The 72,089-nt window shown below is 39.7% G+C and overlaps 3 long non-coding RNA genes, 1 pseudogene and 1 gene segment (V, D, J or C); 1 reads left to right on the top strand and 4 right to left on the bottom strand.

The window, feature by feature from the left end:
- Nucleotides 1-13,155: 13,155 nt before the first annotated feature.
- Nucleotides 13,156-15,283, bottom strand: LOC147365082 (T cell receptor delta variable 1 pseudogene; annotated as a pseudogene).
- Nucleotides 15,284-18,552: 3,269 nt separating this feature from the next.
- On the bottom strand, nucleotides 18,553-19,286 carry LOC147365081 (uncharacterized). Its single transcript, XR_015133570.1, has 2 exons — nucleotides 19,180-19,286; nucleotides 18,553-18,987 (listed from the first exon to the last, which is right to left on the bottom strand). It is a non-coding gene; the product is annotated as an uncharacterized LOC147365081 (long non-coding RNA).
- Nucleotides 19,287-38,973: 19,687 nt separating this feature from the next.
- On the top strand, nucleotides 38,974-58,419 carry LOC147365080 (uncharacterized). The gene is made up of 3 exons (XR_015135130.1): nucleotides 38,974-40,474; nucleotides 41,005-41,081; nucleotides 58,264-58,419. It is a non-coding gene; the product is annotated as an uncharacterized LOC147365080 (long non-coding RNA).
- Nucleotides 57,973-58,737, bottom strand: LOC147365079 (uncharacterized). Its single transcript, XR_015135131.1, has 2 exons — nucleotides 58,609-58,737; nucleotides 57,973-58,419 (listed from the first exon to the last, which is right to left on the bottom strand). It is a non-coding gene; the product is annotated as an uncharacterized LOC147365079 (long non-coding RNA).
- Nucleotides 58,738-65,604: 6,867 nt separating this feature from the next.
- On the bottom strand, nucleotides 65,605-66,663 carry LOC147365078 (T cell receptor alpha variable 21-like). The segment is given in 2 exon segments: nucleotides 65,605-66,308; nucleotides 66,506-66,663. Coding segments are annotated over 2 exon segments (474 nt in total).
- Nucleotides 66,664-72,089: the final 5,426 nt, after the last annotated feature.

Here is a 72,089-nt window from a genome sequence, read left to right as displayed (position 1 = left end):
CCTTCTGTGAGCATGTAGAGATATTACTCTGAATGATTTTATATAGCTTATTGAAATGGGGGAAAGACAGTTTCTTCAGTAAGTGGTGTTGACCATACTGAACACCTAAAAGGAAAAGACCAAAATTAGAACATTTTCTCACAACATATACAAATATAAGCTCAAAACGGATTACAGACTGAAATGTAAGACCTGAAACTTTTAAAACTTGAAAAAGAAAGTATAGGCAGTATTCTCATTGACATTTCTCTTTGCCATATTTTTTTTTTCTGTCTCAAAGGCAAGGGCAACAAAAGTAAAAATAAATAAACAGGACCTAATCAAACTAACATAAATCAACATTCAGAAAACTAAGATCATGGCATCTGGTCCCATCACTTCATGGGAAATAGATGGGGAAACAGTGAAAACAGTTTATTTTGGGGGGCTCCAAAATCACTGCAGATGGTGACTGCAGCCATGAAATTAAAAGACACTTACTCCCTGGAAGGAAAGTTATGATCAACCTAGATAGCATATTAAAAAGCAGAGATATTACTTTGTCAATAAAGGTCCATCTAGTCAAAGCTATGGTTTTTCCAGTAATCATGTATGGATGTGAGAGTTGGACTGTGAAGAAAGCTGAGTGTCGAACAATTGATGCTTTTGAACTGTGGTGTTGGAGAAGACTCTTGAGAGTCCCTTGGACTACAAGGAGATCCAACCAGTCCGTCCTAAAGGAGACCAGTCCTGGGTGATCATTGGAAGGACTGATATTGAGACTGAAACGCCAATACTTTGGCCACCTCATGAAACGAGTTGACTCATTTGAAAAGCCCCTGATGCTGGGAGGGATTGGGGGGCAGCAGGAGAAGTGGATGGCTGGATGGCATCACCAACTCGATGGACATGAGTTTAGGTGAACTCCGGGAGTTGGTGATGGACAGGGAGGCCTGGCGTGCTGCAGTTCATGGAGTCGCAAAGAGTCAGACACAACTAAGCGACTGAACTGAACTGAACTGAATCAAACTAAAATCTAATGCACAGCAAAGAAACGATCAAAAAAAATAAAAGGCAAATTACTGATGCGGAGTAGGTATTTGCAATAAGGGATTAATATCCAAAGTACACAAAGACATTATATATATATATACCTCAATAACAAAAACACAGTCTGATTAAAAACTGGACATAAGACCTGACTAGCCATTTTTCCAAAGAGATAGCCAATAGGTACATGAAAAGCTGTCCAAAGTCTCTAATATTCAGAAAAAGAGCAAATCTATGTCAAAACGAAGTGTCACCTCACATCTATTAGAATGACTATTATCAAAAGAAAAGAAATAACAAGTGTGGTGAGGATGCAGAAGAAAGGAAACCCTAATGCACTGCCGATGGGTTGGAAATTGGAGGAGCTACTATGGAAAACATTATGGAGATTCTTCTCAAAACACTAAAAATACAACTACCAGATGACCCAGCAATTTCACTCCTAGGTATTTGTCCAAAGAAAACAAAACTCTTCCAAATTGTATCTGCACTCCAATGTTTATAGCAGCATTTTTTACAGTAACCAAGATCTGGAACCAAGCTAAGTGTTCATTCATAGATGAATGGATAAAGAAAATATCAATATTTCATCTAACTATCTATCTATATACCCTCACACACACACACACACACCACACAATAGAACAGTAATCAAATATAAAAAAGAATGCAATCTTGCTAAATGGAACAACACAGATAGGTATGGAGTGTATTATACTTAGTGAAATAAATCAGACAGAGAAATATAAATACTGTTTTTTACTTATATAAGATATATAAAAATGAATCAAAACAAAGGAACAAATACAACAGAACAAAAACAAAATCACAAGGTACAGGGAACAAATGACAGACTGCCAAATATTTCTCCAGAAAAGATGAGTTTATTTGATATCACCAAAGGACTGAAATTCCAGATCTGCAACCATGAGGAGCCACATGCAAGTCCCCACTGAACAAGGAAAGGAAATGCTTTTATAGAGAAGACAAGGAAATTAGGAGGGTTATAATAAACAGAGTGCCCTTGACTTTCCATTGACTGCGTCCTGACCAGGGAAGTAAAGGCTTCTTTCGTCTTCTTTTTGCCCTCTGTGATGTCCACAGGTCAGGAGAACTCCCATTCTTCTGCCAGCTCTATTTAATTGAGATTTGTTTGCTTTAAATCTTTATACCTTATAGGACAGAGTCAGAAAGAGATTTGACTCCAGGAGAGGAGGGAGCCATGGTGGTGAAAGTAAGATTTGGAGTGATTCAAGAAAGGGTCTTGAGCCATGGATCCAAGTGGCCTCCAGAAGCTACAAAAAGAAAGGAAACAGATTCTTCCCCAAAGAATCTGGAAGGAATCAACCCTGCCAAGACCTTGGCTGTAGACAGCGAAATGGATTTTAGATTTCTTGCATCCAGAACCATAAGAAATATTTTGTAAGTGGTCAAATTCATATTAAACACTGAGCAAATATTTTCTCTTCACTTTGCTGCACTCATAGGATGGGATACCAGTGCTTGCAGTTGCCTGTTGGGATACATCGCAGTGAGATAGATTGAACATTCTTGAGACACCCAACCAAGCTGGATAGTATCTTTACTGGAGAGATTTCTCTCTTCTTTTAGTTGCTTTCAATGTTTACTGTTTTGGAGTCTGGCATACTGTGGGAAATATTTATTTTAATTCTGTCCTCTTATCAGCTACTTTTTTAGTTACAAGTTAGAGGTTCTGGTGCAGAAGGAGATAGACTGAGAAGGGAAAAGACAAATCTGTAGGGCTAAAAAGCGCTTGTGGTTATACCTATACCAATGTTTGTAAGAAATACTAAGCACTGCAAATGCCCTGTGGTGGCTTCACGGTGTGACTGTGGCTGGAGGAGGGGCTGAGCCTGCGGAGGGTTTGTGTAGAGGCTGCAGGTGCCTGGGGAGCACTGTGCTGCACAGCACAGAAGTAAGTGCCTGAGTCTGTGGTCTGCGAAGAGGAAATGTGCAGTGAGCTGCGGCGTTCTGTAGGGACTGTCGTGGCCGTTAACCTTCCAAACTGCTTTGTCCCTGAAGGAACGTAAACCAGGTGGATGAGGCGGCCCCCAGGGTTCTTAAGATACCAATTCACATTCTGTGGGTAAGTGGAAAAATTACACTGAAGCGTGGAGTTGGCACCTTCCTGGAGACTCAGGGCTGGGGGACTCTGCTCCACATCCACCCCTGGAACACCTGATGAAGAAAGGGAAACAGTCGCTGATGAGGGTCACTGTAACTCCTATAAAACCCTGAAAGTGCCTCCACCTGCCCCCCACCTGCTCTTCCACTGATCCCATAGATGAGGATAGAAAGTCTGCAGGACTTGTCAGTTCCTCTCCCTCCCTTAACAATACAGCAGCTGCTCAATCCTTCAGATGCCCCTCTGGGGTAGCCCCAACTCACAGCAAACCTGGGCAAACAAAAGCCCCAGCACAGTGCCTGCTATCCTCTTCATGATGTTTCCTCTTCTTACTGAGACATTTTCACTGTAAGACACTTTACTAAACCCTGAGGGGGTGAGTGTCATAAGTCCTTGTGGAAATGTTCCGCTCCTGCAGCCAATCGGCTTACCCAACAAATCCTGCTCATGCCCTCACTTTCTGATAGAAATCCCCACCCTCCCACCTCAACCGATTCAGAATGGACTGCAGAGGAGTGAGGAGAGTGAGAAATAGAAAGGTCATTATTTTAGGACTTGAGGGGCATTTTCTAAGAACATTGCAAAGAAGGCAGACTCTGAATTTGTGGAGGATTTTGGGGAAGAGAAAACAAACATTAATTATCTAGCTGGCATGGATGCAGGAGATTCTTGCAAAATGAAATTTTATTTCCCAGAAGTTCTCAGGATCCTTTTTTTTTTTTTTCCTCTTTGGCATCTCTTATGCACTCACCTGTGATTCTGAAGGGTGCGCATGAATCAACACAGTATTCATAGCAGTCTTGGCTGGAACATTTTGCAGTTTACTTTTAAAATATATATATATATTTATTTTAGACTGAACCTACATAAAGTGTGATATTATTTTTTGTCACTTGATGAGCGTTGAAAATAGAATTGTAAATAGCTTTATTTTTATTAAAACTAATAGTTTTATTTTTGTTAAAACTCATTCATGTTGAAGTACAGCAAAAACCTCCACAATATTGTAAAATAATTATCCTCCAATTAAGATGAATTAATTAATTAAAAACGTATAATTTAAAAATAAATTTTAAATAAAATTTCAGGTTTAAATAAATTTTATTTTATTATTTTTTAAATTAGAGAATAATTGCTTTACATTTTGGGTCATTTTCTGCTGTACAACAAAGTGAATCAGTTAGTATTATATATATATATCCCCTCCCTCTTGAGCCTCCCTCCAATGCTCTAGTTCCTCACAGAGCACCAGTATGGGCTCCCTGTTTATATTGCAACTTCCCATTAGTTATCTATTTTACACAAAGTACATTTTAACTGTTAACTATTGTTACTTGTATTCTGCTTTTTGCCTCTAGTAGGTTATTTCAAAAGAAAAATAAGGGTTTTAAAAACATATGAAAGACAATCTTTGCTTTTTCTCAGACTCTATGAATAATAATGGTTCAGTGTATACGGATTTTGAGGTAAAAAGGATGGAAATGAGGACCTGTATATTTTCATTGATGTAAAATTGAAGTGATCTGCAGACACGAGGATCAGATGAGCAGTTCGAGATTATGGCAAATGTTTACTAAAGGAACTGTGAGAAATAGTGTAGAAAATAAAGTTGATTAGAATCAATTATTATTGGGCACACAGTGGGTATTAGAGGAGTTGAATTAGAAGAGAGAGAAGAGGAGGGGGGCAACCACAGTGGGTCACTTGGAACTTTGCATGAAAATGTTTTTAACCTAGAATGACTGCTACAGGCAGCCTCTAGATAAAGCAAACCTTTTTTCCTTCCTACTCTATTGTCTGGGCATATAAGAAGAGATAGAGAAGTTAACTAGAGGGAGGAATAGTTGCATCTCCACTTAAGGAAGCCCCTTTGAGCCAGTGATGTGGCTGTCAGGCAGGTCACTGACTGGGCTCCAGTTCTTCCTGCAACAGCAGTGCTGAATCAGTGAGACTAGGACAGACCTGCTTATAATGAGAGTGTCTCTATTCAGATTTCAGCCAGAACTCTGTTTGGTCTATAGAGGCAGGAAGATGGAATATAATGTTACTGATTCCCTATGAAGAGCATTCCCAACAGGAGAAGGGTGGTAAGAGCATGGCTATACAGGAAGGAAGCGGAGAGCCATATTGCGGAAGATCTCCCCTGAGGAGCAGGAAGGAATGTGCCAGAGTGTGCTGAGTCATATTACAGGGAAATCTGAGATTCAAAGGATCCCAATGCAAGCAAGTTCTAGTGACTATCAATAAGAGATGCTTCCTTGATAATCACTGCTCCTGGTGATTATCACAGCACCTCACTGAGCTGTGAGGTACAGAAGCTCATAGAAATGAAATGGAGCTTTTATTAGAGGTGACATTTCCAGTTAATGCAACATCACCCCCTGGAGGTCAACAGAGCAAATTTCCTATTGAGTCTTTTGTGCCCCTCCCTATATCCTCCCTATTCTTACCTAGGCTTGAATTTCTTCCCATTCTAAGCTAAGAGTGTTTTCTGGGGTTTGCATATTAAATTGTTGTTGTTGTTCAGTCACTAAGTTGTGTCTGACTCTTTGCAACGTCGTGGACAACAGCATGCCAGGCTTCCCTGTCCTTCCTTATCTCCCAATATGCTCAAACTCATGTTCCCTGGTAGCTCAACTGGTAAAGAATCCACCCACAATGCGGAAGACCCCATATGGATTCCTGGATCAGGAAGATCCGCTGAAGAAGGGATAGGCTACCCACTCCAGTATTCTTGGACTTCCCTGGTGGCTCAGCTGGTAAAGAATCTGCCTGCAATGTGGGAGCCTGGGTTCAATCCCTGAGTTGGGAAGATCCCCTGGAGAAGGAAAAGACTACTCGCTCCAGTATTCTGGCCTGGAGAATTCCATGGACTGTATACCCTGTGGGGTTGCAAAGAGTAGGACGTGAGCAACTTTCACTCATGTGTTCACTGAGTCAGTGATGCCATCCAAGTATCTCATCCTTTGTCACCATCTTCTCCTCCTGCCCTCGATTTTTCCCAGCATCAGGATCTTTTCCAATGAGTTAGCTCTTGGCATCAGGTGGCCAAAGTATCAGAGAATCAGCTTCAGCATCAGTCCTTTCAAAGAATATTCAGAGTTGATTTCCAGTAGGATTGACCGCTTTGATCACCACACTGTCCCAGGACACTTCAAGAGTCTTCTCCACTACCACAATTCAAAATGATCAGTTCTGTGCTCAGCCTTCTTTAGGGTTCAACTCTCACATACATTTATGACTACTGGGAAAACCATAGCCTTGACTATACAGATCTTTGTCGGCAAAGTGATGCCTCTGTATTTTAATACACTATGTAGGTTTGCCATAGCTTATCTTCCAAGGAGACAGTGGCTTTTAATTTCATGGCTGCAGTCACCATCCCCAGTGATTTTGCAGCCTAAAAATATAATATTTGCCACGGCTACCACTTTTCCCCCACCTATTTGCCATGAAGTGATGGGACCAGAAGTCTTGATTTTAATTTTTTGAATGTTGACTTTCAAGCCAGCTTTTTCTCTCTGCTCTTTCAACCTCATCAAGAGGCTCTTTAGTTCCTCTTTGCTTTCTGCCATCAGGGTGGTGTCATCTGCATACCTGAGGTTATTGATATTTCTCCCAGCAGTTTTGATTCCAGCTTGTGATTCATCCAGCCTATGGTCCTGAATAATGTACTCTGCATAGACTTAAAAAAGCACGGTGACAATAACAGCCCCCACATACTCCAATCCCAATTTTGAACCAGTCTGCTGTTCTATGTCTGATTCTAACTGTAGCTGTACAGCTTTCTCAGGAGACAGTGGCGAACTTCCCCTATCATTTCTCCTTTCAGATATCGAGTGGTTTTTACAAATGCAGAAGGTTGAACTAAACCAAATTCAAAATCTTCAGTGAGTTAATGAGACATAATTGACTGTTGTGGTATAAAACATGCAGATTTCCATGCCCGGTGTGTGAGAAGAAGGCATATCTCCATGTTGCATTCATGCACATGAAAACTAGAAGGTCTAGTCTCAGGATGTAGCAACAGTGAAGTTTAAATGTTGCCCTAGCTGAGCCACATTATTTTGTTTGACATCTTTGAATAATCATTTAGTGCACTTTAAATCATGGTGAAAGAGGAGGCTAGAGATCTCACTCAGTGATATGGCCAATATACTGATAGGAGTCAAGGTTCCTGGTGTTCACTAACAGTCCATTTAGCTGAGGGAACTACAGTCACTGGAACGCCTGTTTATCTATGTTTACATTTCCCCCTGATTACTGAAAACACTGTGTAGTTCATTGAATTTCCCTTTTCCTCCCAAAAATGGCTCTTCCTCAATGCTGGTCCCAGAGCAGCAGCAGGCCTGGGTTTGGGTATGGGCTGCAGAGGGCTGAGGGGCACTGTGTGGAGGCACAGAGGTAGGTGGCTGAGTCTTCAGGCTGGGATTCTCTGATGTATATGGAGCTGTTGCCCTCCTTAGTATTCAGAGTGACTCTCACTCATCCTTGCTTCTTTTCATCCCCATTTACACTCATCACAAACAGGTTCTTGGGGCTTTTTGTAGGTTCCCATCTGTACCAATGTAAAGCATAGAAAGAGCTGGAAGGGAAACTGCAAGTGAAATTGCGGCTCTTTCCTTCATGAAACCAGAACAAGGCAGGATGCTTTTCCACAGTCAAAAGCCTGCTCACTCCTGTTCAGACAGACAGTGTCAGTCATAGAAACTGATTTCTCTACAGAGTGTTCATTCTTCCCATTCTCAAATATTAGAATCTGGAGGTGCCTGACTACAAAATCTTCTTTCCATTGAACAACTGAAATAAGCAAAGGAAAGAGCATGGTTGTTCAGTCACTAAGTCATGTTCAACTCTTTGCGACCCATGGACTGAGACACTCTAGTCTCCTCTGTCCTCCACTATATCCTGGAGTTTGCTCAAATTCATGTCCACTGACTCAGGGATGCTATCTAACAACCTCATTTCATCTCATTTAAACAGTATAGGGTGGTGCTAAAAGTCAGAGCAGTGCCTTCCATTTACTCAAACTTAAATCGTGGTATGAAAAGTGAAACAGGATTGGAAGGCATCTCAATGGCCAAATTCTGACTAAATTTCCAAGAAAAGAGATGCAGCTACAGTTAGTAAAGGAATATCTGAAAAGCCTCATTAATGTCTCCTATTTAGAAGTATGAACATATGGTTGGGGAGGGAATGCTAGATAAACAATAGTGTAGTGTAGTGAAAGTCGCTTAGTTGTGTCCGACTCTTTGCAACCCCAGGGACTGTAACCAACCAGGCTCTACTGTCCGTGGGATTCTCGGGGCAAGAATACTGCAGTGGGTTGCCATGCCCTCCTCCAGGAGATCTTCCAGATCCAAGGATTGAACCCCCATTTCATGTTTCCAGCATTGACAGGTGAGTTCTTTATCACTAGCGCCACCTGGGAAACCGTGACACACAGAAGTCACCACAAATCAATTTACTTTTTTTTCCCTCCAGATCACACAATCAGTCAACTTGCAGCAATCAGACCGCTTGAGGATAAGATTGTGAGGACAAGACCACACCATTCAAAAAGCTCATTTGCTATGGAGCTTATTTCCGATAAGACGACTAATTCCTTGGTAAATTTACCCACATATTGGAGGGGCTTTGTCCAAACCAGGAAGTACATGTCTCCAACAGCAGGGAACATTCCTTCAACTAATAAGGCAGAATCCTGAAACCTAAATTCATCATAATTATTTGAAATAGAGGTCAAGCCAATTGACCACTAAGTAATTAAAGAAATATTGCCTGAAGAGGCTTGCAAGGTAGAAATGTTGACATCTAGATAAAAAAATCAAAATGAGTCCAACTTAGTCTTTTATTTTAGAGTTTGAATAGTGTGAACTCTAGAAATACTTTTATCTTTTGCACTACACATACACACACACACACACACATACATATATATAATGGGTTTCCCAGGTGGCTCAGTGATAATCCACCTGGAATGGAGAAGATGTGAGTTTGATTACTGAGTCAGGAAGATCCCCTAGAGAAGGAGATGGCAACCCACTCCAGTATTCTTGGACAGAAGAGCCTGGTATGCTATAGTCCACAGGGTCACAAAGAGTCGGACACGACTGAAACAACTTTAAATGTATGTGTGTATATATATATATACACACACATATGTATATATATGCCTGACTCTTAGCGACCCCATGGACTGCAGCCCACCAGGCTCCTCCATCCATGGGATTTTCCAGGCAAGAGTACTGGAGTGGGGTGCCAGGTATATATATATATATACATATACATACATATACATATACATATATGTATATATATATAGTCGGACACGACTGAGAGACTTCACTTTCACTTTTCACTTTCATGCATTGGAGAAGGAAATGGCAACCCATTCCAGTGTTCTTGCTGGAGAATCCCAGGGATGGGGGAGCCTGGTGGGCTGCTATCCATGGGGTCACACAGAGTCAGACACGACTGAAGCAACTTAGCAGCAGTATATATGTATATAAATAAAACCTTCCTGGGTCCACTTGTTCATGCGGATTGCAGTGAAGCAAAATTCAGTGTTTATCACAGGACACCAAGCAAGTGGTCCAGGCAGCCAGGACTCAAAAAGCTAGAATTCACTGATGGCCAAGTGTGTAGGTGACTATCACTGAGGATGAGTCAGATAGAGCTTTGTGACTAAACAACAACCAAGCATCACGGTAGAGAAGCAAAGACAAGGGGCACAGGGCTTGATAGGGAAACAAGCTTAGAGTGTTAAAGGAATAAAACCTCTTTGTAGCCCTTGTTTTCCCCAGCACACTATTAGACAAGAAACTTACTAAGGCATCCAGCACTGTTAACTTGTTAATGGATGATTTCCTCATCTACTGATCCTGGGGCAATTGAATCTATGGTTTGGCATTTTTGTTCCTAGTTCTCTTTAGCTTCCAGTTTAAACCAGTAATTTCACCACCACTAAGACATCTAGCCACTATGTTCTGGGGGTCAAGTGCTTCTCCATAGTCCAAATCTTGCTCCTAAGGAGCCCCCTAAAATGATACACTCTGGCTGGCAATAAAAGCTGGAGATGCTTTTCACAGTTAAGAGAGTTTTGGCTCATTTCACATAGATTTAAAAAATGGGAATAATGAAACCTACCTCACAGGATTTTTATATTTAAATTAGATAATGAATCTGAAATGCAAATCACACTGCCTGACAAAGAGTAAGCTCAATAAATACTAACTTTCTTTGTTCTAATAAAATCTACATCTCCTTCAATGTCCAGGTTTGTGACCTATTACTGTTTGTTCTTTACTCCACATCAGTTCAATGATGGAAGCTTCTAGGAAATTCACTTAATCAATTATTTTTCTGGAGACAGTCATTATTTTTCCCTATTCCTTGAGGTCATATTCTCCTAGCCACATTTACACACTAAAAATACTGAAAGGACCCAGATGGAACCCTCAGATAAGGTTTTATTTTCATTAAAGTTTTTATATATTTATTACCTATTGGATATCACATTTCTCAGTTGGCTTTCCAAGATTTTGTCATTCTCATTATCTGTTTTCTTATTGATTTGAGGAAATTTTAACATATTCTGTTTAACATAATCTTCATCTGAGTCCTTTTTCAGAAATACATATTGCAAATATAGTTTATCAGTCTGTGGACTGCCTTTCAAAACTCTTAGTGTAGTGATTTGTAACAAACACAATTTAAAAACACATTTTCATGTTCATAAGATACTACCTTGAAAGTTTTGTTTGTTTTTTCTCTTTAAGCATTTTAAAAATATTTTACCTTGGTGGCTTCTATTGCTTCTGATGTGAAGTTAGGTATCATTCTTAATGATGTTTCCCAGAATACAATATGGAAAGTTTCCGTGGGTATTGGCAAGATTGTTTCCACTTAAATAGATTTTTGAATTTGCCTTCAATGCATTGCAGTGAAAGTCACAATCTTCTGCCAAAACCAGAGTGGTGGACTTGCAGAATTCCTTATTGAAACTTATGGCTTTCCTCATAGCATTGTTCCTGAATAAGGAGATCGTTTTATAGGAAGTCAAGTATAGCAGTGAGTGGAAATGCTTGCTATGAGCAAAGAGGTTATGGGATGGGTAATAGAAGAGGTAGTTGTAAATACCAGCTATAATGATGTGGTCATTTGCAGGAATGAGAACAATAATGCTTATGTGAATTTGTTTTTCATTTTGATATGAATATATTTATGTATTACTTAACCAATTTTAACTCCCCTCTCCCATTTACCTGCATGTAGTAACATAAGATATGCTAATATAAGTCAATCTTATGTCTTATTATAGCTTAGTAGTGAAGATAAAGGATTCAATGGGAGAATGTGGCTTAGCTAGAAAAGAAAATAACTTCACCCCAAAATGGATAAATGAACTTGCTATAAGCTTTGCAGGATGAGGTTAGAATCTTTTGGGTTGAATGAGGAATTACTGCATTATATTAGCAAGAACTGTGTTGGTGGAAAAGACTCTTGAGAGTCCCTTGGACTGCAAGGAGATCAAGCCAGTCAATCCTAAAGGAAATCAACCCTGAATATTCATTGGAAGGACTGATGCTGAAGCTGAAACTACAGTAATTTGCCACTTGATGAGAAGAGCCACTCATTGGGAAAGACCCTGGTTCTGGGAAAGATTGAACACAAAAGGAGAAGGGGGCAGCAGAGGATGAGATGGTTAGATAGCATTACCAAATCAAGAGACGTGAATTTGAGCAAACTCTAGGAGATGGTGGAGGATAGAGGAGCCTGGCATGCTGCAGTCCATGGGGTCACAAAAAGTCAGACATGACTTAGTGACTGAACAGCAACAACAACATTAGCAAGAAGCATAGTTTTACTTTCTTTATTCAAAAGTTATTAAGAGAGTACAGATGGATGCCAGGTTGACAAAGAGGGTACTGTAGCAGCTTTGTAATATCTTAACTAACTGGAAATATCTTTCCCAGAAAGTGCTTCTCGTATTGTTCTTGGTTAGGGTTGGCCACAAAAAGAATTTGTGTAACATTTGCAAGGTGATTGTGATGAAGTAGCCATAGGTTTTATGTTTTGGGGGTTGGTACAGGGCTCCAGGGACTATGGTTGTTCACTCATGTTGCTGCTGATCTGATAGCTCAACTTATTGTTGGCTCACAACTCCTTCACTTCCCACCAAACCTCCTCCTTGTCTTCTCTGTTTTGGGCCAAGTATGCAGGTAGCATGACGCCAAATGACACCCACTTCTCCTAAGGTCACCCATTACTGTGAGACTGAAGGAGGTGAAACAGACAAATTTTAGTGTGTCTTTGTGGTTTCCATTTACCTAATGGCTCTAGTTTGTCCCTATGAGTCATAGTTTGACCATGCTCTGGTCTATATCCAACTTTCTTCTTCAAATATTACTCTAGCTGACAAACAATGAGTTTGTAACAAACAATGATGTTTGTCAACATCAGATACCAAGGTAACAGTTTTGTATATACTCTTCCACCAGATCTAGCAATTACCTGAGTTCTAATCTTTATAACTAATTTCTCATTCCACACCACTGGTGGTTCTGCTTCTTTGATTGTACCTTCAGTGACACAAGACTAAGAACAAAGGACTAAGGAAATTATTTTTATGACGATTCCAAGTAACTATACCTAGATTTCTGATGAGTGTATTTTAGTGAAACTGTCACTTTTAATGATTTGTGGACCTAGTTTAGACAACTTTACACATGTTCTGTATGATTGATTTAAAGTCAAAAATTCAAGAAGAGATGTTAACAGTAGAAAATTGCTCTGGACATCAAATAACAAGGAAGAAGCTTTTATTTCCAATTAAATCCTATGATCCAGACCACAGATGAAGCAACCACACGATTACCATTTCTTGCTGGGATGTGCAGGTGTGCATTTCAGCTAGAGTCCTGCAGCAGGGAGGCTCTCTTTTATTAAGCTCTGGGGTTTTTGTTCAGCTTTTCCCATTACTTCAAGCACTGTGAGCCTGTGAGAGCACAGAAGTACTTTGCAGTATCTTCCAGCTGTAAAGCTGGAATAGTGAGGCTGATGGAGTTATCTGCTTTCTGGAAGTTCACAGAGTAGCGGCCATCCCTTGCATTTCCATCTTCTGAATACTGACGAATGAGGTAAGTCATCTGTCCACTGAGAAGCTGCTTGTACCAAAAAATGGAGTAGGAGATCCTGTACCAATTGACTTCATATTGACAGTTCAGAGTAACTGACTGCCCCACTTGACTGGTTATGTCTGGTTGGTCTTGAGTAACTTTCTGGGCCACACCGGATCCTGTGGAAAAAATTTAAAAAAAACAGAGTTGAAATAGTGAACAAAATAATGTAGAAATTGCACTAATTTTGGACCCATATATTTACAAACAAACTGAAAGCATAAGATGCTTGCTTTTCCCCAATCCTCCTTTCCTCCCCAAGTCCCGGTGAAGCACCATGTGTCTGTGTGCAGGCCTTTCACCCTGAACACTCGCACCCATGCTTGGAAGCATCCCTACCAGAGAAGGTTAAAGCCAGGAACACCCAGAGCAGACTGGAGAGCGACATGAGGCATGGATTCCCCTGCACAAATCTGTTTAATTTTGCCTCAAGCTGAGAGTTCAGTGTCTTTAAGTGCCTGAGAGCACATATACACAGTACCTGGGTTCCTTGTGACTCTTCCCCAAGACAGGAAGTGGGGTTTGTCATGTAGATCAACCACATGGTCTGTGCACAGATGGAAAAAGTCTCAGTTCAGTTCAGTGGCTCAGTCGTGTCTGACTCTTTGCAACTCCATGGACTGCAGCATGCCAGGCCTCCCTGTCCATCACCAACTCCCAGAGTTTACTCAGAGTCATGGCCATTGAGTCAGTGATGCCATCCAACCATCTCATCCTCTGTCATCCTGTTCTCTTCCTGCCTTCAATCTTCCCCAGCATCAGGGTCTTTTCAAATGAGTCAGTTTTTCGCATTAGGTGGTCAAAGCATCGGAGTTTCAGCTTCAGTATCAGTCCTTTCAGTGAATATTCAGGACTGATTTCCTTTAGGAGGGACTGGTTTGATCTCCTTGCAGCCCAACGGGCTCTCAAGAGTTTTCTCCAATGCTACAGTTCAAAAGCATCAATTCTTTGGTACTCAGCTTTCTTTATGGTCCAGCTCTCACATCCATACGTGATTACTGGGAAAACCATAGCTTTAAGTATATGACTACTGTCTGGCTCACCACAAATCTTTACTTTGTCTACCTATTTTTCCCTGGCCATTACGTTTGGCAGATCCTGAAAAGGGGCATGAAGAAAGCAATTAATATTAAAGGTTTGAACTGAGGCAAACTGAAGATTAAACAAGTTGACATACATCAGTTATTTTCAGTAAAATGATTTTTTCCATCCTGTTTAAGATATAACTTTGTACAGCCTATGAAACATTCTTGTAATCTACTGATTAGTCATTCATTAGCCCTTACTTACTTGTCTCCATCCAGAATCTAGTGACTGTTTTAAAATATTCACAGATCTTAGGCCTTCTGGGTGAAAAGCAATCTTATCCAAAATAATTAATGTATATCTCTCTCTATTTTCTTTTACTGAGTTCCAGGGCTCTACTCAGATTTTTCAATAAATAAAATTACTTCAACATGAAATGATTTTTAAAAAATCAGTCCATCTGAATTTCAGAGCCTATTCAGTGGTTTGTATTTAAATGAAATTATAACAGGAATAAAATATTGTTTTGAAATCTGATATTGATTCTTATGTATTAGACTTTGAGGGGGATCAGGGTATTCAATCCTGTTACCTCTAAATGTAGAATTGCACTTATTAGATCATGTGTCCTAGATTTATCATGTCACATTTTCTGTCTCATTGGTCCAGAGTATTCAGTCTCACTTGTTAGTCACTCTTTATTATTTCTCTTTGTAAAATAAAGTTAAGATAGACGTGCTGGAGTTTTCTCTGATGTACTGCTATAATGCACTCCTATGAAACTCAATATCTACAGACTGCAAACAGTACCTGTCAACCCCACAGAAGCTGGTGACTGAAGTTCTCTGCACTGTTTCATGTCCATGTGGAACACAGCTGTCAACCTTCCATTTGGCTTCATTGCTGTAAGAAATGAATTAATATAAAAGAACTGAAAGCAAATAGACAAGTAGAAAATACAATACAGACAAGTTCTAAAACAGTGCCAGTTCACGTAATTTAAGATCAAAATAACTCGTGAATGAGTGAAGCAGAAAGGAAAGGTTGTATTTATCTGAGACATCTACTCTTCTGTCCCATTTCACTTCTGAGTGCTGATAGGCAACAAATGCCTGGGCTTGAAATTATTTGTAACTCAGCAGAGGAGATCATGAATGACCACAGCAGCCTGTGCAGCAGCATGATATTATAAAATATAGATATATATTAATATAATAATTACATATATATTAGGAAACTGACACTGATAAAATTTTTTATCAAAATACAGACCATAATATTACACATCAGTTTTTATATGTGCTCTTTGGTTTTGATATGAAGCTCTATGAAGTTTTATCACATATATAGATTCTTGTACCACCACTAAAATCATGACTCAGAATTGTTCCATTTCTCTAAAGAAACCCTCTTTGCATACCCTCCCCATCCCTGCAATTCTTTATAACCCCAGTAACTACTGATCCCCTTTTCATCTCTGTATTTTGTCCTTTTGAGAATGTTGTATAAGTAGAATCATACTAGGTATATAATCATAATAATCCAATAAGCGTAATTATACACCATGTCACCTCTGAGATTGACTTTTTTTTCATTCACCATAGCATCCTGAGACCCATCTAAGCTATATTTGTTTAGTCATTAAGTCCTGTCTGACTCCTTTATGACCCCATATATTGTAGCCCGCCGGGCTCCTTTGACTATGGAATTTCCCAGGCAAAAATACTGGACTGAGTTGCCATTTCCTTCTCCAGGGAATCTTCCCAACCCAAGGATAAAACCCAGGTCTTCTGCATTTCAGGCAGATTCTTTACCACTGATTCACCTAGGAAGGCCCATCTAGGCTGCTAAATGTATCAGTAATCTGTTTCTTTTAATTGCTACAAACTGTCACCAATTTATGGTATTGATTTTGGGTTTTTTTACTTCCCAGTGGTAAGAAAGCAATACACATTCAGTAGAAACCATACTTGGAATTTTTAAATTTGATCTTTTCCCATCCTAGCAACATGTGGCATATTTTCCAGAATGACTGGACCATTCTGGATGACTCTGAGCAGCAGCAGTGAGCTGAGTTCCTGGCAGCAGTGAGCTGAGCTCCTAGCCAGCCCTGAAATCATGAGCGTAAACAACCGACACACTTACATTCATTCTGTACTCATACAACCATTCTGGTTTTCACTTTCAGTGTGTGTGTGCTAAGTCTCTGCTGTCGTGTCCAACTCTTTGTGACACTCTGGACTGTAGCCCAGTGGGCTCCCCTGTCCATGGGATTCTCTAGGCAAGAATACTGGAGTGGTCTGCCATGTCCTCCTCCAGGGGATCTTCCCCATCCAGGGACTGAACTGTGTCTTTTGTGTCTCCCTTATTGGCAGGCAGGTTCTTTACCATCAGCATCACCTGGGAAGCCCCACTTTAAGTAAGGTACTCAATAAATTACATGAGATTTTCAACACTTTTGTATAAAATAGACTTTGTGTTAGATGATTTCTCCCATCTGTAGGCTAATGTAACTGTTGAGCACCTTTAGGAGAGGCTGGGTTAGGTATATTAAATGTATTTTCCACCTACGATATTCTCAACTGAAAATGGTTTATTCAGACACAACTCTATTGAAAGTTGAGAAAAATCTGTAAGATGTCATTGTACAGAAGATGTACTACAGTTGCATTTACCCAGTGAAAGATACTTGGCTGATTTCCAGTTTTTGGTGACCACAAATGTAGCTGCCATGAATATTCAGGTAGAGATTTTTGTGTGAATGTTTTTCATTTTTCAAGCATAAATACCCAGGAGTGTGCTTTGCTGAGTTGTAAGGTAAGTGAGTATTTAAGCTTATGCAAAAGTCTTGGACTGTTTTCCAGAATTACTGGACCATTCACCCACCAGCAATGTATGAGTGATCCAATTTCTCTGCATCTTTGCCAGAATTTGGCATTGTCAGTATTTTTAATTTTAGCCTTTATGATAGATGTGAAGTGGTATTTCTTTGTGGCTTAATTTGCACTTCCCTAACTACTAATAACACTGACCATCTCTCTATATGCTTATTTCCTTACCACATAGCTCATTGGTAAAGTGTCTGAATCTTTTGTCCATGTTTCAACTGGATTGTTTGTTTCTCCCTGCTGAGTTTAGAACAGTACATTGTATTCTAAATAGTTTTTTGATGAAAATTTATTTTGCAAATATTTCCTGCCATTCTGTGGTTTATCTTTTTCCTTCTCTTAATAGTCTCTTTCACAGAGCAAACATTTTTACTTTTGATGAAATCTAAGCTATTTATGTTGTATGGACTGTGTGTTTTTGGCGTTATGTCAAAAATCTTTTTGTCTAACTCTAGGTCATGAAAATATTCTCTTATGTCTTTCCTAAAAGGTTTAATATTACATTTTATAGTTGGATGTATAGTTCATTTTGAGACTATACACAATTTTTTGTACAAGATGTGATATTTAGGTCAATTTTCAATTATTTCCCAAGAATATACAATCATCCCAACCTCATTTGCTCATAAGACTATGTTGTTACCTCTATTGAACTGTCCTTACATTTGTCAAAAAACAAGTTTTCCTGTGTGGATCTATTTCTACACATTTACTCAGTGACATAAACTTGTTAATGATATTCTTTCATTACATTTATAACATTATAGAGCTTGTAGAATGGTTCTCTTTTTTATTACTTATATTTATAATTTTTCTTTTTTCCCTTGATAATTATACCTAGGAATATATCGATTTTATTGATAATTTTAACAAAATTAAATTTGTATTTCATGGTTATCACTATAGTTTTATTTATATTTCACTAACTGAACATTTTATTATTACATCTTTAATTTTATGTTGGGTTTAATTTGCTTTTCTATCATTTTTTGCTGAGTCCTCATAACAGTTTTTTAACATCTTTCTTTAGTAAAATAAGTAGTACTTAAAAAGATAAATTTCCTTCTATGTATTATTTGAGCTCCATCTCACACATATTTATATAATGTGCTCTCACAATATTTACTTTCAAAATATTTTCTAATAGCCATGGTAATTGTTTCTTTAACCTAGAGTTATTTTAAAGTTAGTACATATAATGCAAATATTTTGGACTTTCTAGAGACATCTCTTTGCACTTGATTTTCTATATCATTTCCATCTTGGTCAAAGAATAAATTCTGTATAATTTCAGTTTTATTAAATATATTAAGACTTGTTAGGCACACACTGATGTGTGTGTGTGTTTGTTTGTATGTGTTTCATCTACACAGCAAGGTGTGGCTGGAGCCTCGTCTTCAGGTTTGAGTACAGGCTGCAGATGCCTGGGGAGCACTGTGCTGCACAGCACAGAAGTAAGTGCCTGAGTCTGTGGTCTGCGAAGAGGAAATGTGCAGTGAGCTGCGGCCTTCTTTAGGGACTGTGGTGGCCGTTAATCTTCCATCCTGCTTTGTCCCTGAAGGAATGTAAAACAGCTGTATGATGCGGCCCCCAGAGTTCTGAAGATACCAATTCACACTCTGTGAGGAAGTGGAAAAGTTACACTGAAGCGTGTAGCTGGCTCCCTCCTGGAGACTCAGGGCTGGGGGACTCTGTTCCACATCCACCCCTCGCACACCTGATGAGGAAAGAGAAACAGTCACTGGTGAGGGTCACTGTAACTCCTACTAAACCCTGAAAGTGCCCTCCACATCCCCATAGATGATGAGAAGGATAAAATGTCTTCAGGACTTGCCAGCTCCTCTCCCTCCCCCAACAATAGAGCAGCTCCTCATTCCTTCAGATCCCCTGTGGGGCAGCCCCAACTCACAGCAAACCTGGGCAAACAGAAGCCCCAGCACAGTGCCTGCTAGCCTCTTCATGATGTTTCCTTTTCTTGTTGGGACATTTTCACTGTAAGACACTTAACTAAACCCCGAGGGAGTGAGTGTCATAAGTCGTTCCTGCTCCTGCAGCCAATCAGCTCACCCAACAAATCCTGCTCAGGTGACACTGACCTGACGCCCCACCCTCCCATGGCAACCAACTCAGAATGTGCTGCCAGGGGTAGAGTGAGAGAAGGAAATAGAAAGATTATTATTTTATGGCTTAAGGGATACTTTCTGAGAACATACCTGAGAACGCAGACTCTGATTTGGAATTTGGGTGAATTTTAGGGAAAAGAAAGCAAAAATTAACTGTATAGCCCCGTCCTCCTCTCACATGGCATGAATGCAGTAGATTCTTCCATAATGAAATGCTTTTTCCCAGAAGTGCTGAGGATCCAGCTTTTGCTTCTCTTATACTCTCACTTGTGGTTCTAACGGGTGCTCATGAATCAGTACAGTATCAGAAATTGCTCCTATTGGCTGGAATACTTTGCTGTATTAAACGGTATTTTTAAATTTATTTTTTAATTAATTTATTTTTAATTGGAGGATAATTACTTTACAATGTTGTGTTGGCTTCTGCCATACAATGATGTGAATCAGCCAGAAGTATACATAAGTCCCCTCCCTTTGAACCTCCCCCTATTCCTCTAGGTTGTCACAGAGCACTGTGTTGAGCTCCCTGCATCATACAGCAATTTCCCACTAGCTATCTCTTTTGCATAGGGTAATGTATATGTTTCAATGCTATTCTCAATTCATCCCACCCTCTCCTTCCCCTACTGTGTCCAAAGTCTGTTCTCTATGTCTGCATCTCTATGTTTGTCCTGCAAATAGGGTCCATCAACAGATGAACGGATAAAGAAGTTGTGGTACCTATATACATGTGGTACCTATATACAATGGAATATTACTCAGCCATTAAAAAAAAACATATTTGAGACAGTTCTAGTGAGGTGGATGAAACTACAGCCTGTTAAACAAAGTGAAGTAAGTCAGAAAGAGAAAAACAAATATCGCATATTAATGCATATATATGGATTCTGTAAAAATGGTACTGATTATTTTAAAAGATATATATTTATTTTAGACTAGGGCTGCATAAAGAGCAATATTAGTTATCTTAACCACTAGCTGGACACTGAAAATTGAATTGTAATAGTTTTATTTTTATTAAAGCATCTATAATTTTAATTTTAAAATAAATTATTTTAAATAAAATTTTTATTGTAAATATATTTTTTAAACTGTTGATTACTAGTTTTGTATTCTGCTTGTTAATTTTAATAAGATATTTTAGAGAAAAATAAGTAGTTTTGAAGCCATGTGAAGATAATTTTAGATGGTGCTCTTATCTCAGACTCTGTAAATAATATCTATTCTCTGTCAGTAGATTTGGGGGTAAAAGGGATGGAAGAGGAGGACCTGTATATTTTCACTGCAGTGAAAGTGAAGTGATCTGCAGACACTAACATTCAGATGGACAGTTCAAAGATGCTTCAGTAGTAGCAACACATAAGCCTAGTTGCTCCAAGGCATGTGGGATCTTAGTTTTCCAACCAGGGATTGAATCTGCATTGGCAAGCAGATTCTTTACCACTGAGCCACCAGGGTAAGCCCCACATGCTGCTTGCATGCCTGCATGTTAAGTCGCTTTAGTCATGTCCAACTCTTTGCAACTCTAGGGTCTGTAGTCCGCCAGGCTCTTGTGTCCATGGGATGCCCCAGGCAAGAATATTGGAGTGGGTTGTCATGCCCTCCTCCAGGGGATCTTCCTAACCCTGGGATTGAACCCTCATCTCTCTCCTGCAGCCTCTGCAGCAGGCAGATTCTTTACTGCTAAGCCAAAGGGGAAGTTCCATGTGCTGTTAGGGAATATCAAAAATCATGAAAACTCTTTATAGAAGCAGGGTTTCCAGACTTGCCTAGAAAGTGAAAAATTATTATTCACTTAATTTTTGTTTCTTTCAAAAAACTTCTTCTGGGAAATATGAATGTTCTAGACTAGAAACAATAACATTTCAGATTTTTCTCAGAGAAAGAGTAGTTTGTTTCTGGTAAGTGGAACAACTATAACACATCAGAGTCCGGACTTGGCCCTGGATCCAAATGAAAGAAGCCTTTGGTACAGGGAGAATTATTTGTATGTTTCCCACTTCTTATGTTGGGACTAGCACACTGAAAACAACATTTGATTGACATGAGGAGGAGCCATAACAAATTATTAACAACTCTTTACTTTATTGCTATGCTAAAATTATGATTCTGACATTCCTCAAAATTATTCTCAGCTACATCAATAAACTAGGTGCTTATTCCTTGTCCTCTTTCTCTTCTTTTCTTTATCCATCTTCTTCCCTTTCCTTTCCCTTCATTTTCCTCATCTCTTACTGCTCTCTGACTCTCCTTCCAGATGACTCTAGATTTGCTCTCATGACTGCTCTCCCCACTCTGTCCCCACTTCTTCCCACCAGAGATACTGCACAGGTGCAGCCCCGTCTGTCCCAGTGTGCCTCTCTCAGGATGCAGTAGTACACAGCGGTGTCTCTCAGGGTGACCTGGGGCAGGACCAAGGTGCTGGACTTTCTGTCTGAAGCGATGGTCAGAGAGGCCATGCTGCTGTTCACTGTGCCTCATAAGCCATGAATGACATACTGTGGACTCTGATTGGGATTTTGCCGATACCAATGTATATACTCATTTCTACCAATGGTAGAGTGGCTACAAGGCAGGGTTACATCCTCTCCTTCAGCACAATCCATGGAGTTGGGCTGTGTGGTCTTAGCATCAACCACAGTCCCTAAAGGGTCAAGAAAATAAAATTAGCCCCTGACCACAAATCAGTGTAATTCTGTGGATCAAGCCTATAACATTCCCATAACTGTCTGAACCTACCCCCTATTCCAGTGTTTTTATCTATGTCTTGCAAAATATCATTGGTGTTTATTATATAGATACCAAAGACACATGGCAAGAATCTGAGACTCTATAGCCTTTATCTCATGGGTCCTTTGCTCAGTAAATCCAGGGATTTCTTACAAACTGGTTACTGCTAAGTGCTCTTCTGGGACCATGGCTATGATTTAACCTGTCATGTAGAAGTTTGTGCTCCCTAGCAAATGCATAGATCAGTTCTCAATTCCATTGTTATAATGCTAAATAGAGCCAGGGAGAGTAGAGAGCAAATAACACTTCATGGCCCTTTGACCTCAAGTCATCTCTTGTAGACACAGAACACTTACCCAAGGTCAGAAACACGGTTACTACAGTCACCAGCCTCATACTTCAAGGAGAAACCAGGATCATGGGCTCAGAGCTCAGACTTGTGTCTGCTCCTAGGCTTGTTTCCACAAAACAGAAAGAACTACTGCTGGTAGAGACTTAGAACCAGAGCAGGTATCAGTGTGTTGTTGCCAGGATCTGTTAGCCAATGATCAAGCATTTCCTTGTCTAGCTCTTCCTCCCCTGTTTTAGTCATGTCCTCCAAAGAAGGAGAGACATCCTCAACTCACACGGTGTCTGCTGCCATCTTCTGTGAAGTTTAAAGTCTGGCTCTGTAAAAGGAACAATGACTTTTACAATGACTTTTACCAATCACAATGATCCATCTATCCAGAGCCATTGTTCTATCATTTGGTTCCTTAAAGAAATTGGTGTTCTATGAAGCTTATGGAAAACATTAATTAATACCAGAAAACTGTACTGAGCTCTGTGTTTTAAGGAGATGAAAATTTCCATCCACATTCCAGAAAATGTATGTGAAACTCCAGATCAGGCAGTGATGTTGTCTGGAGGACAGAAAATATTAGTAAAACGTTGAGATGAAAGCTATACAACCTGGAGTTCTGGGCTCCTGTAAAGGTCCTTGGAATCACATGTCTACCACCATCTAGGTAAACATTTCTCAGTGCATCTGTTCTTGATATAGTAACTGATGACTCAGATGGTGTTCACCTCATTCTTCTTGAAGAGTGATCTTTAATCCTCATGTTCTCTATGCCCTTGCTTGTAGGTACTGTGCACCAAGGATGCTGAAGCAGAGAGAAAAGACAGGAAGGAATGCAAACAAAGTTGGGGTGGAGTGTAGGGTGGATGTAAGTGGCAGAAAAAGTCAGAGGAAGGGATAAAAGCGTAAGTAGTAGGGAAGGGAAAAGATAATCAGAGGAGGGAAACAGATAAATTAGTGTTCAGGAAGGTACATGGAAAGAGCTTAGGCTGTTGGGCTAAGATATCCAAAATCCTTGATCACAGACACTCAGCCAGGGATTATAAAGTACAAGTTGTCAAAAGAGAATAACATCTTCCCAATGTTGGGATGTTGGGACCATAGTAAAGTCTCTGTCAGGGAAGATCACTCATTCCAACTCCACTGACCAGAGGGTGGTTCCATCTGAATCCTTCCTTCATCACCTATCTACTCTCATCAACTCAAAAACAGCCTCAGTTCTCCATTCTAGTCTCTGCAAATGGCAAGATAGGTGGTCTATAAACCCAGCAACCATCTCCTCCCTCAAAATTGTACTATGTGTAATATATCTCATGTCACCCATTATGTAAAGGAACAGTATGGGTGGTGGAAAAGTTATGCTCAAACATGGATAGCAGATATTTTTTGTATGCAATATACTAAAACACTGAAAGGTGTGTTGGAATAAATACCTTTTCAAATAAAAGTATGCAAAGCTGTAGCTTTTAAATGTAGAGACAGCCTACTCAGAAATATCTACATTGGTGGTGGGAAACATAAGGACCTGATATCGTAAAATGCACTGAATTAGAGATGCAGCCTTTAGAGGGAATGGCTTCTGTTGGGACTGTGGATGGAATCTACCAGAACATTTTGATCTTACTCTTCCTTACTTTTGGATTTCTATTTCCTTTTTTCTTTCTTTCTTTCTTTTTTTTTCTGGAACTATTTCAGAAATAAAAGTGACTTTGTAGTTCAGCATAAAGGTATTCGAACCACAGGGTAACTCGTTCTTTTTAACAGGAAATGAATATTTAAGTGTTCAAAAAAGAGAGAGAGAGAATGGAAGTATGTCATTTTTCCTATTTCTTTGGCACATCAGTGGAAAACACTTTTCCCTTTCTTTCTCCCAGAAAGGACAGCTGTTTTCAGTTGAAGCAGCCCCCGCCAGTGACTGAGTAATTGAACTGCAGAACTAAACCCAGGCCAAAAGTCCACAAGTATGGCTCAGTAGTAAAGAGTCTGCCTGCCAATGGAGAAGAAGCAGGAGATGCAGGTTTAGCCTCTGAGTCGGGAAGATCTCCTGGAGGAGGAAATGGCAGTGCACTCCAGTATTCTTACCTGAAGAATGCCATGGACAGAGGAGTCTGGCGGTCTACAACAGTTCATGGGGTCTCAAAAAGTTGGACATGACTGAGCACTATAGTACTACTATATGATCTCTTAAAAGGGGGCTTCCCAGATGGCTTAGCAGTAAGAATCTGCCTGCCGGTGTAGGAGATACAGGAGACATGGGTTCGATCCCTGGACCAGGAAGATACCCTGTAGAAGGAGATGACAACCCACTCCAGTATCCTTATTGGACTGTAGACCACCAGGCTCCTCTGCCCATGGGATTTCCCAAACTCGAACACTTCTGAGCATCCAACGTTTTGGAAAGCTCAAATTTGAAGGTAAAAGAAGTAACCTAATTGTTCATTAACAGAGGTGTGTATAAAGAAGATGTGATGTATATATACAATGAAATATTGCCCAGCCATTAAAAAGAATGAAATAATGCCATCTGTAGCAACATGGATGGACCTAGAGCATTTCATACTGAGTGAAGTAAGTCAGACAGAGAAATATCATATGGCATCCCTTGTATGTGAGATCTAAAACGAAATGATACAAATGAACTTACTTACAAAACAGAACAAGACTCACAGACTTAGAAAACAGACTTATGTAATCAGGGGAAAAGGATAGTTAGGGAATTTAGGATGGTCATGTATACACTGCTATATTTAAAATGGATAACCAACAAGGACCTATTGTAGTACATGGAACTCTGCTCAACATTACGTGGATGGGAGGGGAATTGGGGGAGAATGGATACATGTACATGCATGCCTGATCCCCTCACTGTTCACCTGAAACTATCACAACATTCTTAATTGGCTCTACCTCAGTACAAAACCAAAAGTTCAAAAGAAAAAAAAAAAACTTAGTTGTAAAACCTTTGTACTCACCTGTGTTTGCTTAGCCATAAATTATTTTTAACTGTTTTATTTCAGTAAAACCCCTATTATGATTCTCCATTGTTGACGTCTCTTTCATTTTTCCATTTGTCTTTAACCTTCCCATATTTAAAGGTTACTTCAAAAGTCCACATAATTCAAGCATTTATAAGAGAGGTTGTTACAGTCTGGAAACTCAAGAATGTTTCCTGAGTGAATAGTTGAATCTTTATTCATGAATTTAGTGAAAGAAAGAAATTGTGCTGAGCCACTATTCTGAAAACAGTCTTCCAATTTTATGGAAAGCATGTTAAAAAGACTCTAACAGGATAAATAAAGGGTTATAATTATGGGCAAGTTCAACAATAGGGAAAAAACATTCAAAATCTAAGATGGAGGAAAATTATATTTAAGACATGGGAGTAAACGTCATGGTAATCATGCTTCATTCATTTAACAAATATTCATAAGTATTCACTGGGAGCCTGTTCTGTGGTAAATCACACACACACACACACGTCAGCCAACAAGCACTACTAATGAAAATATAAGAACAAATAAAAATGAATTATTTAAAGTAAGTATGAGTGTATTAGTTTAGTGTCTGCCTGGAATGCCCGGAGACACGGGTTCAATCCCTCAGGAAGATCCCCTGGAGAAGGAAAATGGCAACCCACTCCAGTACTCTTGCCTGGAGAATCCCATGGAGGGAGGAGCCTGGTAGGCTACAGTCCACGGGGTCGCAAAGAGTCGGACACGGCTGAGCGACTTCACTTTCACTTTCATTATACTAGCAAAAAGCAGAAGAAAAGCAATTACTAGTACATTTTTTGTTTGTTGGGTTCTTCGCCTTTGTTTTTAGAAGATGGTAAAAACCACTACCAAACGTCCTTTGAAACAATACTGAAAAACAAAAATTACTCTGTATGACCATGAGGAATCTAAAAATGTATTCTTGACTATTGGCTCTTTTCAGAGTTCTTAATTTTATAGGATTATATCTCTAAGACCATATGAGGTGAAATTATCTTCCTTTGCTTAATGAAAACCAAAATAATGCCCATAACTTACTTTCAGAAAATCCAGATGACTTGACAAAAGGCTAATACCTCTGTATGATGAATACTTTTAACAGTCCAGAAATGGAAGAGAAATTCCTGAATCTAATAAAGAGTATCAATGAAAATATCAAAAATCAATACTAGTCTCTAAAGGATCACAAACAAGACAGGTAGACTATCACTGCTTCCATTCACTGTCTTCCTGAAGGGCCTGGCATCAAACCAGGAAAGGCAGTAAGATGTATTAAGGCTAAAAAGGGAGAAGTAAACCATTTTTATTCATAGGTGCATGTAGAAGATGCAAAGGAGTCTATAAGCAAACTACAGAGCTAGAACTAATAGGGGAATTAATACAGTCACTGCTGCTGCCGCTGCTGCTAAGTCGCTTCAGTCCTGGCCAACTCTGTGCGACCCCAGAGACGGCAGCCCACCAGGTTCCCCTGTCCCTGGGATTCTCCAGGCAAGAACACTGGAATGGATTGCCATTTCCTTCTCCAATACATGAAGGTGAAAAGTGAAAGTGAAGTCATTCAGTCGTGTCCGACTTTTCTCGACCCCAGGACTGCAGCCCACCTGGCTCCTCCATCCACGGGATTTTCCAGGCAAGAGTACTGGAGTGGGTTGCCATTGCCTTTTCTGATACAGTCACTATAAACACAAATATAAATTTTATTTCTAGATACTAGTGAAATCATTAGAAAGTGAAATTTAAATTTCATTTATTAAATACATGGGAATTAATTTAACACAAAGGTATACAGTCCTCTACCCAAAAAAAAAAAAAAAAATAGACAGGATCTACATAAAAGGGAATAACATAAGACTCCATATATCAAGATGTAAATTGTCCAAAATGAATCCATAAATTCAACACAAGCCCAATCTAAATATTAGCAATGATTTTGCTAGACGTTGAGAAGCTAATTCTATAAGTTTGGTGGAAATTCAAAGACCTAAAATAAACCTTGAAAAAGAAGAAAGTTTGAATTGCATTTCCAGATATCAAAATGTATATGAAGCCCCAGTAATTAGGACAGAATGTTCTGTTGGAAAGAGGATAAAATAAAGATGAGTAAGCAGGATCAAATCCAAAAATAGGTCCATATGTACACATCATCAATTGATTTTCTCCAAAACTGTCTATGCAATTCTATGGGGAAAAAGATGGTCTTTCTGGGATAATAGCTAGTGTCAGTTGCTCAGTCATGTCTGAGTGTGTCTGATTCTTTGTGATGCTATGAACTGTAACTAGTCAGCCTCTGTCCATGTGATTCTCCAGGCAAGAATACTGGAGTGGGTTGCCATGCCCTTCTCCAAGGGATCTTCCTGACTCAGGGATTGAACCCAGGTCTCCCACATAGCAGGTGGACTCTTTACCATCTCAGCCACCTGGAAAGCCCCCACCTTGTGCTGCTACCACAAAAACACTAGAATGTGCTCTCAGTGATATCTTATTGTGGTTTTAATTGCATTTCTGGCAACTGGCTATTTGCATCTTTTGAAAGTACCTTGACTCCTTCCTCATAACATAAAAAAAATTAACTCTAGATGGATACAAGATCTAAATGTGATCAATGAAACTATAAAACTTCTTAAAAATACAGGAGAATTTCTTTATAAATTTGACAGCTTAGATTCCTTCAAAAGCACACATACAAACCCAATCAGAAAAGGAAAAATATTAAATTTCACTCTTTCAAAATTAAATATACCTGTTCCCCAAACACACCACCTAGAGAATGAAAACACAAGTTATAGACTGGGTTAAAATATTTATGTTATGTATATCTGATAAGGGATTCCCAGGTGGCTCAGTGGGTAAAGAATCTGCCTGAAATACAGGAGATACAGGAGACATGGGTTCAATCCCTGGCTTGGGAAGATCCCCTGGAGGAGGGCATGAGAACCCACTCCAGTATTCTTGCCTGGAGAATCCCCATGGACACAGAAGCCTGGCAGGCTACTGTCCATAGAGTGGCAAAGAGTAGGATATGATTGAAGTGGACTGAGTGCATATGCATGCATGTATCTGATAAACAACTTGAATACAGAATTACAAACATGCCTATAGATTTTACAATGGTAAAAATAAATAATCTACAACCTAAAAATACATAAGCAAATGATGCAAAGTGAAACTTCTCAAAAGAAATCACCCAAATGGCCAACAAGCTTAGGAAAATGTGTTCAACACCATTCAGTTCAGTTCAGTTCAGTCTCTCAGTCATGTCTGACTCTTTGTGACCCCATGAATCACAGCATGCCAAGCCTCCCTGTCCATCACCAACACCCAGAGTTCACTCAAACTCATGTCCATTGAGTCAGTGATGCCATCCAGCCATCTCATGCTCTGTAGTCCCCTTCTCCTCCTGCCCCCAATCCCTCACAGCATCAGGGTCTTTTCCAATGAGTCAACTCTTCCCATGAGGTGGCCAAAATATTGGAGTTTCAGCTTTAACATCAGTCCTTCCAATGAACACCCAGGACTGATCTCCTTTAGGACAGACTGGTTGGATCTTTTTGCAGTCCAAGGGACTCTCAAGAGTCTTAGCCAACACCACAGTTCAAAAGCATCGATTCTTCTGCATTCAGCTTTCTTCACAGTCCAACTCTCACACCCATACATGACTACTGGAAAAACCATAGCCTTGACTAGACAGACCTTTGTTGGCAAAGCAATGTCTCTGCTTTTTAATATGCTGTCTAGGTTGGTTATGACTTTCCTTCCAAGGAGTAAGCGTCTTTTAATTTCATGGCTGCAATTACCATCTGTAGTGATTTTGGAGCCCCCAAAAATAAAGTCTGACACTGTTTCCACTGTTTCCCCATCTATTTCCCATGAAGTGGTGGGACCAGATGCCATGATCTTCTTTTTCTGAATGTTGAGCTTAAGCCAACTTTTTAACTCTCCTCTTTCACCTTCATCAAGAGACTTTTTAGTTCCTCTTCACTTTCTGCCATAAGAGTGGTGTCATCTGCATATCTGAGGTTATTGATATTTCTCCCGGAAATCTTCATTCCAGCCCAGCATTTCTCATGATGTACTCTGCATAGAAGTTAAATAAGCAGGGTGACAATATACAGCCTTGACATACTCCTTTTCCTATTTGGAACCAGTCTGTTGTTCCATGTCCAGTTCTAACTGTTGCTTCCTGAGCTCCATACAGGTTTCTCAAGAGGCAAGTAAGGTGGTCTGGTATTCCCATCTCTCAGAATTTTCCACAGTGTATTGTGATCCACACAGTCAAAGGCTTTGGCATAGTCAATAAAGCAGAAATAGATGTTTTTCTGGAACTCTCTTGCTTTTTCAATGATCCAGCGGATGTCAACACCATTAATCATCAACAAATGTAAATTAAATCCACCTTGCGCGCCTTCTCTCCTCCCTGAGTCACTCAGTTTTGTCCAACTCTTTGCAACCCCGTGGACTGTAGTTTGCCAGGCCCCTCTGTTCATGGAATTCTCCAGGTAAGAATACTGGAGTGGGTTGTCATTCCCTTCTCCAGAGGATCTTCCAGACCCAGGATCTAACTCAAGTCTCCCACACTGCAGGCAGAACCGTCTCAGCCACCTGGGAAGCCCCCACCTTGTGCTGCTACCACACACACACTAGACTGTGCTCTTAGTGATATCTTATTGTGGTTTTAATTGTATTTCTCCAATGATTTATGATGTTGAATATATTTTTATATGCTTATTTGCTATCTGTATACTTCTGTGGTGAAATAGCTCTTTGCCCATGGTCTAAGTGAAATGTTTGCCTTATTTAAATACTGTTTAGCTTTGAGAGTTGTTTATATATTCTAAATATTACTTCCTTGTGGAATATATGGTTTCCAAATAATAGTTTTTCACAGTTGGTAGCTTGTCTTTTCATGCTCTTACAGTTGTTTTGCAGGGCAAAAGACCTTAATTTTGAAGTCTAGCTTGTCATTTTTAAAAAATTTTATAGACTGTTGTTTTGTTGTCAAGTCCAAAGGCTCTTGGCCCATACACATATCAAACTTTTGTCCTGTATTTTTCCCTAAAATTTTTTATAATTTAACATTTTACATTTAAGTCTGTGATCCATTTTAAAGAATGTATGTATGAAGTGTGAGACCTGAATCAAGGTTAATTTTTCCTGCCAATGGATTTCAACTGTCTCCAACACTATCTGTTGAAAGGGTTATCCTTCCTCTATCAAATTTATTTGACACTTTGCCAGAAAAGGTCAGCTGGGTATATTTGTGTGGATCTATTTATGGGTTCTCTGTTTATTTCCACTGAACTGTGTGTATATCCCTGCACCAGTACCAAATAACCTCGATGACTCTAGCCTAAAATCAGATTGACCGATTGTTCTGACTTCTTACTTCTTCAAGATTTTAAAAATTATTCCAGTGTCTCTCCCTGTACATATAAATTTTAGAATAATCTTGCCTGTATTTGTTTTTTAAAATCCTGATGGATTTTAGCAGGAGTTTTATAACATGTGTATATAAATTTGGAGAGACCTGTCATGTTTAGTGCTTTGAAACTTCCAGTTTGCAAACTCATTATGTCTCTTCATCTGTATTCTTTAATTTATTTCATCAGTGTTGTGTAGTTTTCAGCTTAAAAATTCTGTTCAAGTTTTCAGTACAAAAAAGACCATTCAGGGTCTTTTTTCAAGTCATTATAAATGGTATTATACTTCTAATTTTGAGGTCCACATGTCCATTGCTAATATGTAGAAATAAAATTGATTACATACATTTATCTTATTTCCTATGGTGTTGCTGAACTCAATAGGTCTGAGAGTTTTTGGGGGTATGTTCTTTGAGATTTTCTATATATATAATCATATTGCCTGGCATTTTCGCTTCTTTTCTGGTCCAAGACTGTCTTTACATCTGCTTTCTTTATTGCACTGACTCTGACATTTAGCTCTGTGCTGAAGGAGAGGGATGAGAGTGGATGTGCTTGCCTTGTTCCCCTTGTTTCTTAGGGAAACATATACAGTCTTTTGTTAGTAAGCATACTGCTAGCTATGGAGGAACTTCCCCACTCTGCCTGTGTTTCTCAAAGTCTTCACCATAGTTGACTGTTGAATTTTGGCAAAAGTTTATTCTACATAGATTAATATGATGTAATTTTTCTTCTTTTATCCTGTTAATATGGTGAATTTCATCAACTGATTTTCAATTTGAAGTAATTTGCATCCTTGAAAAAAATCCATTTGTGCTTGGTATATTACTCTTTTAATATAGATGAATTTTACTTGCTAATATTTTTAAGAAACTTTATGTCTGTATTCATGAAATATGTTTCTCTGCAGTTTTCTGTTATGATCTTTGTCTGATTTTAATTTCAGGGGAATACTAGCTTCATAAAATGAGTGATGAATTCTTTTCTCCTTTTTTTTCTGGAAGAAATAGTGTATAATTCATGCTAATACTTCAAAAGAATTATCTAGTAATACTGTCTGAATCCAGGGATTTTTTTTTAATTAAAAATTCAATTTCTTCATAGATATGGTGACATCAGCTTTCTCTGGCCCCTGCCCTGAGGAGAGATGAGGAGGAGCGACCCCTGGAGCCCACAGTGAGGTCTGGGGACAGACAGCAGGTGCTTCCAGAGCACTGTGCCCCGCACAGAAGTAGGTTCCTACATCTGAGAGCTGGGCAGCCGCGAGGTGTAGGGAGCCGTGCTTTCTGGTCTCTCCAAGCCGACCTGTCAGTTTCTGCTCCGTCTTCACTTTTCCACCCTTAGCTAATATCATCAAGAGGACAGGACTTCCCCCAGGCCTCTGCTTATACCACTGTAAGCTGCTTAAAATGCTTGAGGAATTGCAGTACGTGGTGAAGTTCTCTCCTTCTTGTAGAGGCAAGAATTTAGGAATTTGACTTATCTGTTGTCCGTTCACTTCTGTTGAGAAAACAGTGAGAAGTATCAGAGAAAGTCTAATCAGATGTCTATTTTCTCAGCTCCAATGGTCTCTCTCATTCTTCTTGTGTATTTTTCTCCTTCTTTCCATGTGTCCCTGCCCAACTCCCTCCATCTTTCCACTTTTTAGTTTCTGAGTTTTTCTCAACATCCTGCTCTCTATCAGAAAATCTCATTCTTACCGTTTCCTGCAGATAATATTTCACTGTGCAGAATTCTCTGGAAGCAATCAGGGAAACCCCAAACTCACGTGGTATTTGCATCCGTAAGATCAACACTGGTGCTATAAGCAGCATTTCCCTCTTCTCCCTTGTCAGGAAGAGTTGCTGAATCTGCCTCCTCCTAAAGGGTTTCCCTGGGACAAGCTTTTCCAGCCCCACACACGTTTCTGTGGTCTACACTGCCTTTTGCAAAGAAAAAAGAAAGGAGTGACTGCCATTTGAGACAGCCAATCAGACTTACCCCTATTTTACTCACACATCTTAAAAAGCAGGGCGGGTTTGCGGATGCTGCCCTGCTGTGGCTGAATCTAAAATTGCTGACTTTATAACCAATTCTTCACAGAATGCTTTCTAATTTAAGTGGTATATATGTTTGTCAAAGCTTGAAAAGAAAGAGTTTACTCACGCTAATATTGTTTGGGGAGGAACAATTTGCCTTTTAAAATGGGATTTTTTAAAATTTAAAACTAGGGCATCAGGGGAAACAATGGAAACCATGAGAGACTTTATTTTAGGGGGCTCCAGAATCACTGCAGATGGTGTCTGCAGCATGAAATTAAAAGACCTTTGCTCCTTGGAAGCAAAGCTATGACCAACCTAGACAGCATACTAAAAAGCAGAGACATTACTTTGCCAACAAAGGTCCATCTAGTCAAAGCTATTGTTTTCCCAGTAGTCATGTATGGATGTGAGAGTTGGACTATAAAGAAAGCTGAGTGCCAAAGAATTGATGCTTTTGAACTGTGGTGTTGGAGAAGACTCTTGAGCAAGGACTCTTGAGCTTGGACTGCAAGGATATCCAACCAGTCAATCCTAAAGGAAATCAGTCCTGAATATTAATTGGAAGGACTGATGCAGAAGCGAAACTCCAATACTTTGGCCACCTGATGGGAAGAACTAACTCATTGGAAAACATCTTCATGCTGGGAAAGATTGAAGGTGGGAAGAGAAGGGGATGACAGAGGATGAGATGGTTGGATCGCATCACCAACTCGATGGACATGAGTTTGAGTAAGCTCCAGGTGTTGGTGATGGACAGGGAAGACTGGCGTGCTGTAGTCCATGGGGTCACAAAGAGTCGGACATGACTGAACAACTGAACTGAACTGAACTGAGGACATTAGCAGGAAATAAAATGTTTCATTTCGCATTTCCAGTTTCATCAGAATTATACATGCGTGTCTCTGCATGTTCTAATATAATGTATTAGATCATAGACAGTTGAAGAAGTATAGAAAAGACTCATAATTTATTGTTAGACAACCTAAGATCATGAAATGGAAGATAATAAGTACCTATTTTTCTGTTGTCATACATATTATTCTGGTTGTGAATTATACAATTTGGAGCTCATATTTATTGTCCCACTGTGTTACTGTACCACATACTAGTGATTTTTAAAAATCAGTATAATTTGACAGGAAGCCTTATCTATCAGATATGACTTTCTCTAAGACTTCCTTAAGCAACACTCTCAGATAGAATACATTTGTTTTCTATCTGAAAACAATTTCCACAGAATTTGTTGCTTATCACAGTACTTATCAGCCCATAGTATGATCTGTTAAATGAGAGGGCTGGCCTCATGATCTAGAGGGTGTGTACTGGATCACCTGCAAGAACTGAGCTGTCCTATACAGCAGCTACTAGCCACATGAGGCTACTTAAATTTAAATTAATTGAACTTAAATAATATTAAAATTTTAGTTTCTCAACCATACTGGCCATATAACAAGGGCTAAGTACCCACACCTGACCAGAGGCTATCGAATAGTGCAAATATAGGGCGTTTCCACCATCTCATAAAGTTCCACTGAATGGTGATTCTCTACAATGTAGGGTCTATGAAAACAAGGAACTCTGCCTGTTTGGTGTCACAATTAAAGGCCTAGATATGTGGTATGCACTTAATAAGTGTTTGTATATTAACATCACCGTGCTCCCAGAAACAACTTGAATACCTTATAAATAGTAGATACTCAAGTATTTGTAGTATAATACATAAGTGTATGTGTCTGCATGTGTGAGTTTGAACTCAAAATATTCCAAAGATCAGTCTAAAAACACCCTTCCATGACTGTAATCTGGAATTGCTTGTAGCTATTTAGAAATGTTGCTTTTGGAAAATTGTGTTAAAACTGCAGTTCTGTCATAACAAGTTATCACAGATTTGATGGCTCTTAAAAAAAAAGTGGTTCCCTTACAATCTGGAAGGGCTTCCTTGGTAGCTCAGTTGGTAAAGAATCTGCCTGCAGTGCAGGAGGCCTGGGTTCGATCTCTGGGTCAGGAAGATTCCCTGGATAAGGAAATGGCAACCCACTCAGTATTCTTGCCTGGAAAATCCCATGGACAGAAGAGCCTGGTGGGCTACAGTCCATTGGGCTGCAAGAGTCTTAACGACTAAACCAATCTGGAGGTCAGAAGTCTGAGACAAGGTGTCAACAGAAACATACTCCTTCCAAATGTTCTAAAAGGGAGTTCTTCAGTGTCTCTTCTACTTTAGGTGACTCCAAGTGTTCCTTCACTTGTGACTGTATACCTCCAACCTCTTTCTCCATCGAGAAGACCTCACAAGGCTTTCTCACCTGTGTGTTTCTTAAAAGAAAAATTGTCACTGGATTTAGGCCCTATCTGAATAGCCCAGGACGACCTTATCTTTCTATCCTTAACTTTGTTTACTTTTACAAAGTCTTTTTGTCCAAATAAGTCACATTCACAGATTCTGTGATTAGGATGTGGGCATATCATTTGGGAGCCTGCTCTCCATCCCAATACATGGTTTTTAATGTCTTTGCAGAATTGTCATGAAAATATATGAATGATAGAAATCTCAACATTTCTTTCAGAGTCAAAAGTGAATTTGAATCTGAATTACTGTATAATATGGAAAGAGAGAGAGAAGCAAGTTTAGGATGGCTGGAAAATGAAAATACCATGAGATAACAAAGTTTTTTGAAATGCACACTGTTGGGACAACTTTTTCTTCTCAGGCATGTGGGATTTGGACACCAAAATGAAGACAAATCTAGCAATGCTATGTTAATGAAGGCTTCTGCCCCATCCTGAAAGAGCAAGGGGTCTGGAGAGCACTTGGGGTTGCTTTTACAGTTCCCTGACCTACATGCACATCAGGAGCCCTGCTGCAGTTTACACAGAAGGATGCAAACCAAGACAGAATGGTCACCCACTGGAGAAGGTTGCCCTTTCCCAACTCACACCATTGTATTTACTGTATGTTATCTCTGGATCTTGGGGTGAGAAATAGAAATTTGCTAAATGAAGAGAAAGAGACCTAGCTTTGCTTTGGTCTATGGGCAAAAAGGGATCTCAACATACTTAGTAGGAAATGACTCTGCAGAATGCATGTATAAGATAGCCCTTATTCGCTAATATTCTTGTCAAAGCAATTTTAAAAGAGGACCAGATAGAAGAATATTTATAATAAACTGTTACAATTATTATCCTATGAGATTTTAGATAAGAAACAAATAATGCTGCCTGAACTGACCTTGAATAATGAATACACATGTTCATTTTCACGATTACGTGAAAAATTCATTCTAGCCAAAGAGGACAGCATCTGCAAAGGCTTTGATTTAGGAAAGAGTTTAATATGTCTATAAATGGTTAGAATTTTAAAGTGGTTGATGTACGTTAGAGAGTATGTGGTGGAAAAGGGGGAATGACAAAACTAGAAGTAATTTAGGGGAAAACTGTACATTGTCTTTATTTCTTAATATAGAATTTTATCTTTATATCTTCTAATGGTTCCTCATTACCCAAAGATGAACAGGAAGTGATAAGATTATATATACATTTTATAATAACTCTATGGTCATGTACAGTTCAGTTCAGTTTAGTCGCTCAGTCGTGTCCAACTCTTTGCGACCCCATGAACCGCAGGATGCCAGGCCTCTCTGTCCATCACCAACTCCCAGAGTCCACCCAAACCCATGTCCATCGAGTCGGTGATACCATCCAACCATCTCATCCTCTGTCATCCCCTTCTCCTCCTGCCTGCAATCTTTCCCAGCATCAGGGTCTTTTCAAATGAGTCAGCTCTTCCCATCAGGTGGCCAAAGTATTGGAGGTTCAGATTCAGCATCAGTCCTTCCAATGAACACCCAGGATTGATCTCCTTTAAAATGGACTGGTTGGATCTCCTTGCACTCCAAGTGTCTCTCAAGAGTCTTCTCCAACATCATAGTTCAAAAGCATCAATTCTTCGGCGCTCAGCTTTCTTCACAGTCCAACTCTCACATCCATACATGACCACTGGAAAAGCTATAGCCTTGACTAGACGAACCTTTGCTGGCAAATTAATGTCTCTGCTTTTTAATATGCTGTCTAGGTTGGTCATAACTTTCCTTCCAAGGAGTAAGCGTCTTTTAATTTCATGGCTGCAATCACCATCTACAGTGATTTGGGAGCCCCAAAAAATAAAGTTTGAGACTGTTTCCACTGTTTCCCCATCTATTTCCCACGAAGTGATGGGACCAGTTGCCATGATCTTAGTTTTCTGAACATTGAACTTTAAGCCAACTTTTTCACTCTCCACTTTCACTTTCATCAAGAGGCTCTTTAGTTCCTCTTCACTTTCTGCCATAAGGGTGGTGTCATCTGCATATCTGAGGTTATTGATATTTCTCCCAGCAATCTTGATTCCAGCTTGTGCTTCTTCCAACCCAGCGTTTCTCATGATGTATTCTGCATATAAGTTAAATAAGCAGGTGACAATATACAGCCTTGACGTACTCCTTTTCCTATTTGGAATCAGTCTGTTGCTCCATGTCCAGTTCTAACTGTTGCTTCCTGAATTGCATACAGATTTCTCAAGAGGCAGGTCAGGTGATCTGGTATTCCCATCTCTTTCAGAATTTCCCACAGATTATTGTGATCCACACAGTCAAAGGCTTTGGCATAGGCAATAAAGCAGAAATGGATGTTTTTCTGGAAATCTTTTGCTTTTTTGATGATCCAGCGGATGTTGGCAGTTTGATCTCTGGTTCCTCTGCCTTTTCTAAAACCAGCTTGAACATCTGGAAGTTCACGGTTCACGTATTGCTGAAACCTGGCTTGGAGAATTTTAAGCATTATTTCACTAGCGTGTGAGATGAGTGCAATTGTGCAGTAGTTTGAGCATTCTTTGGCATTGCCTTTCTTTGGGATTGGAATCAAAACTGACCTTTTCCAGACCTGTGGCCACTGCTGAGTTTTCCAAATTTGCTGGCATATTGAGTGCAGCACTTTCCCAACATCATCTTTCAGGATTTGAAAGAGCTCAACTGGAATTCCATCACCTCCACTAGCTTTGTTCATAGTGATGCATTCTAAGGCCCACTTGACTTCACATTCCAGGATGTCTGGCTCTAGGTGAGTAGTCACACCATCAGGGTCATGAAGATCTTTTTTGTACAGTTCTTCTGTGTCTTCTTACCACTTTTTGTTAATATCTTCTGCTTCTATTAGGTCCTTACCATTTCTGTCCTTTAATGTGCCCATCTTTGCATGAAATGTTACCTTGGTATCTCTAGTTTTCTTGAAGAGATCTCTAGTCTTTCCCATTCTATTGTTTTCCTCTATTTCTTTGCATTGATTGCTGAGGAAGGCTCTCTTATCTCTCCTTGCTATTCTTTGGAACTCTGCATTCAAATGGGTATATCTTTCCTTTTCTCCTCTGCTTTTCGCTTCTCTTCTTTTCACAGCTATTTGTAATGCCTCCTCAGACAGCCATTTTGCTTTCTTGCCTTTCTTTTTCTTGGAGATGGTCTTGATTCCTGTCTCCTGTACAATGTCACGAACCTACATCCATAGTTCATCAGGCACTCTGTCTATCAGATCCAGTCCCTTAAATCTATTTCTCACTCCCACTGTATATTCATAAGGGGTTCTATTTAGGTCGTACCTGAATGGTCTAGTAGTTTTCTCCACTTTCTTCAATTTCAGTCTGAATTTGGCAATAAGGAGTTCATGATCCAAGCCACAGTCAGCTCCTGATCTTGTTTTTGCTGTCTGTATAGAGCTTCTCCATCTTTGGCTGCAAATAATAAAGTCAATCGGATTTTGGTGTCAACCAGCTGGTGATATCCATGTGTAGAGTCTTCTCTTGTGTTGTTGGAAGAGGGTTTTTGCTATGACCAGTACGTTCTCTTGGCAGAACTCTATTAGCCTTTGCCCTGCTTCATTCCGTATTCCAAGGCCAAATTTGCCTGTTACTCCAGGTCATGTATAAATTAGATTCAAGGAGTTGAGAGTAAAGCCAGGAAGAAACCTAAGAGGTCCCTGCAGTTATACAAGAAAGATGTACCAAATGGCTGAATTAGAAGAGTAGCAAAGAGTTTAGAAATGAGGAAATGGATGTGGGTGCTATACAAGAGATAAGCTGACATGACCTTGATGTTTATTGAAGGTGTATGTACTTCATTACACTCTGGTACCCATCTGCCATAGACAGTATGTTTATTCTAATAGGGCTATTTAAAAGGGCATGGCTGTATCTCTATTAATTATCAAAATTAAACAGTCTGTTTCAGTTTCAGATCTACTTGAGGATCTATATGCAGAACAACCTAGGTATATTTCCAACAGCCATGGCATTCCTGCAGCTAGTAAAACAGAATTCTGAAGCATAAAAATTATTAAGTCACTTTCCCAAGATCACTCAACTAATGAGTGGCAGATCTGGAAATATAACCTAAGTTGTTGTGTTCTGCTAACACAGCACATAAGTATCTAATCATGTTCTTATTGTTAATGGGAAGTTTGTTCATTAGAGTGCTATGTTGAGACATTGGGTGTATTACTAATATTATAATATTAAATAAATATACAAAGTCATGTTTGCTATGATTGTTTGTTTTTTTCCCATTATTGAGTCCTGCTCCCACTTCTCATCATATTTCTATACTACAAGAGAGACAGAGCAGTAGACAAAATTCACTTTTCAGAGGAAAAAACTCCCACCTTGTGCAACAATTCCAAACTTTCTGTCCAAGGTAGCTTATTACTCTCCAGGTTCAATATATCATTTGAAGTCAATCAAGTTCACATCTGGCAGGCAAAAGATTAAAAAGCAGCCAGTGCTCCTGAATCCCCTCACTCCTGATTTCTGCATTGCCAAAGTTTACTAACTGCTTCAGCAATGGCAGCTCCTATGGTGACTGGGCTTCTGCACAATTTGACCCATGATCACTGTGGGGAGCAAGGAGGCTGGTGTAGGCCCCACAAAGTGTTTGAGTGGGACACCAGGTGGCAGTGCTTCAGCTTTCATGCTTGCTGCATCCACTGTGCTGGAACCTGATTCTCTAGGAGGGAAAATAGAAACATTTAGATAAAGCTTTCACCAAGGGGTGACATTCTGGTAAAGATGTAAGGGAAGTTCAGAGATACACTATGTAGGTGTTTTGGGTAATAGCATTACAGTAGAGAGGGCAAAGGCAAGGGACACAGGTCTTGATATAGAAACATGTTTAGAGTGTTTAAGTAATAATATCTCTTCTTTCTCTGAGCCACTTATTCTTCCTAGGACACTATTGCATAAGAAACTTGCTAAAGCATTCAGCTGAATATTCATTGGAAGGACTGATTCTGAAGCTGAAGCTCCAGTACTTTGGCCACCTGATGCAAAGAGACAACTCACTGAAAAAGACTCTGATGCTGGGAAAGATTGAAGGCAGGAGGAGAAGAGGACAACAGAAGACGAGATGGTTGGATAGCATCACCGACTCAACAGACATGAGTTTGAGTAAGCTCTGGGAAACAGTGCAAGACAGTGAAGGCTGGCGTTCTGCAGTCCATAGGGTCGCAGAGTTGGGCACAACTGAGCAACTGAGCAAGAACAAAGCATTCAGCACTGTTAACTGGTTAGTGGATGATTTCCTCATATACTGATCCTGGGGCAATTGTACCTATGGTTTGGCATCTTCTTTTCTGGTTCCCTTTAACTTCCAGTTTTAACCAGAAATGTCACCACCATTAAGACATCCAGCCACCCTGGGGTCAAGTGCCTCTCCATAGTCCAAGTCTTTCTCTTTAGAAGCCCTCTAAGATGTTACATACTGCCTGGCAATAAAAATTAGAGATGCTTATCACAGTTAGAAAAATTATGTCGCATTTCTCACAGATTAAAAACTTGGGAACAATAAAATTAGAGTTTTGATATTTAAATTAGATAATGAATCTGAAATGCATCCTACATTGCCTGAATTATAGTAAGCACAATAAATATCAACTTTCTTTTTTCTACTAAAACCTACCTTTCCTTCAATGTCCAGCTCTGTAACCTTCTACTCCTTTTTTTTCCCTTCCATATCAGGTCAGTGATGGGAGTTTCTAGAAAGATACTTAATCACTTATTTTCCTGGAGACTCATTACTCTTCTCTATATTTTTAGGATTATATCTACTAGCTACACTGATGCATTGACACTCTCAGCATGCAGAAAAGACACGAAAGGAACACCCAGAGGAGGTAGGTATTATTTTGATTTCTCTAATGAATAATAAAATCAAGGTAATTTTTGTATGTTTACTGGCTATTGGATATAATATTTCTAAATTGAATCTCCAAGATTTTTCCATTCTGTTTAACTATTTTCTTTTCTTTTTGATTTATGAGCTTTTCATATATCCTGCACTTGAGTTCTTTTTTAGAAATATCCATTGCAAATATGGTCTACCAGTCTGGAATTGACTTTCTACCCTCTTGGCAGTTATTTTTTTAATAAAGACTATTTAAAAATACACTTTCGTGTTCATAAGAAGCTAGCTTGAAAGTTTTGTCTGTTTTCTTTAAGAACTGTAGAACTGCTTTCTTTGGGTGACTGCTATTGCTTCTGATAAGAAAACAGGTATCATTCAAATGATATTTCCCAGAATACAATATATCAATCTTCCATGAGTATTGGAAAGATTATTTCCACTTAAATAGACCCTGGGATTCTTCTTCAATGTCTTGCAAACTTCTGCCAAAACCATGATGGCCCTCTTGCAGAATTCCTTATTCATCTTTATAGCATTTTACATAACATTGTTGCTGAATAAGGTGCTTGTTGTATAGGAATTCAATACAGCAGTGAGTGGAGGTGCTTCCTATATATAAGCAAATAGGTTATGGAATGGATAACAGAAGTAGTTATAAATACCAGCTACAGTTATGTGGTCATTTGCAGTAACAAAAAAATGTTAATGTTTTTTCATTTTGATATGAATATATTCACGTATACATTCAGTTCAGTTCAGTTCAGTTGCTCAGTCATGTCTGACTCTTTGTGATCCCATGAAACGCAGCACACCAGGCCTCCCTGTCCATCACCAACTCCTGGAGTTCACTCAGACTCACGTCCATTGAGTCAGTGATGCCATCCAGCCATCTCATCCTCTGTCGTCCCCTTCTCCTCCTGCCCCCAATCCCTCCCAGCATCAGAGTCTTTTCCAATGAGTCAACTCTTCACATGAGGTGGCCAAAGTACTGAAGTTTCAGCTTCAGCATCATTCCTTCCAAAGAAATCCCAGGGCTGATCTCCTTCAGAATGAACTGGTTGGATCTCCTTTCAGTCCAAGGGACTCTCAAGAGTCTTCTCCAACATCACAGTTCAAAAGCATCAGTTCTTTGGTGCTCAGCTTTCTTCACAGTCCAACTCTCACATCCATACGTGACCACAGGAAAAACCATAACCTTGACTAGACAGACCTTTGTTGGCAAAGTAATGTCTCTGCTTTTCAATATGCTATCTAGGTTGCTCATAACTTTTCTTCCAAGGAATAAGCGTCTTTTAATTTCATGGCTGCAGTCACCATCTGCAGTGATTTTGGAGCCCCCCCAAAATAAAGTCTGACACTGTTTCCACTGTTTCCCCATCTATTTCCCAGGAAGTGATGGGACCAGATGCCATGATCTTCGTTTTCTGAATGAAAGCTTTAAGCCAACTTTTTCACTCTCCTCTTTCACCTTCAAGAGGCTTTTTAGTTCTTCTTCACTTTCTGCCATAATGGTGATGTCATCTGCATATCTGAGGTTATTGATACGTATACATTAATTATTTTTAAATCCTCTGTCTCATTTGCTTGCCTGTAGTAACATAAAATGTGCTGCTGCTGCTGCTAAATCACTTCAGTTGTGTCTGACTCTGTGCGACCCCATAGATGGCAGCCCACCAGGCTCCCCCGTCCCTGGGATTCTCCAGGCAAGAACACTGAGTGGGTTGCCATGTTCTTCTCCAATGCATGAAAGTGAAGAGTGAAAGTGAAGTCGCTCAGTCGTGTCCTTAGCGACCCCATGGACTGCAGACTACTAGGTACCTCCGTCCATGGGATTTTCAAGGCAAGAATACTGAAGTAGGGTGCCATTGCCTTCTTCAATAAAATGTGCTAATATCTCATTGTATCTCAGTTATTAAGATACAGGATTCAATGCAAGAATGTGATTCAGCTAGAAGAGGAAAGAACATCACCCAAAAAATGGATAAATGAACTTGGTATAATCTTTGCAGGAGGGAGTTAACTTATATTGGTTGAATTATTGCATCATATCAGCAGGAAGAATAGTTTTACTGTTGACTTTATGACAAAGTTGTGTTGTTAAAAGAGGTACTGATGGATGCCTAGTTAACAAATCAATTAAATAGTTAAGCTGTTGCAGTAACTTTGTACTGCCCTAACCTAACTATCTAGAAATCTATTTGGAAGGTACTTGTCATGAAGTAGCCATATTTTAAATTCTGCTGGTTGGTACAGGGCTCCAGGCACTGTGGCAACTCACACACATTGCTGCTGATCAACTACATCATCTTATTGATGACACACAACTCTTCCACTTCCCACCAGATCTTCAAATCTTCTGTTCATCCTGGGCCAAGTATGCATGTAGCATAACAGCAGGTGACACTCTTCTCCTCAAGGTCCCTCGTTCTTGTGAGACACTAAAGGAGGTGAGAGACAAGTTTTAGTGTGTTATGCAGGTTCTATTATCCTCATGGTTCTAGTATGTCCTTATGAGTCACAGTTCATCCATGCTTTTGTCTGTACCCAACTTTCCCTCAAATGTTACTCTTGCTGGCTAATAGTGAATTCAGCCTCAACACCAGATACAAAGATAACAGCTTTGTATAGACTCCTCCAGCTCTAGCAATTGCCTGAATTCTAATCTCAATAACTGATCTCCTATTCGACACCATTAGTGGTTCTGCTTTTCTGACTGTAACTTCAGTGACACAAAGTCTAAGAGGAAAGGACTAAGGAAATGATTTTCATGGTGATTCCAGATAACTATGACTAGACCCATGTTTGTGATGTGAGGGTCTTTAGATGAAGCTGCCAGTTTGATGTATTATGGGGCAAGTATTTAACTTTAGACAACGCATGTCCCATATGATTGTTTGAAAGTCAAAAATTCAAGACCGAGAATGTATTAGTAGAAAGTTACTCTGGACACCTGTTTCCAAATGACATGGAAGGAGTTTTTCTTTAAAATTAAATCCTCTAATCTAGACCACAGATGAAGCAACCACAGGAGTACCATTTCTTGTCTGAGGTCTGCAGGTGTGCATTTCAACTGGGGTTCTGCAGCAGGGGAGCTCTCTCTTATTAAGCTCTGGGGTTTTTGTACAGCTTTTCTCATTACTTCAAGCACTGTGAGTTCCCAGACTGCACAAAAGTACTTTGCAGAGTCTTCCAGCTGTAAGGCTGAAATGGTGAGGCTAATGGAGTTCTGTGCTTTCTGAAAGTTTACAGAGTAGCGGCCGTTCCTTGCATTTGGGCCAGAAGATTCCTGACGAATAAGGAAAGTCATCTCTCCACTGGGAAGCTGCTTGTACCAATAAAGGTAGTGCGTGTACCCACTCCAACTTACTTCATACCAACAGTGCAGAATGACAGATTGCCCTATTTGACTGGTTACGTATGGCTGGTCTTGAGTAACTTTCTGGGCCACACCAGATCCTGTGGAAAAAAATCAGAAAACTGAGCTGAAGTAGTGAACAAAATAATGTAGGAATTAGGCTAATTTGGCACCCAAAGAAAACCCAAATTGAAATCATAATAAATATGCTTTTCCCCAAACCTCCTTTCCTCCCCAAGTCCCTGTGAAGCTCCACGTGTCTGTGTGCAGGCCTTTCACTCACACCAGACACTCACACCCATGATTGGAAGCATCCCTACCAGAGAAGGTGACGGCCAGGAACACCCAGAGCAGACTAGAGAGCGGCATGAGGCTCTCTAGAAGAGGAAAGAACATCAACTCTGCCTCAAGCTGAGAGTTCAATGTCTTTGAATGCCTGGCAGCCCAAATACATAGTACCCAGTACCTGTGTGGCTCCCCCCAACAGGAAGTAGGAGTCGTCATGTTTATAGACCACGTGGTCTGTGCACAGATGAGAAAAAGTCTGACTCACCACAAACTTTTATTTTGTCTACTTGTCTTTCTCTGGTCATGAATTACCTGGTCACTAATGACCTATGCATATCTGAAAGGGGCCTGAAAAAAACAGTCCTCATGAAAGGTTTGAGTTGAGCAGAACAGAAGAATAAACAAGTTGACATGTATTGGTAATTATTCAGCAGAATAACTTTACCAGCCCATATAAAACATAATTTAGTATATGCCATGAACCCTTCTTATAATCTATTTACTGGTCATCACTTAGCCTATGCCTACGGTCCTCCATCCAGAGTCTAATGACTCTTTTAAGAAGCTCATAGACCTTCAGCTTTCTTGGTGAAAGGCAATCTTCTCCAAATAGTTAGTATATCTCTTGTTTACTGGGTTCTAGGGCTCTAGTTAGGTTTTCCTGTAAATAAGTTACTTCAAGATCAAACAATAACAAATCAGTCCTTCTGACTTTCAGAATCTATTCCAATATCTATGCTTTTATGAAATTATAACAGGAATAAAATATTTTTTGTACAACTTTTCCCATTACCTCAAGCACTGTGAGTTCCCAGACTGTACAAAAGTACTTTGCAGAGTCTTCCAGCTGTAAGGCTGACATTGAGTCTTACTTATTAGACTCTGAGAAGGATCAGGGGATTCAGACCTGCTGCCTCCCAAACTAGAGTCATACTTCTTAGACCATGTGTCCTAGAGTTGTCCTCACGTCACGTTTTCTATGTCATTGGCCCAAAGAGTTCAGTCTCACTTGTTAGTGGCTCATTATTTTTCTCTTTGTGAAATAAAGTCAATAGAAGCATGCCAGATCTTTCTGTGACTCAGTGCTATAATACACTCCTACCAAACTTGGTATCTACAGGCTGCAGACACTTAGTACCTGTCAGTACCACAGAAGCTGGGGACTGAAGTTCTGTATACTGTTACAAGATCACGTAGAATGTAACTGTCAATCTTCCATCTGGTTTCTTTGTTTTAATGGAAGAATTAACATAAAATAGTCAAAGGCAAATAGACAAGTAGAAAGGAAAGTACAGACAAGTTCTCTAAAACAGTGCCAGTCCTTTAATTTTAAGACAAGATAACTAGTGATGCAGGAATAAAAGTGTATATTTAGTTGAGATGTCTACTCCTCTGTCTCATTTCACCTCGGAGTTCTGACAGGCAGCTGATGCCCTGGTTTGCAATTATTTATAACTAAGTAGAAGAGACCATGATACCCACAGCAGCCTAGGCAGTAGCATGATAATGTGAAATATATATATATATATATTAACAGAATAACTACAGATATAAATATAAAGAAATTGACATTGATAAATTTTTATCAAAACACAGAACTTACTCTGATTTTACGGGCACTTTTTTGATGCATAACTCTATGAAATTTTATCACATGTGTGGGTTCTTGTAACTGTCACAGAAATGACAATACAGAACTTCCATCACTCTAAAAATTGTCCCTTTGCACACGTTCTCACCCCTGCAATCCCTGATCACCCCTGGCAACTACTGATCTCCTTTTCATTTCTATATCTTTCCTTTTAAGAATGTCATGTAAGTAGAATTATACCTTATGTATGGGATCATTATGGATCATAACCATACTATCCAATGTGTTATACATCAAGCAGCCTTCTGAGATAGACTTTTTTCCACTCAGCATAACACTCTTGAGATCAGTGTAGCTTATTGCATGTCTCAGTAGTCTGTTCCTTTTAATCACTACAGACTTTTCTCAACTAAGGATGGTTTGACTTGTGCTTATTGACTTTATGGTGGTGAGAAAGCCATATGCATTCGGTTGAGAGCATACTTTGAATTTTGCTATTTTCCTGGGCTAGCACCATGCAGCATGATATTCTCAGGTGATGCTGGGAGTGAGCTGAGCTTCTGCTGCTGCTAAGTCGCTTCAGTCATGTCTGACTCTGTGCGACCCCATAGATGGCAGCCCACTAGGCTCCTATGTCCCTGGGATTCTCCAGGCAAGAACACTGGAGTGGGTTGCCATTTCCTTCTCCAATGCATGAAAGTGAAAAGTGAAAGTGAAGTCGCTCAGTCGTGCCCGACTCTTAGTGACCCCATGGACTGCAGCCTACCAGGCTCCTCTGTCCATGGGATTTTCCAGGCAAGAGTATTGAAGTGGGCTGCCATTGCCTTCTCCGAGCTGAGCTTCTAGTCAGCCCCAAAATCAGGAGCATAAACAGCCTTTCTGTACCCATACAGCCTTTCTGTTTTTCACTCTCAGCTCAGCAGTCAATAAATTACATGAGATTTTTCTATACTTTACTATAAAATAAGCTTTGTGTTAGATGATTTTCCCCAACTCTAAATTAATGTAACTGTTGAGCCTAATAAAGCTAAAATAAGATGTTTGGAGGGTTAGATGTAGTAAATGCTTTTTCTCCTTAATACAATATTTTCAACTTACAATGGTTTACTAGAATGTAACTCCATCATAAGTTGAGGAAGATCTATAAATAATATGTTTATTCATCAGTTTACCCAATGATGATGTTTCCAGTTTAGGGCCATCACAAATACAGCTACCATGAATGTTCATCTACAGATTTTTGTATGAACATAAGTTTTTTGTTTCTCAAGCATTAGTACCACAAGTGTGATGGCTGAGTTGTAAGGAAAGTGGATATTTAAGTTTATGTGAAAGTGATGTACCATCTTCTAGAATAACTATACCATTCACCCACCAGCAATGCCTGAGTGATCCAGTTTCTCTGCATCGTTGCCAGAACTTGGTATGGTCAGTACTTTTAGTTTTACCCTTTATGACAGTTGTGGAGTGCTATCTCATTGTGTCTCTAATTTACATTCCCTAACTGCTACTGATGTTGAACATTTGTTCATATACTTATTTATAATCTTTTATCCCTACTACATATCCTCTTTGGTAAAGTGCCTGTGTTAGTCTTTTGTTCATTTCGCAACTGGATTGTTTGTTTTCTTCCTGTTGAGTTTAGGAGTCCATTGTATTCTGAATACCACTCTTTTGATGGAAAAATAGTCTGCAAACATTTCCTGCCATTCGGTGCTTTGTCTTTTTCATTCTCTTAATAGTAACTTTCACAGAGCAATCATTTTTCATTTTAATGAAATCTAATATTTTTCATGGATTGTACTTTTGGTGTCATGTCAAAAATCTTTTTGCCTAACCCTACTTTATAAAGATTTTCTCTTATGGTTTCTTCTAAAATATTTATAGTTTTACATTTGAATGTATGATCCATTTGGAGACTGAATTCAATGTTTTATATAAGATGTGAGATTTAGGCCAAGTTCCAATTATTTGCGTATAAATATCCAATTGTCCCAGTATCATTTCCTGATAAAACTGTCCTCTGTTCAATTGTCTTTGCACCTTTGTCAAAAAAAATCAATTTTCCTCACTTGTATGGGGTAACTTCTATACTCTTATTCAGTGACATGAACTTGCCAATGATTTTTTAATTATCCTTTTAGCATCTGTAGCATGGTTTACTTTTTCATTCCTTATATTCATAATTTATGCTTTTGCTTTTTTTCCCTTGATACTTCTACCTAGAAACAGATCAATTTTATTAATCAGCTTTCTCCCTTTGTGAGTCTACTTCTATAGTGTTACCCAGCAGCATAAATTTATTAATAATATTGCTTTATTACCATTTTCCCACTGCAGAATCTGCATATGATTTTCTCATGTGTATAATTCATGTTTTCTTTTATAATATTGATTGTTCCCTTGATGATTCGAGCTAGGAATAGATCAATGTTATTAATCATATTAATAAAATTAACTGTATTAAACGGTTATTTCTATTGTTTGCTTTAGAGTTCACCAATCTGAATTTTTAATTTTATCCTTCTTTTAGATTATATTGGGTTTTATTTGTTCCATTTCTATCTTCTTTTGTTGAAAGGTTAGAAATTTTATTTCAAAATTTTTTCTTTGGTAAACAGTTCAGTTCAGTACAGTCGCTCAGTTGTGTCCGACTCCTTGCGACCCCATGAACCGCAGAACGCCAGGCCTCCCTGTCCATCACCAACTCCCAGAGTCCACCCAAAGCCATGTCCATCGAGTCGGTGATGCCATCCAACCATCTCATCCTCTGTTGTCCTTTTCTTCTACCGCCTTCAATCCTTCCCAGCATCAGGGTCTTCCCAAATGGGTTAGCTCTTCGCATCAGGTGGCCAAAGTATTGGAATTTCAGCTTCACCATCAGTCCTTCCAATGAACACCCAGGACTGATCTCCTTTGGATAGACTGGTTGGACCTCCTTGCAGTCCAAGGGATGCTCAAGAGTTTTCTCCAACACCACAGTTCAAAAGCATCATTCTTCAGCGCTCAGCTTTCTTTATAGTCCAACTCTCACATCCATACATGACCAATGGAAAAACCATAGCCTTAACTAGATGGACCTTTGTTGGCAAATTAATGTCTCTGCTTTTCAACATGCTGTCTAGGTTGGTCATAACTTTCCTTCCAAAGAGAAAGTGTCTTTTAATTTCATAGCTACAATCACCATCTGCAGTGATTTTGGAGCCCCCAAAAATAAAGTCAGCACTGTTTCCACTGTTTCCCCATCTATTTGCTATGAAATGATGGGACCGGATGCCATGATCTTAGTTTTCTGAATGTTGAACTTTAAGCCAACTTTTTCACTCTCCTCTTTCACTTTCATCAAGAGGCTCTTTAGTTCTTCACTTTCTGCCACAAGGCTGGTGTCATCTGCATATCTGAGGTTATTGATATTTCTCCCAGCAATCTTGATTCCAGCTTGTGCTTCTTCCAGCCCAGCATTTCTCATGATGTACTCTGCATAGAAGTTAAATAAGCAGGGTGACAGTATACAGCTTTGACATACTCCTTTTCCTATTTGGAATCAGTCTGTTGTTCCATGTCCAGTTCTAACTGTTGCTTCCTGAGCTGCATACAGGTTTCTCAAGAGGCAGGTCAGTTGGTCTGGTATTCCCATCTCTTTCAGAATTTTCCACAGTTTATTGTGATCCACACAGTCAAAGGCTTTGGCATAGTCAATAAAGCAGAAATAGATGTTTTTCTGGAACTCTCTTGCTTTTTTGATGATCCAGTGGATGTTGGCAATTTGATCTCTGGTTCCTCTGCCCTTCTAAAACCAGCTTGAACATCTGGAAGTTCACGTTTCATGTATTGCTAAACCCTGGCTCGGAGAATTTTAAGCATTACCTTACTAGTGTGTGAGATGAGCGCAATTGTGCAGTAGTTTGAGCATTCTTTGTCATTGCCTTTCTTTGGGATTGGAATGAAAACTGGCCTTTTCCAGTCCTATGGCCACTGCTGAGTTTTCCAAATTTGCTGGCATATTGGGTGCAGCACTTTAGAAAGTACTTAAAAAAGATAAATTTCCTTCTAAGTATTATTTTAGCTGTGCCTCATACATATGTTTGTGTTCTCTCTATATTTTCTTTCAAATACTTTTTAATAGTCATTGTAATTGCTTATTAAACATACATATGAGTTGTTTTAAATTTAGTGCCAAAATTCCAAATGTTTGGGAGTTTTTAGAGATATCTTTTCACAATTGATTTTCTATATCAACTCCATTTTGGTGAAAGAATAAATTCTGTATAATTTCAATTTTCTTATATTAAGACTTTTTATGCACAAACAAACTGTGTGTGTCTGTGTGTATATTTCACCTGCACTTCAGGGTGTGTCTGGAGCCTCAGCTGCAGGTTTGGGTACAGGCTGCAGGTGCCTGGGGAGCACTGTGCACTTGCTGCACAGAAGTAGGTGGCTGAGTCTCCAGGCTGGGAAGTTGCGAGGTGCAATGAGAGCTGTTTGGTACTCTTATTGAGGAAAACTGTGGGTCTTCCATCCTTCATTTCATTCACAATTGAACATACGGCTATCAAGAATGCAGGGCCTTTACCAGGATATTGCCAGTACCATGGGAAGTAGTCAAATGCACTCTTCTCATAACTACAGTTCAGAATGGAAATCTCTCCTTCCTGCACTGTCAAAGGTTGAGGGCTCTGTTTCACCTGCTCTTGGTCACTTTTTTCCTTCTGTTGTCCACTCACCCCTGCTTAAAGAGATCAAAAGTCATTAGGTCCACAAACTGATATTTCCTTCTTAAAGTTTCTATCTGCATGAGTTTGTCCATACTCCAATTTTCTCATTCCCTCAAATTATGAGATATCCTAGGGTTTCTCCATCATAACTCACAGTCTACTTGAAGACACAGAATTAAGAATGATGCTTCCAATATCTTGTTCATTGTTCCCGGCACCAAAGTTCAATGACAGCTCAGGTTCTTCTTCTGGTCTACTCAGCCAGCTAGAACTCTGACTTAAGATTCACATGAGCTTTAATTCTTTCAAGAGGCCCCACCTTCTCACAAGTACTTTCAACTAAAGCTATTTTTTTCAAAGCAAGCACTTCTCAATTTTCTCTACCTTAGACTTGCTCAAAATTACTTTCATTGAAAAGCAGAAATCCCCTCCTTACACATGGAATATGATTAGTTTAGAATTTCTCTCCTCTATTCCTCATCTTCTTTTCCTTCACATTTCCAAGAAGGTTAAAAATCATGTAGCAGGAAAACTTGATATCTTAACAGGGATTACATTATTTTACAATGGAGAAGAGAGGGGCTCCCATGAAATCACAAGATGAGCATTTCTCCTTTTTTTAATTACAAATACAAATTAAAGTTTATTGAAGATATCAGTTCAGTCACTCAGTCATCTCCATCTCATTGCAACCCCATGGACTGCAGCACACCAGTCCTCCCTGTCCATCACCAACTTCTGGAGTTCACTCAAATTCATGTCCATTGAGTTGGTGATACCATCCAACCACCTCATCCTCTGTTGTCTCCTTTTCCTCCTGCCTTAAGTCTTTCCCAGCATCAAATGAATCAGTTCTTTGCATCAGGTGACCAAAGTATTGGAGTTTCAGCTTCAACATCAGTCCTTCCAATGAATATTCAGGACTGATTTCCTTTAGAATGGACTGGTTGGATCTCCTTGAAGTCCAAGGGACTCTCAAGAGTCTTCTCCAACACCGCAGTTCAAAAGCATCAGTTCTTGGGTACTCACCTTCCTTATAGTCCAGCTCTCACATCCATACATAACTACTGAAAAAACCATAGCTTTGGCTAGACGGACCTTTGTTGGCAAAGTAATGTCTCTGATTTTTGAAATTCTGTCTAGGTTGGTCATAACTTTTCTTCCAAGGAGTAAGCATCTTTTACTTTCATGGCTGCAGTCACCATCTGCAGTGATTTTGGAGCCCAGAAAAATAAAGTCTGACACTGTTTCCACTGTTTCCCCATCTATTTGTAAAGTTAAAATAAATAAGAAGCACATGGTTTTGAAGCCCAGAATTTTGTCTCTGTATTTGATGTCAGCTCAAATTCAATCAAAGAAAGCATCATTACAGTCCAACAGGAGAAATAATAAAAGTTCTCATTCCTCAGTCTAATCCCATCTACCCCATTATTCTAAGGGGAACTTTTATTGTTTGTTAGACTTCTGATGTTTTCTTTTTAATTTATTCATTCATGAATGCATCTGAATATATATTTAATGAGTGCTGCTAAGTGACTCAGAGAAGGCAGTGGCACCCCACTCCAGTACTCTTGCCTGGAAAATCCCATGGGCAGAGGAGCCTGGAGGCTGCAGTCCATGGGGTCGCGAAGAGTCTGACATGACTGAAATGACTTAGCAGCAGCAGCTAAGTGACTACTTAATATTCAATACTTGGATCTCAAGAAGGAAAGAGACAGTTCCCATCTTCAGTCAACTGAGGCCCAAGACTCAAGTACAATCAGGTAAAAGCTACTAAGGAGAAATGTGTATCTCTAAGATACGACAAAGAAAAAAGTAATAAACTCGGCTTCTTAACTCAGCCAGATAACAGTTTTAATGGAGGCGATACTTGAACTGGAACTTACACCACTACTACATTTCCCATAAAGATGGAGGACATGAACTCTAGGCACAGATTAACTAAGTATATATTTATCTTAGAGAAGCTAAATGTGGCCATATTCTTGAGGACAACATGTATCATTAAGAGAAGTGTTGATTTTCAAACCCATGTTTTCAAACTATTAGACTACAATACATATAGATACTACCTAGGTAGAGGGATGGATAGATAGAAACATACATACATTCATACATGACTGATAGATGTAAACGGAACCATAATAGGAGATAATAATTTAGTGGATTTTTAAGGGATCCTTTATGGCTACTTGAAGAATATGTGTTTGTGGGACAAGCATTACAGTAATCTCCGAAGCAGCATTGCCCCTTTGTGGCCATAGAAAGAAGTTATCCAGAAAAAAATGTATATAGCTTCTTAAAAATTCATGTTCATCACCTATGAACATCAATCAGAGCACTGAAATAAGTAAGCAAGTCTTCATCTTGAACCAGTGATTTCTTGAGACAGAAGGAGATTTTGCCTTGTTGAAATATTGACCCTCAGACTGAGTCAGTGTAAGGAGCTGTCTTTCTTCCCATAATGGCAACATCAAATCAAGAAGAGCCCTTTATACTGAAGAGATCATGTCTTTAAATAGATTCTAAATTAATACTGCTTAATACACACTTAATACTGCTGTCTTTTTATTTTTTGTTTGCACACTGATGACATGAGTTTAGCTTGTTTTTGTTTTTGCATTATTTATTGAATCTATTATTGAGACAGCAACTGTACAGAAATGTTTAAGAAACCCAACGGAATGAAACAATAAGCAAGTGAACTAGAACTATCCTAAAAAGACACTTTGTAATAATACATCATGATCATCTAGGATTTATTCCAGGCATGCAAGGATGATTCAGTATCCTCAGATCAATCAATGTGATACACCGCAACAACAGAATGAAAGATAAAAACCACATAGTTACTTCAGCAGTTGCAGAAAAAGCATTTGACAAAAGTCAATATCCACTCATGATAAAAGCTCTCAATAAACTTGATATGGGGAAAATGTACTTCAAAATAATGAAGGTTATTTATGACAAACCAACAGCTAACATCACAATCAATTGTTTTAAAAAATGAAAGCTTTTTCTCTAAGACCTTAAACAAGACAAGTCTGCAAATCTCACCACTTCTATTTAACATAATACTGGAAGTCCTAGTCATAGCAATCAGATATGAAAAAGAAAGAAAAGCCATCCAAATTTGAAGAAAGAAACTGCCACTATTTGCAAATGACATGATGTTGTGTACAAAAAATTGTAAGGTACCATCAAAAAGCTATTAGGATAAATAAATGAAAGTAAAGCTCAGTAAAGTTGGAGTATGAAATTAATATATAGAAATCTTTTGCATTTCTATATACTAATAATGAATTACAAGAAAAAGAATTTAAGAAAACATCCAATTTACAATTGAATCTAAAAGAATAAAATAATTAGCAATAATTTCAACAAAGGAATTGAAAGACCTGTACTTTGAGAACTTTAAGAATTGATAAAAATGATTTAAGACAACACAAATAAATAGAAAGATATCTCATGTTCATGGACTGGAAGAGTTAATATTGCTAAAATATCCATACACCCAAAGCAATCTATAGATTCAATGCAATCCTCATCAAATTACCCATGGTATTTTTCATAGAATTAAAAAAAATAATCCTAAAATTTGTATGGAATTATAGAAGACCTCAACAGCCGAACCAATTTTGAGAAAAAAGAGCAAAGTTGAAAATACTACACTCTCTGATATGAAAATATGCTACACAGTCATAGCAATCCAAAGTTGTATGGTATTGGCACAAAAACAGACAAAGATAAATGGGACAAAATAGAACCAAAATAAACCCATGCATCTATGATCAATCAATCTATGACAAAAGAGGCAAGAATATACAGTGGGGGCAAAGAGAGATTCTTCAATAAGTAGGTTTTGAGCAAACTGAACAGCTACATGTAAAAGAATGAAACTAGGAATTTTTCTCACAGCATGAATAAAAATAACTCAAAATGTTTTAAAGACTAAAATGTAAGAGCTGAAATCATAAAACTCCTAAAAGAAAATATAGACAGTATGCTTTGTGACATTCATCTTTATAATATTTTTTTTCTAATCAAACTAAACTCTTGCACAGAGAAGAAAACCATTAACACAAAGAAAAGGAAATCTGAAAGGGAAAAGATATTTGCAAACAACATGTCGACAAGGATTTAATATCCAAAATATATAAAGAACTTGTACATTTAATATCAAATACATAATCTTATTTTAAATTAGGCAGAGGACCTGTATAGGCATTTTACCAAAAAAGGTATACAGATGGCCAACAGGCACATGAAAAGATGCTCAGTGTCTTTAGTCATCAGTAAAGTGCAAATCAGAACAACAAATGAGCAAATCACCTTACTAGGGCTGTCATCAAAAAGGCAAGAAATAACAAGGGTTGGTGAGGATGTGGAGAACAGGGAATCTTTGTGCACTGCTGGTAGTAATATAAGTTGGCAGCCTCTGTGGAAAGCAGTATGGAGATTCTCCCGCTCTGCCCTCCCTAGATTAAAAGTGGAATGATGCCTGCGACCTGGAGTCTTATCCTTCCTCAGGTGCTTAGAAAGGAGGCAGCACCTCTGCGGGGTGGGGAGAGATAGCCACTGGGATCCTATCTAGTTTTGGTGGCTGTGGTGGGAAAGATAACAGCAAACTGACTGACAATTTTTTTATAAAAATTAAAACTAGAACTACTACATAATCCAGAACTTCCACTCCTGGGTATTTATCCAAAAAGAACAGAAGAGCTACTTCAAAAATAGATAGGCATCCCAATGCTCACAGAAACATTATTTACAATAGTCAAGATCTTGAAGACATCTCAGTGTTCATTCGTATCATAGACGAATGGATAAAGAAGATCTAAATGATAGCTAGATCAATATAGTGGCAGATTCACTTTGATATATGGCAAAACCAACACAATATTGTAAAGTTAAATAAAATAAAATTAAAAAAATATAGATATAAATAGTGAAATATTACCATAAAAAAGTAAAATCTTGGCATTTGGGACAAATGGATAGACCCAGAGGGTATTATACTTATTGAAATAAGTCAGAGTGAGACAAGTAAACTGTATGTTTTAATACATATATGTGGAATCTGAAAAACAAAACAAACAAACAGAAACAGACTCACAGACATAATGAAACAACTAGTGGTCACTGATGGGAGAGGCGTGTAGGCGTGAACCAGGTGAGAGGAATCAAGAGGCACACACTCTGTTATAAAATAAACAAATTGCAAGTTTGTAATGTACACCAAGGAAATACGATCAATATTTTAAAGTAATTTTGTATGGTATGTAATTTATCAAAAATAGCAAATGACTATGCTGTACATCTGAAACTAATATAGTATTGTAAGTCAACCATGTTTCAATTTTAATAGTTTTAATTAGATTAAAATGTGGCAAAGTAGACTTTGGGTGTGGGATTAGTTGAAGGATCTTGATATGAATTATTCTGGATTATCTGGATAGGTCCTATACATAACCATGCATCCTTTGCTGACATGAAAAAAAGAAAAAAAGACTATCAGATATTTCTCTAGAAAGATGAGTTTATTTGGGATCAGCAAAGGATTGCAATTTGGGGTCTGCAACCATGGCAAGCCTCATGCAAGTCCCCACAGGACAAGAGAAAAGAAAAGGAAGTTGGGAGGGCTACTGTAAACAGACGTTTACATTTGTTTACTTTGGGATGTCCCTGGTGGTCCAGGGCTTAAGAATCTGCCTTCCAATGCAGGGGATGAGGTTCAGTCCCTGTAAGGACCTAAGATCCCACAGGCCACCAGGCAACTAAGCCCATGTGCCATAACTAGAGAGCCCATGTGCTGCAACTACTGAGCCCATGCACTCTAGAGACAGTGCTCCACAACAAGAGAAGCCCCTGCACACACACACACACACACACACACACACACACACACACACAGAGTGAACAGAGTCCATGGTTTTTCACTGGCCCAGTGTTTGCCTGGAAAAAAGGTGGCATATTTCTTCAGCCCTTTAATCCTGTTATCTTCACAGAGTATGAGAGCTCCCCCTGTTTCCCAACTCTATTTAAATGAGTTTCTGTTTATTTACTAATTTCCTACACCTTAGAAGCAAAAGAGTATTTGACTCCAGAAGAGAAAGGAGCTGAGGTGGTAGAAGTAAGAGGTTGCAGTGATTCAAGGAAGGGCTATGACCCAAGGAATCCAAGTGACCTCCAGAAGCTAGAAAAACGCAAGGAAATGGATTCTTCCTTAAAGCCTCTGATACTGCTGCTGCTAAGTCACTTCAGTCGGGTCCGACTCTGAAGGAACCAACCAGCCAAGATCATGACTGTAACCAGTAAAATTGATTTCATACTTCTTCAACCCAGAATTATAAGAGAACTCATTTGTTTTAACTTATCAAGTTCATATTAAACATTGAGCAAACATTTTTTCTTTGCTTTCCACAGTAGTAGGATGGCATGTAAATATTTTCAGTTGTCTGTTGGAACACTTCATGGTGAGGCAGATGTGAACATTCTGGAGAAGGCAACTAAGCTGGATAATATCTTTATTGGAGTGATTTCATTTAATTCCTTTCACTTTTTAACATTTTTGAGTTCAGCAAGCATGCTCTGTCACTCAGTCATGTTCAACTCTTTGAGACCCCATGGACTGTTAGCCTGCCAGGCTCTTCTGTTCATGAGATTTCCCAGTATTTCCCAAGAATACTGGAATGGGTTACCATTTCCTCCTCCAGAGGATCTTCCCCACCCAGGGATCAAACCCATGTCTCCTGCGTCTCCTGCATCGGTAAGCAGATTCTTTATCACTGAGCCACCTGGGAAGATGTGGTTAAATATTTATTTTAATTCTATCCTCTTATCAACTACTCTAATGGTTCCCAGTTAGAAGTTTCTAGTGCAGAAGGAGACACAGATTGAGAAGGGAAGATAAAGACTAAAGTCCATAATCTGTAGGGCCAAAAAGTATCTGTGGTTTATTTAAACTGTACTGATGTAGGTGAGTAACGTTAAGCACTGCAAATGCCCTGTGGTGGCCTCACAGTGTGACTGTGGCTGGAGGAGGGGCTGAGCCCGCGGAGGGTTTGTGTAGAGGCTGCAGGTGCCTGGGGAGCACTGTGCTGCACAGCACAGAAGTAGGTGCCTGAGTCTGTGGTCTTCGAAGAGGAAATGTGCAGTGAGCTGCAGCGTTCTGCAGGGACTGTCGTGGCGTTTAATCTTCCATCTCGCTTTGTCCCTGAAGGAACGTAAAACAGGTGGATGAGGCGGCCCCCGGGGTTCTGAAGATACCACTGCACACTGTCTGCGAAGGTGGAGAAGTTACACCGCAGAGTAGAGCTGGCTCCCTCCTGGAGACTCAGGGCTGGGGGACTCTGTGCCACATCCATCCCTCTCACACCTGATGAGAAGGAGAGAAACAGTCACAGGTGAGGGTCACAGAGCTCCTGCAAAACCCGGAAAGTACACCCCCAACCCCATAAATGATAAGGATAGACAGTCTGCAGGACTTGTCAGCTCCTCTCCCTCCTTCAACAAAAGAGAAGCTGCTCATTCCTTCAGATTCCCCTGTGGGGCAGCCCCAACTCACAGCAAACCTGGGCAAACAAAAGCCCCAGTACAGTGTCCACTAGCCTTTTCATGACTCTTTGCCTTGTTGCTGGAAAATATTCACAAAATACATAGCAAACCCAGGGTGGTGAGTGTCATGACTTGTCTGGATGTTTCACCTCCTGCAGCCAATCAGCTCAGCCTACAAACCCTGCTCAGCTGACACTCTGTGACAGGAAGCCCCACCCTTTGGTCTCAACTGAACTAAAAACAGATTAAAGAGGGGTGTGAGTGGAGGAAAAAGGTGACATTCAATGTTTTATACATAATTTTGAACTTGTGAAATGGACGTTCATATTTTCTCCTGATATATATTAATAAATAAATCTTAGGCAATAAAAGTGGAAAAAAGTCAGAAAAAGCTGATATCTATACTTCAAAATTTTCCATCTAACCTTTTGTTTATGAGTCCCTGTTTGATCCAGGGGACTTTCTTGAGAGCTATGGATAAAGATAATGACATAGATAAAGATAATAACAATCAATACAAATATAGATATTTTGCATTGTGGTCATAAATGTCTAGTGCTTGAATCAGGAATAAGGCAGAGCTATTAACTGAAAGGAATATTCATCAAAAAGCATGCTTCTTATATGCCAATAATGATTTAGCTTTCCTTCACACAAAATTATTCTCTATTATTACTAACCCCCATTTGAAAGAGTTTTCCAGGGGATGGAGCGGTAAAGAATATACTTGCCAATGCAGGGGACGAAACAGATGGGGGTTCAATCCCTGAGTCGGGAAGATCCCCTAGGAAATGGCAACCAGCTCCAGTATTCTTGCTTGGAAAATCCCATGGCCGAGGAGCCTGGTGGGCTACAGTCCACAGGATGGCAAAGAATAAGACCCGACTGACCGACTGAGCACTCGAAAACTCAGGATGAGTTTCGGAGGCAGGAGGTAGATGGGCCTCTGGGCTAGACAGCTGGTATGTGTCAAGCAGAGTAAAATTCAAGCTTTGTTTTTCCTACACACTCCAAGCACTGAGGGAAGAACCAATTCTACCTGTTGAAACTGTTCCTTTGACTTGCTTTTCATTGCTTTTGTTATTATAATCATACATAATAGGTTGCCTCAGAGAATCAACCCCTCTGCCTGACTGCTAAAGTGCTTTTGTTCATGGCCTGTCCACCTGTGGATGGTAGGAAAGAAGAAATTAATACATCTTCTGCCTGAGGCTTGCCATTCTAGGAGATGTTTGCCAGATTAATTTTGCCTTTTTGTTTCCTCACCTTCCCCTTCCCTGTTCTGTAAAAGAACCTGGCATTCAGACCCAGACAAGATGATTATTTTGAGACATTAGTCTGCCATCTTCTTGGTCAGCCAGCTTTCCAAATAAAGTCCTTGCCCCAACACCTCGTCTCTCAGATTCATTAACCTGTCATGCTAATTAGACTCAGTAATGAAGACAGTTGGGTGTTAGTTCTAAAAGTCTTGTAGGTCTTCTTAGAACCCTTCCACTTCAGCTTCTTCAGCATTACTGGTTGGGGAATAGACTTGAATTACTGTGATATTGAATAGTTTGCCTTGGAAATGAACAGATATCATTCTGTAGTTTTTGAGATTGCATCCAAGTACTGCATTTCGGACTCTTTTGTTGACCATGATGGCTACTCCATTTCTTCTAAGGCATTCCTGCCCACAGTAGTAGATATAATGGTCATCTGAGTTAAATTCACCCATTCCAGTCCATTTTAGTTCGCTGATTCCTAGAATGTCGACATTCACCCTTGCCATCTCCTGTTTGACCACTTCCAATTTGCCTTGATTCATGGACATAACATTCCAGGTTCCTATGCAGTATTGCTCTTTACAGCATCAGACCTTGCTCCTATCACCAGTCACATCCACAACTGGGTATTGTTTTTGCTTTGGCTCCATCCCTTCATTCTTTCTGGAGTTATTTCTCCACTGATCTCCAGCAGCATATTGGGCACCTACTGACCTGGGGAGTTCCTCTTTCAGTATCCTATCATTTTGCTTTTTCATACTGTTCATGGGGTTCTCAAGGCAAGAATACTGAAGTGGTTTGCCATTCCCTTCTCCAGTGGACCACATTCTGTCAGACCTCTCCAGCATGACCCGCCTGTCTTGGGTAGCCCCACACAGCATGGCTTAATTTCATTGAGTTAGACAAGGCTGTTCTCTGTGTGATTAGATTGACTAGTTTTCTGTGATTATGGTTTCAGTGCGTCTGCCCTCTGATACCCTCTTGCAACACCTACCATCTTACTTGGGCTTCTCTTACCTTGGACTTTATTTTTGGGGGCTCCAAAATCACAGCAGGTGGTGATTGCAGCCATGAAATTAAAAGACGCTTACTCCTTGGAAGGAAAGTTATGACCAACCTAGATAGCATATTCAAAAGCAGAGACATTACTTAGCCAACAAAGGTCTGTCTAGTCAAGGCTATGGTTTTTCCAGTAGTCATGTATGGATGTGAGAGTTGGACTGTGAAAAAAGCTAAGCACCAAAGAATTGATGCTTTTAAACTGCAGTGTTGGAGAAGACTCTTGAGAGTCCCTTGGACTGAAAGGAGATCAGTTGGGGTGTTCTTTGGAAGGAATGATGCTAAAGCTGAAACTCCAGTACTTTGGCCACCTCATGCAAAGAGTTGACTCATTGGAAAAGACTCTGATGCTGGGACTGATTGGGGGCAGGAGGAGAAGGGGACGACAGAGGATGAAATGGCTGGATGGCATCACCGACTCGATGGACATGAGTTTGAGTTAACTTTGGGAGTTGGTGATGGACAAGGAGGCCTGGTGTGCTGCGGTCATGGGGTCACAAAGAGTCAGACACGACTTAGTGACTGAACTGAACTGAACTAAGACAATTAACAGCAAGAGCTGAGCTCTGCTAGAGTAAAAAAGTGACGACTTCTGAGGTCAAGAGGTCAAGGAAAACTGCACAGGCACAGAAATACTCCATGGTGCTCAAAAAGGAGGTGGCATCACCTCATAACAGACAATGCCAAGCATCCCACAAAGCTCTGTGCTGGGATCCAGCACAAGATGCAAAAGATGCCCATGCATCTTTCCAGAGTGTCCTAAAACAGGTCTGATGTGGGAAAAGGAGAGAGATATCTGGCCAAAGATAAACAGAGACCCAGAAGAACTGCCCCATAAAGATGATTTAACCACCTCTTCACTGCACTCCTCGTCTTCCTCCTCATTAGGGAGGATGCCCTTGTGTCTCCTGCATTGGCAGGCAGATTCTTTACCACTGCACCACCTGGGAAGCTTATTACTGGGGACTGATAATAAAGGAAGCCTTTTATTGTTTCACACTATACTGTTTTTGGAAAGGTCACTGATATACATTCTTTAGTGCCAGCAGTAATTAGCTGCACCAGTCCTAAATGCTTAGTCAAAGAGTTGAAGTCCTTTAAGGAAAGAAGCCTCTAAGGATACTAGAAAAGTAGTCTGGAGATAATGCAGTTAGAAATAAGCCATTGTCCTGGGTTTTTTGTTTGCTTGAGAGATGAGATCAATATTGTAAAGCAAATTTTCTGACTTGTGTTATATCAACTCACATGGCCAATCTCAAACTATTATAACTCAGCCCATCACTATTCCAAATGACACCAGAGTAAGTAACTTTCTCCAGCTTGTTGAAAATTCTATGGCCTCATTTTCCTTAGAATTCTGATTCTGGAGGACAAAAATTCCAAATTTCAGAAAATAGGAGTCCTTTCTTTGTAAAATGATAAAGAAAAAAGAATAGAAAAAAAAGAAAAAACGAAGAAAAGAAAAATCTAAGATGCCCATGGGAACCAAACACTTGCAGGATTCTGTATTGTCTGTACTGTTTGCCTTCACAGAGCATGCCAACTTCCTAAATATAACAAAGACTGAGCTACAGTGTCCCAGGAGGTTTGTGTTCAGCCCCTCCTGCAGTCCCAGGCACTGTGTCACTCAGAGCACAGAAGTACTTGGCCGAGTCTTTCCAATGAGCTGGTATTTTCCTCAGGTGGAAGGACGTCTCACTGTTCCTAAATTCAGCCTCAAAACCTTTGATGCCTGAAACAACATTGTCTCCAGGCATGTACTTCAGGAGAAGCTGGAGTCCTTGATTGGGGTACTGCACGTACCAGAAGAGATACGGTGAAACAGAAGATGAGTAGTTGCACTTCAGCTCCAGACGGGCTCCTTCAGAGACAGCAATGTGGTCATCAGGCTGGGTCACTGACTGGGCTCCAGCTTCTGCTGAAACATCAATGCTGAATCAGTGAACTCAGCTAAAACAAAAAGTCTCTATTCAACACAGAGCGATATTCCACGTGTGGACAAAGGAGTAAAATGGAGTAGTACTCACTCAGAAACAGGAGCATCTCAAGCATCAAGGTGAACACCAAGGTCATAGTGGAGCAGTGAAGCGGCAGTGAGCTCCTTTCTAACAGGTTCCCCACAAATAAGTCTGAAGACTGGCTGACTTGAACCCAGGTTTCTCTGAATAAGAATGACAAAGGATTTATATTTCTTCTGATGGAGGTTGTAGGGAAGTTGTTAGGAAGAGAAGCTGTCTTAACAAAATGCTTTACATCTCACTGTGTAAAAAATGATCAGAATATCTCTTTAAACCATAGGGGTTTTGTGAGGTTCTTATGATCTTTTACAGAAAAGCAATTTCCAATTTAAGCAGCAGTGCCCTCCAGAGGCCAAATAGATAACTACGGAGAAGTTCGCTGTTTTCATTAACACGCCCCACCTTTTTATTTCCCTTCTGTGGTTGAATTCCAAAGCATTATGATTATGTACAGAAGAGGATTTATATGTTGTCAGCCTTGAACTGTATTAAATTTGGCTTTTTTAAAAAACACAGAATTGTGATTTTAAAATTCCCTGTGTTACTGAATAGCACAGGGAACTATATTCAATATCCATGGGTAAACCATAATGAAAAAGAAAATAAAAAAGAAAGTCTATATATGTATAACTGAGTCACTTTGCTCTACAGAAGAAATTAGCATAACATTGTCAATCAGCTATACTTCAACTTTTAAGTGTTGGATACAAAATAATTTTTAGAATGAAACAAAATCACAATGTTACAATTTTTTTAGTTTCCAGATTTAACTATGAGTCAGAAGGAAATACCATTAATCCAGAAGACTTCACTAATAAAGGTGAAATTGAGACATTCTCAGATGAAGGAAAACTAAGAAAAGTGGTCACCAGAAGACCTATCCTAATAATGTCTAAAGGAAGCTCTATAAACAGAAATAAAATTATAAAAGAAGGAGTCTTGAAACAACAAGAAAGAATAAAGAATACAATAAGCAAAATTATGGATAAATACAATAGACTTTTCCTCTTGAATTTCCTCAATTATATTTGGTGAAAATACAGCATATTATATATATAATAATATAATTATATATCTGGTGTAAATTATAACACTGTCTAATGAGGCTCTAAACGTACATGGAGGAAATAATAAAGAAAATTATTTTAGAATCAGATCAGATCAGTCACTCAGTCGTGTCCGACTCTTTGCGACCCCATGAATCGCAGCACACCAGGCCTCCCTGTCCATCACCAACTCCCGGAGTTCACTCAGACTCACGTCCATCGACTCAGTGATGCCATCCAGCCATCTCATCCTCTGTCCTCTCCTTCTCCTCCTGCCCCCAATCCCTCCCAGCATCAGAGTCTTTTCCATGCGAAGAGTCAACTCTTTGCATGAGGTGGCCAAACTACTGGAGTTTCAGCTTTAGCATCATTCCTTCCAAAGAAATCCCAGGGCTGATCTCCTTCAGAATGGACTGGTTGGATCTCCTTGAAGTCCAAGGGACTCTCAAGAGTCTTCTCCAACACCACACTTCAAAAGCATCAATTCTTCGGCGCTCAGCCTTCTTCACAGTCCAACTCTCACATCCATACATGACCACAGGAAAAACCATAGCCTTGACTAGATGGACCTTTGTTGGCAAAGTAATGTCTCTGCTTTTGAATATGCTATCTAGGTTGGTCATAACTTTCCTTCCAAGGAGTAAGCGTCTTTTAATTTCATGGCTGCAGTCATCATCTGCAGTGATTTGGGAGCCCATAAAAATAAAGTCTGACACTTTATTTTTAAGGGTCTGACATGGGACCAGATGCCATGATCTTTGTTTTCTGAATGTTGAGCTTTAAGCCAACTTTCTCACTCTCCACTTTCACTTTCATCAAGATGCTTTTGAGTTCCTCTTCACTTTTTGCCATAAGCGTGGTGTCATCTGCATATCTGAGGTTATTGATATTTCTCCCGGCAATCTTGATTCCAGCTTGTGTTTCTTCCAGTCCAGCGTTTCTCATGATGTACTCTGCATACAAGTTAAATAAACAGGGTGACAATATACAGTGTGAATAGGGAAATGGGAACTCTTTCTGAGCTCAGGAAGAAAGAATAAAAACCATGATTAAGGTTGCACAGGAGAGAATAAATACCCTGGTGACCCACATGTAAAACAGACTGTAAACAAGAGAGTGAGATTTGAGGTTAATGGAGGGTTATCTGGCCCAGGCCACCGTGTGTCACAAGGCCAAGTGGGCATTAACAAGCGCTGTCCACCCGGGGGTGAGGGTCAGGGATGGGAGGGTGGGAGGCGTCGCTGCAGCAGAGTGGCCTGGGCCTCAGCAGGACAGAACATAAGCTGCTGCTGAAGTGGGGTGGGACAGGGAGGCAGCCCTGGCTTGGGCCTGCAGAGAGAAGGGAGGCAGCAGGAATCAGGCCGCTGGGACAGTGTTTGTCGTACAGGGAGGGCAGCAGCAGACACTTGACACTTGACAAATTCCTTTTCCTATTTGGAACCAGTCTGTTGTTCCATGTCCAGTTCTAACTGTTGCTTCCTGACCTGCATACATGTGTCTATTCTTTTTCAAATTCTTTTCCCATTTAGTTTGTAAAACTATTATTTAAGTTGAAGTTGATGAAAATCTAATGATCAAAGTATTCATAGTATAATTTTAGATCATTTTATCAGATTTAAAAAAAATTAATTTATTTATTTTAATTGGAGGATAATTATTTTACAATATTGTGACGGTTTTTGCCATACATCAACATGAATCAGCCACAGGTATACCTGGGTCCCCACCATCCTGAACACCCCTCCCACCTCCCCTGCCACCCTATCCCTCCGGGTTGTCCCAGAGCATGGGCTTCGGGGGCCCTGCTTCATGCATGGAACTTGCACTGGTCATCTATGTTACCTATGGTAATGTACATGTTTCAGTGCTATTCTCTCAAATCATCCTACCCTTGCTAATTGCCTCTGTCTGGAAGGAAAGTCAACGTAGAAAACCCCTTAATGGAAAAAGTTTCCTCAGCACCAAGACAGGACGTGGTTGGAGCCCCATCTGCAGTTTCAGTACTGGAAACAGGTTCCCTCTGAGCACTGTGCCTCACAGCACAGAGGTAGGTGGTCGAGTCACTGTGCTGAGAAGTTGCAATGTATAAAGCACTGTGTCTTGAAGATTTATCCAACGAGACTGTAATTCTTCCACTTGCTTGCTCTTTCTGATTCGCCTGAACTGACAGTAGAGATGTGAGCCCTTTCCCGGGATCCTGCCGGAACCACTGAAGAAAGTACAGAGCAATGTCAGTGTAACTGCAGTTGAGAACCACGCTGTCTCCCTCTCTCACGTTCAGAACTTCAGGACTCTGACTCACGTCCTGTTTACTGCTCACCCCTGTTCAGAAAGAGAAAACAGACAGGCTGGTTAGTGGCTGATTATTCTTTGAAAACTAATTTTAAGTTTACTTTTTCGCTGTCTACAGGAACTCCCAGAAACCATGCAGGTACAACTCCCAGACTTCCTCTCTTCCCTGGGGAGGAATATCTGGTAGTTGCCCATTCTTTGCCCATTTCCAAATCCCTCTAACTCACAGTCTAGTTGTAACCAAAGGATGAGCAGGCTTAGGGATTTGCCCATTCCTTCTGTTATGTAGACTCACTGAGAACTGAGTTCTTGTGTCTGTAAAATGTTCAAGGACTCATAGGATAAAAGATCTACTTTGCTGCCTCTTGTTTTCAAAACTTTCTACAGGAAACACAGCGTCAGCCCAGCCAATCAGAGCAAGCCACATAGGCATGGAGGAGGCCGGCGCCAGAAGCCCATCTGCCAAGAGTGGGAGGTTGCAATGGAAACACCACCATCTCAGGACCAAGCCCAGCCTTGCCAGACAAATGCTTATCTCTTTCCCTCCTCTTTCCCTCCTCCTAGGGAAAACAATTTTTAACACATCAGATTTGTAGAATGTGGTTAAGTATGTACATAGAGGGGCTTCTCCGATGGCTCAAACAGTAAAGAATCTGCCTACGATTCAGGAGACCGAAGTTCGATCTCTGGGTGGGGAAGATCCCCTGGAGATAGGAATGACAACCCACTCCAGTATTCTTTCCTGGAAAATTCCATGGACAAAGGAGCCTGGTGGGCTACAGTCCATGGGGTGGCAAAGACTCAGACACTAATGAGTAACTAATACACACAGGTACCTAGAGACAAATGTAAGCGTAGGTACAGGGAGGGAGGAGAGAGGGGGGTTCGGGATGGGAAATATGTGTATACCTGTGGCTGATTCATGTTGATGTATGGCAAAACCAATACAACATTGTAAAGTAATTAACCTCCAATTAAAATAAATAAATTTATATTTTTTTAAAAAAGAAAAAAATTACACAGTAAAAAAAAGTAAGTTTGCAATTTGAAGTACAAAAAAAAAAAAAAAAAGAAGAAGAAAAGAAAAGAAGAAATCATAGGTTTTACTGCACAGCTGTAGCTGAACCTCTTCAGATTCCTGTAACTGCTCCCTCCTCTTGCCACTTCAGTTCTTAAGAATTATTTTCTTTAATTCACACTTTCTTGAAAATCCCTTTCTATCATTTCTCAGCCATCAAGTTGCAAAAAGAGTTAAGAATCATAATATTCACATTCAATGTGTGTGATAAATCAGGAAATGGGCACTTTCACATCCTATAACTGAAGCACAATAAACTGTTGGAAATTCTGAAAGAGATGGAAATACCAGACTGCCTGACCTGCCTCTTGAGAAACCTATATGCAGGTCAGGAAGCAACAGTTAGAACTGGACATGGAACAACACACTGGTTCCAAATAGGAAAAGGAGTAAATCAAGGCCACATATTGTCACCCTGCTTATTTAACTTATGTACAGAGTATATCATGAGAAACGCTGGGCTAGAGGAAGCACAGCTGGAATCAAGATTGCTGGGAGAAATATCAATAACCTCAGATATGCAGATGACACCACCCTTATGGCAGAAAGTGAAGAGGAACTAAAAAGCCTCTTGATGAAAGTGAAAGTGGAGAGTGAAAAGGTTGGCTTAAAGCTCAACATTCAGAAAACGAAGATCATGGCATTTGGTCCCATCACTTCATGGGAAATAGATGGGGAAAACAGTGGAAACAGTGTCAGACTTTATTTTTCTGGGCTCCAAAATCACTGCAGATGGTGATTTCAGCCATGAAATTAAAAGATGCTTGCTCCTTAGAAGGAAAGTTACGACCAACATAGACAGCATATTAAAAAGCAGAGACATTACTTTGCCAACAAAGGTCCATCTAGTCAAGGCTATGGTTTTTTCCTGTGGTCATGTATGGATGTGAATGTTGGACTATAAAGAAAGCTGAACGCAGAAGAATTGATGCTTTTGAACTGTGTTGTTGGTAAAGACTCTTGAGAGTCCCTTGGACTGCAAGGAGATCCAACCAGTCCATCCTAAGGGAGATCATTCATGGGTGTTCATTGGAGAGACTGATGTTGAAGCTGAAACTCCAGTACTTTGGCCACCTGATGCAAAGAGCTGACTCATTTGAAAAGACCCTGATGCTGGGAAAGATTGAGGGCAGGAGGAGAAGGGGACAACAGAGGATGAGATGGTTGGATGGCATCACCAACACAATGGACATGCGTTTGGATGGACTCCGGGAGTTGGTGATGGACAGGGAGCCCTGGCGTACTGCAGTTCATGGGGTCGCAAAGAGTTGGACATGACTGAGCAACTGAACTGAAGTATAAGCTAAATAAGATTCATAGGTGTTATTTACATATCACTGGCCAGAAATTTCACTTGTCTGAGAATTTTTTAAGAAATAGCCTAATAAATACATTATGAAATTGCATATTGTATGCAGCAAGGATATTTAAATATCCTTCAATACAAATATTCAATACATGATGATAGACTGGCCCCAGTGGGCAGTGGTGGGGCTGAGGACACAGAGGAGGAAGGGATGGACTCCAACAGAGGGACCAAACTTTTGCCAGCTGTGGATATGAGGACAAGAAGGCACTGCCCAGGGACAGAGCTGCCGTTGGCTGACATGGGGCAGGCAGAGGCAGAAAAGGCTTGGGGCCAGTCAGAGGCTGGGTTTGGGTGATGTCAAGGGAGAGGGGCCTGTGAGAGTCCACGTGGAGTGTGAGGGAGGCAGCTGGGAAGGTACAAGAGACTGGTGTTCAGGACTGCCCTCTGGGCAGGGTTATGAACTGGGGATTCGTTGCTTTGTGGTGGTGTTCCAGGTCTAGAGGGGGCAAGACACTGTATAGTTGTCAAAAGAGTAAGTAGACTTATTTCTGACTTGCAAAGATTTTGGGGACTTATCCAAACTGGTTATTTAAATTTTAAATTAATTCTTGTTGGAGTATAGCTGATTTACAATGTTATGTTACTTTCTGCTGTATAGCAGAAATACTTTCAAACTGTTTAACTCTGGAGTTTTTATTTTTTTTTAATTCTCATTTTATGTTGCCTGCAGCATTTATCTCAGAAATCCCTTCATCTTTAAACATGTTTAAGGCTCAGTTTCTGTACCTGAGGATAGATTAATATTACTTTGTGGGTTTTAGATTACAGAAGGAGTATCTAAAGTGCTGAGCAATGGACTTGGCATATGGTAGTGGTTCAATAAATGATAATAAAGACTCTGATGTTGAAGATGAGAATGACAAAAAGACAGGTAGAAATAAGAATCTCATGATAATTCTCTGATCTATTCCACTGAAGACATTGGGCAGACTATAAAGCTATAAACCCAAAAGATTAAAACTGAACAAAACCAGATGGTATGGATAAGAATACCTGTGTCTCTCTCCATGAATCAGGAAGCTTCCACTTCTTCTTCCCTTCTTTGTAAACCTTCTCTCTTCTTCTACCCACAAAGGAAGAGTGAGGAGGGCTGATTCTGTCATTCAGAGTCCATTTATGAGTAGGATATTGAAAAAAAAGTGAAAATCCTAGTTGTTCATTCATGTCAACTCTTTGCGACCCCATGGCCAGCATCCTGCCAGGTTCCTCTGTCTATGGAATTCTCCAAGCAAGCATACTAGAGTGGGTAGCCAATCCCTTCTCCAGGGGATCTTCTTGACCCAGGGATTGAACCTGTGTCTCCTGCACTGCAGGAGGATTCTTTACCATCTGAGCCACCAGAGAAGCCCAGGAGATCAGTTCTCAGTTAAACTTAAAACATAGGACTCCAGAGTCCACTTATTCTGCTAATAGCTCCTGCATTTTGAAGTCTTTGTCTACCTGTGATAATGCATTTCTATAGAGGGCTAATTTAGTGCCCTGGGAATGGCTGCCTCTTCTTTCTCTTTCAGCCCAGATGCCTGAAAAGTAAATCAACTCTTGGCCAATTTGAGGTGTGTCCTATCGTTCCACCTCATCCTTATAGGAATTCTGAGCTTGCTCTTCTGGATTCAGAAGAAAGTAAAAAATTCTACTTAGGCATGAACCTCAAACCCACCTTTCCTAGAGTTAATCAGAGGACCAGTGATATTAGGTCCTGGAGGAAATTAGGTCCAGGGGTCAGCTAAAAGTCCTTCTTCACTTTCTGTTTGTATTAAGCCTATATATACAGCATCTTCAGGAATCTTCCCAGTGGTGAGCAGGGCAGGATTTGGCCATTCTTAGGTCCCTGACAATATCCCCATAGGATATTAAATCCCCACTTCAAATGAAAATATTTTAGTTGAATAATAATGAATATATGACATATCAAAACATGCAAGATGCAGCAAAAGCAGTACAGAAAGTCCCTGACTTATGGCTTTCCAACTTTACAATGGTACAAAAATAATATGGATTCAGTAGAAACTGCACTTCTAGTTTTGAATTTTGATCTTTTCATGGGCTAGTATGATGCTGTCTTTTAATGCTGAACATCAGCAGCAACTTGCAGCTCCCAGTCAGTGACTCGATCACAAAGGCAAACAAGCAACACACAACCATCCTGAACCTAGACGGCCACTCAGCATTTCATCTTCAGCACAGTGCCAAATAAATTATACGTGGTAGCCAGCATCAAATTATAAGATAGGCTTTCTATTAGATAATTTTGCCCAACTGTTGGCTAATATAAGTGTTCTGAACATGTTTAAGGTAGGCTAGGCTGAGCTATGATGTTCAGAGTTCAGGTGTATTAAATGAACTTTTGACTAAAGATATTATCAGCTTATGATCAGTTTTTGGCACATAACACCATTGTAAGTCAAGGAATATTTGCAATCAGAGACAAATTTATGAATTTAAATTATATTTGTCAGGAAAGAAGAAATGTTGAGAATTAACAGGCAAAGTTGCAACTAAAAGAACTAGAAAAAGTAGCAAGTTAAAATAAAAGAAACTAATGGTAGCAAATAATAAAACATGAGCAGACAAAAACACAGTTTATCAACCATCATAAGAGAAAAATAAATATATAAATAACCCTTTATCTGTTAGACTAACTGAATCCATAATAAGGGTTATTAAGTTTCTCCCATAAGGCTATGCTTACATGACCTCACTATAGTGAACTTTCTGAAAATTGTTTCTAAATTTATTCTAAATTAAAAACCCTACACAAAGTCTTCTATAGGTAGAAAAGAAGCTTTAAATTGCAAGTTACCTAATGAATCATTACAATCTTGATACCAAAATCTGACATTAACATGGAAAAGAAAAAGTTGAATACTAGTATCATTCAGGAAAATGGGGGGAAGTGCTCAATAAAATAATAGCAAATCAATGTTTCATTATGTAAAATGGACAAAACAACATTCCTAAGAGCACTTAACTCTAGAAGTGAAAGTTGGTTTCACATTTAAAAATCAATTTAAATAAATAAAGAATATTTATCAAAAACACTATAATTAATAGTCACAGTGAAATAGTGAATGCTTTACCTCTGAGTTTGGGAATAAGAATTCTATTCAACATTTTATAGGTGATCTTAGCCAGTTAAGTAGGACTTGCTGCATCATTTGTGGGGTGCAGTTGAAATGAAAATGCAGAAAGCCAAGTGGGCTGGGGAGTCATCTCGTAGGACCACTGCCCAGACCCCAGACCTACTGAAGAGCTTTCAGTCGGTGAACACACAGAGGTGCTGGGCGAGTGGTCCCTGGAGAGGACACAGAAGCTCTACAGTTCCACTCACAAACCTGACCCTACACGCCTCTGCCATCTGGATATT

The sequence above is a fragment of the Bos grunniens genome, chromosome 10, assembly GCF_055505025.1.
Source record: "Bos grunniens cultivar Pamir isolate PY7600 chromosome 10, Bosgru_T2T1.0, whole genome shotgun sequence".
Lineage (NCBI taxonomy): Eukaryota > Metazoa > Chordata > Mammalia > Artiodactyla > Bovidae > Bos > Bos grunniens.
Note: the sequence above shows the minus strand (reverse complement) of the source record. Positions and strands in the feature narration are given on the sequence as shown.